The 72,089-nt window shown below is 33.9% G+C and overlaps 5 protein-coding genes, 1 long non-coding RNA gene and 2 pseudogenes across 7 annotated transcripts; 4 read left to right on the forward strand and 4 right to left on the reverse strand.

Moving 5' to 3' along the window:
* Window positions 1–13,714: 13,714 nt before the first annotated feature.
* LOC140865998 (F-box/FBD/LRR-repeat protein At5g56420-like) lies at window positions 13,715–15,854 on the reverse strand (annotated as a pseudogene).
* Window positions 15,855–21,027: 5,173 nt separating this feature from the next.
* Window positions 21,028–23,121, reverse strand: LOC140860307 (F-box/FBD/LRR-repeat protein At5g56420-like). Of its 2 annotated transcripts, XM_073263258.1 has the most exons (3): window positions 21,791–23,121; window positions 21,521–21,655; window positions 21,030–21,434 (listed from the first exon to the last, which is right to left on the reverse strand). In XM_073263258.1, exons 1-3 carry the CDS (start codon window positions 22,709–22,711, stop codon window positions 21,171–21,173), a joined length of 1,320 nt encoding a protein of 439 aa, XP_073119359.1. In that variant the 5' UTR covers window positions 22,712–23,121; the 3' UTR covers window positions 21,030–21,170. The 2 variants fall into 2 exon arrangements, with proteins under 2 accessions (XP_073119360.1, XP_073119359.1); XM_073263259.1 differs by lacking the exon at window positions 21,521–21,655 and having other exon boundaries at window positions 21,028–21,434.
* A 1,784-nt stretch (window positions 23,122–24,905) lies between these two features.
* Window positions 24,906–26,730, forward strand: LOC140860308 (mitochondrial import inner membrane translocase subunit TIM8). Its single transcript, XM_073263260.1, has 2 exons — window positions 24,906–25,039; window positions 26,360–26,730. The coding sequence occupies exons 1-2, from the start codon at window positions 24,995–24,997 to the stop codon at window positions 26,540–26,542; spliced, it is 228 nt and encodes a 75-aa protein (XP_073119361.1). The 5' UTR covers window positions 24,906–24,994; the 3' UTR covers window positions 26,543–26,730.
* Window positions 26,731–31,669: 4,939 nt separating this feature from the next.
* On the reverse strand, window positions 31,670–37,529 carry LOC140862061 (uncharacterized; annotated as a pseudogene).
* A 6,111-nt stretch (window positions 37,530–43,640) lies between these two features.
* Window positions 43,641–44,540, reverse strand: LOC140859806 (uncharacterized). The gene is made up of 3 exons (XR_012143538.1): window positions 44,420–44,540; window positions 43,988–44,177; window positions 43,641–43,883 (listed from the first exon to the last, which is right to left on the reverse strand). It is a non-coding gene; the product is annotated as an uncharacterized lncRNA (long non-coding RNA).
* A 1,631-nt stretch (window positions 44,541–46,171) lies between these two features.
* LOC140862062 (respiratory burst oxidase homolog protein C-like) lies at window positions 46,172–48,100 on the forward strand. The gene is made up of 4 exons (XM_073265066.1): window positions 46,172–46,293; window positions 46,424–46,514; window positions 47,328–47,850; window positions 47,991–48,100. The coding sequence occupies exons 1-4, from the start codon at window positions 46,172–46,174 to the stop codon at window positions 48,098–48,100; spliced, it is 846 nt and encodes a 281-aa protein (XP_073121167.1).
* A 260-nt stretch (window positions 48,101–48,360) lies between these two features.
* Window positions 48,361–51,561, forward strand: LOC140864740 (putative late blight resistance protein homolog R1A-3). The gene has a single exon (XM_073269080.1). The coding sequence runs from the start codon at window positions 48,396–48,398 to the stop codon at window positions 50,988–50,990; it is 2,595 nt and encodes an 864-aa protein (XP_073125181.1). The 5' UTR covers window positions 48,361–48,395; the 3' UTR covers window positions 50,991–51,561.
* An 11,681-nt stretch (window positions 51,562–63,242) lies between these two features.
* Window positions 63,243–66,114, forward strand: LOC140864319 (putative late blight resistance protein homolog R1A-3). Its single transcript, XM_073268425.1, has one exon. The coding sequence runs from the start codon at window positions 63,251–63,253 to the stop codon at window positions 65,918–65,920; it is 2,670 nt and encodes an 889-aa protein (XP_073124526.1). The 5' UTR covers window positions 63,243–63,250; the 3' UTR covers window positions 65,921–66,114.
* The last annotated feature ends 5,975 nt before the right edge of the window (window positions 66,115–72,089 follow it).

Genomic DNA, 72,089 nt, shown 5'->3' on the forward strand with positions numbered 1-72,089 from the left:
GAATATTATCATAATCCTTCATCTGATATACAAAAGCAATATCTGAGCACACTTATACGATCATACACTTACTGCTCAAATCAACCCTCGCCTACATATTACATATCTGATCTTCAAGGATCAATCTAGGGTTTCCAAGCCTCTCGACCGCTCTGCAGTTTGAGAAGCTCAACCGGACCTCGTCCACTACTGAAGAGACTTGAAGCTACTCTGAAAGCTTCCACCAGTCTGATAAGAACTGAGAATCTTATCTGTGTAAATCTAGGAGTTTTGGATTAGGCATTGGATAAGTCCTAAGTCTGAAGTGGGTGTATTGAAAGACGTTGTAATAACCAAAGTCTTCTAGTGAATTCCTTCCTAAGTGGAAGAAGGGGAGACGTAGAAGGATTAAGCCTTCGAACTTCCATAAAACGTGTCTTATTCATTATTGCATACTTACCATACATCTTCCATAAACCGTGTCTTATTCAACCCCCCTCTACCCTCTGAACCGATCCCAACAAGTGGTATCAGAGAGGGTTTTTCCTCAACTGTTGATCTAAAGCTTTGAAATCATGACTTCTTTCAACAAAATTCATATGTTCTCTAAAAAAGATTATGATGACTGGAAAATTCGTATGCAGACACATCTTGCAGCACAGGACGATGACATGTTATATGTCATAACAGACGGTCCTATCAAAATCATGAATGTCAACCCAGCTCTGACCGTTGGTGCAGGACAAATGATTGAGAAACCAAGAGCTGAGTGGACCACCGAGGACAAAAAGAAGGCCAATCTCGACAATGTGGCCAGGAACATCCTCTACAAGACACTGGACAAGAATATGTTCAGCAAAATCAAGTCATGCTCCACAGCAAAGGAGATTTGGGAGAAGCTCACTCAGCTGTGTGAAGGAAATGACCAGACCAAGGAAAACAAGCTCACTATGGCCATCCAAAAATATGATAATGCCAAAATAAAGCCAGGGGAAACCATGGCTGAATTTGATGAACGGTTTAGTAGTATCATCTGTGATCTCATTGCTTTAGGTAAAATGTATACTAACCGTGAAATTGCTGTGAAGGTTATGAAAAGATCTGCCTAAAGAATGGGAGATCAAGACAGTGGCCATGAGGGAGTCCAAAGACTTAAGCAAAGTTGAACTGCATGACCTGTTTGCAGATCTCAAAGCTTACGAGTTCGAGCTCAACATGAGAACAGAAGATGAACCATCCACCTCTCAACCAACCAAGGCCTTAACCTCAACGGTGATGCGCTCACCGGTCGAGGAAGCTCCAAAAAGATCAGCTGAGCAAATCAGCAACGAGGCCATGACACTCTTCTTCAAGAAATTCGGTAAATTTATGCGTAAAAACAATTCCAAGTTTAAACCATATCATAAATCGGACCATACAGACGATGGTCCCACCTATTTTAACTGTGGCAAACCAGGCCACTTCATTGCAGAATGCACCAAGCCAAAGAGCAATGATCAGAAGCAATTCTTCGAAAGGAGAAGGGGCAAGGATGACAAAAGGAAGTTTAGAAAGAGGAGAGACCAGAAGGTTCTAGTAGCAGACGAAAGCAAGAGCAAGTGGGCTGAGTCTGACTCTGATAACCCCAATACCGGAAGCTCCTCAGATGACAGCGATGATGAAAAGGTGGAATGTCTTATGGCTGACATCGAAGAAGAAACTGAGGAGGTATTTGACTTTGGTTCACCCGAATTCACTCATAGCGATCTAGTTACTGCTTTACACGAAATGGATAATGAGTACAAAACATTATCCAAGGAATTCGAGGAAGTAAAGGCAGAAAGAGCTGACCTAAAAGATAAGTCAAGCGAATCAAGCTGCATGCAGCGAAAGGAGCTTGATGGTCTTAAGGTCAAGCTAAATCTGCTGGCTACTGAGAATGACACTCTGAGAAGAGTATTCCAAGCAACCTTGACTGAGAACAAAAAATTACTTGAAACCATTAAAGCTTGGAATAAATCTTTTGCAACCATTGACAAGATTCAAGAAATCCAAAGACCGGTACATGACAAAACCGGTCTAGGGTTTGGAACAAATGAACAGTCTATGGAATCTTGTATTCAGTCGAGTCTGGACAAAGGCAGTCTTAACAAAATAAGATTTGTTAGGTCCAGCACGATATATGAACATGATGAGTGCAGCGTTGATAAAAATCAGAAAGTATCCAATGAACAAAGCTCCAAGCATAAAGGGCTGGGATATGTGGATTCCCAGACCTCTAATCGAAGAAAAACTTGGATTCAACCAAAACCTAATGAAAAAGGAAAGGGAAACCAATCTAATTTCAAAAGGCCATGGAATGAGTCCAACTACTCTAAGAGAAGATGGTCAAAGGAGAAGCCTTTCCAGTACTTCAATTGCAGGCCAGTTCAAAAGAGATACATACTAACTGATAAGGATCAAAGAATCAAGCAGCACACAGCAACTTTACAAGCACACACATTCACTGCTTATAGACCGCACAGATTTCTGGACACACACGGGCAAATCTGTAAGGGTGTTCCAGGTGTGGGTCCCGAAAGGGCTAATCCGACCTGGACCCTACTAGATATGGGTACCAAAAGTTCTTCTTTTTTAACAGGTACTAAAAGTTCAAATGGGCGAGAAGATCACTTCCATCGAGGACACTACCTGGTACTTAGATAGTGGCTGCTCACGGCACATGACAGGGAATCTAGATCTCCTAACAGAAGTTGTGCAATGCAAAGGACCAAAGATCAGCTTTGGAGACAACTCCAAAGGTAAAACCGTGGGTAAGGGTAAGATTATCCATGGTAACATCATTATTAAAGATGTTTTGCTTGTTGACAACCTATGCTATAATTTGATAAGCATTAGCCAACTGTGACAATGGTCATGCGGTCGAGTTTCACAAGCACACTTGCATTATCAAAAATGACAAAGGTGAGACTCTCATGACCGGTATAAGAGACCTAAACACCTACAAGGTAAACTGGTCTTGCTCACATATTTCTTCACCTACTTGTCTTACTGCTCATCATGATAAACATTGGTTGTGGCATAAGCGGTTAAATCATCTAATAAGTCCATTTCCAATTTGAGAAAGCACGAATTTGTTTCTGGTCTGCCTGAAGGAGATTTTGTAAAAGACAAAGTATGTCCTGCTTGTCAATTAGGAAAGCAGGTGAGAGCAACTTTTAAAAATAAAGGGTGTATGTCTTCTTCCAAATGCTTAGATTTACTTCACATGGACCTCTTTGGTCCTATACCAGTGAGAAGCATAGGGGAATGAGATATGCTCTTGTAGTGATAGATGAATTTTCTCGATTTACTTGGATCATCTTCCTCTCTTCAAAAGATCAAACTGCACCTCACCTGATTAAGCCTTTTAAACACTTGCAAAATGAAAAATCTACTGTGATAGATAGAATCAGGAGTGATCGAGGGACTGAATTTTTAAACACCACTCTTGTGACCTATCTAGATGATCAGGAAATCAAGCATGAGTTGTCAGCTGCTAGATCTCCACAGCAAAATGGGGTTGCTGAAAGAAGGAACCGTAACTTAAAAGAAGCAGCTAGAACTATGATTGCTGATTCTAATGTTTCTCAACGGCTTTGGGCAGAAGCAGTTAACACAACTTGCTATACTCAAAACAGATCTATGATTAATAAACGATTTAACAAAACTCCATATGAGATCTGGAATGGCACAAAACCTGATATTTCATATTTCAAAATCTTTGGGTGCAAATGCTTTATCCACAACAATGGTAAAACTCATTTGACAGGCTTCGATGCCAAAGCAGACGAAGGAATTTTTATTGGTTACTCAGACGTTAGCAGAGCTTATCGAGTGTTCAATTAAAGATCACTAACGGTCGAGGAAACCATTCATGTTGTTTTTGATGAGTCTATTTTATGTACAGAACAATCTCAAGGGAGCATAAATGATCTGAGCCATAGACTGGAAAACACAAATCTACAGGAAGAGAGTGACAGTGATCCATATCCTCCAAAGAAGGATGATCCAGTTCCCTCTACCGAGTGTGATCAAATAATACCAGTAGAGGACCTACCGGTTGACAACGATCCTCCTGCCAATGATGATCCAGTAGACGAGGAAGCTTCTCAACAATTTGATGACAACATTTTAGGGAATTATTTTATGTGGAACAAAGATCATCCACCTGGGTTGGTCATAGGTGACCCCTCTGCTCCTCGAAAAACGCGTGGGAAAATGATTAATGAATTCTTGTATGCAGCTTTTATATCTCAGATAGAGCCCAAGAAGATCGATGAAGCTCTATTAGATGCCAGCTGGATTGAAGCTATGCAAGAAGAGTTGAATCAATTCACCCGCAACAATGTTTGGCATCTAGTTCCTCGACCGGAAAATCAAAATGTTATGGGAACTAGATGGGTGTTTCGTAACAAGCTCGATGAACATGGCACTGTTGTGCGTAACAAAGCTCGACTTGTTGCTCAAGGATTCAGACAAGAAGAAGGCATAGACTTTGAGGAATCTTTCGCACCAGTTGCAAGACTAGAAGCAATCCGCATCTTTCTTGCCTATGCAGATTTCAAGGACTTTAAAGTATATCAAATGGATGTCAAGTATGCATTTCTCAATGGACTACTTCAAGAAGAGGTGTACGTTGAACAACCACCAGGTTTTGTCAATCCTATTCATCCTCAATATATCTATAAACTTGACAAAGCTCTTTATGGATTAAAACAAGCACCTCGCGCCTGGTATGATACTTTGCTAAAATTTTTGCTGGAACATGATTTCCAAATAGGAACGGTCGATAAGACCCTCTTTAAATTTGTAAAAGGTGATCATGTTTTACTAGTGCAAATTTATGTTGATGACATTATATTTGGGTCAACTAACCCCAATTTGTGCTCAAAGTTCTCTAAGATGATGCAGGAGAAATTTGAAATGAGTATGATGGGCGAGCTAACCTTCTTTCTTGGATTGAAAATAAAGCAACTTGAAACTGGAATATTTATCAATCAATCCAAGTATGCCAAGGAACTGGTAAAGAAGTTTGGAATGGAACAGTGTTCAACCGTATCTACCCCCATGAGTGCATCAATTAAACTTGATAAAGATTAAGGGGGAATTCCGGTCGAGGTAACACTGTATCGAGGCCTTATTGGCTCACTACTTTATTTGACTTCCAGTCGACCGGATATCATGTACTTAGTTTGTTTATGTGCTAGATTTCAAGCAGCACCTAAGAAATCTCATTTCATTGCCGCCAAACGTATAATTAAATATATTAAAGGCACTACTAATGTGGGTCTTTGGTATCCCAAAGATTCAAATCTTAATCTTATTGGCTATTCAGATGCAGATTATGCAGGTTGTAGAATTGATCGCAAAAGTACAAGCGGCACATGTCAATTCCTTGGAGATAGACTGATCTCTTGGTCAAGTAAGAAGCAGACATCAATTGCTACCTCGACCGCCGAAGCAGAATACCTTGCTGCTGGCAGCTGTTGTGCTCAAATACTCTGGATTCAACAGCAGCTCAATGATTATGGAATCCGGTCGAGTGAAGCTCCAATCTACTGTGACAATACAAGTGCCATAGCCATCACTCACAATCCAGTGATGCATTCAAGGACAAAGCACATTGATGTCAGACATCACTTTATCCGAGATCATGTCTTAAAGAAGGAAATCAGGCTGGAATACATATCTACCAATCAGCAAGCAGCAGACATATTCACCAAGCCTCTACCGGACACTAAGTTTTCATATTTTCGAAATATTCTTGGCTTAGTAGACATAACTTAGTATACATGCTCTTAGGGGGAATGATTACTAGTATGACTTTAATGGCTTAGCTGTTACATTGCCTTAAATGTTTTGCATATCATCCGCCTTTAGCTAGTCCCTGACAGGCTCCGTACTAGCCGCCTTGTGCTTTGAACCAAAAGTAACAGATTGGGCGCGACGATTGTGTACTTCAAAACTTTTTGAAATTCAAAATTTTTATTTGCAAACACATGACATCACCCTATGGCCCATAGGTTCCTATATATACTCCTTTCAACTCGCACATAAACTTTTCACCATTGCTAAAGCTTTCATACTGCATAAAATATCATCTCTTATTACTCTCAAGCTTTTGCTTACTTTCTGTTCAAGTTCTTACTCATAGCTTATCATGTCGATCCAGAAGGCTTGCCTTGCCATCAGCTTTGACTCCGTTATTGAGGCAAATAATGCAGGAATCACTGAGGTCTTCACCATGCTTGAAGCCTCCGGACTGAAGAAGTTTCTGGGCAGCAGCGCCATCTGCGATCTGCCTGTCTTGAAGGACTTCTTTGCTACAGCCCAGATAGAGCATGGGACTATCAAGTGCTAGATTCAGACAGAGTCATACTCATTCAATCAGAAGTTCTTCGCCAGAACGTTTGATTTGCCCTCCAGGGGTTTGACAAAATGCGCAGATCTTCCTGACGGTAACTGCTCTTACTGGTTGAAAGAATTTTCTGCCACAGATGCTCCGATCAAGCTGCCTGCTCAGAAGACTCATCTTAAAGCACCATTCAGGCTACTGACCAACATCATGGCCAAGAATCTACTTGCCAAGGCTGGATCGTATGACAAAGTCACGATGGAGAAGTTCCAGTATATGGCATGCATTGCCTCCAAGATCAACATCAACTGGTCAGACATACTGTTCACCACTCTATGTGAGATGATCAGAGGCAAAGGGCAATCCGAGGGATTTGCTCTGCAAATTTGCCATATTTTGAGTATCCTTGGAGTGGATTTCTCCAAGACTGAGCCTCTGCGCCCCTCCAAATGGCTCAACAAGGCTACCATTTTCAAATTTTTGAACAAAAGGGAGGTTGCGGTCGACACTCTGCCATCAACCGCAAGTGGTGCTGCTGATGCTCAACCGATTCCAATGGTACCGGTAGCAGCCAAGCAGACTCGCTCCAAGAAGTCTGCCAAGCGACAACTCATTATTGATTCTGACTCCGAAGAAGAATCATGTGAGAATGTCCCATTTATTCAAGCCTTCAGCAAGTCCTCTCCTCTACTATCCAAAGCGGCTGTGCCATCTACGCCAGCAGGCGAGAAGAAGAGGCAACACAAGAAATTGAAGTCCCTTTTTGGACTTGCTCCTACCGTTCAACCCAGGTGATGCCAGCGGTCGAGAAGCCTACTCCTGCTGCTCCACGTCCTACCAAGGGCGTGATAATTATTGAAGATGCCACCTCTAATGCAAAGATCACTCCCTCTGATCCCAACGACAAAGGGAAAGGTGTGATGATCTACTCACCCAAGGCTCTACCAGCAGCTACCATGGAGCTCAACTTGATCACTTCTCACACTCTCCGAACTTTCAAGCGTCACCTCCAATGCTTTGACAAGTGGCATCACTCCCGCACTCACCTGACACTCGCTCAAATCTTTCCCAGGTGGAAAGCCCTCAGCACTATTGAGCAGAAGATGCTTCTTCTTGCTGACACTAAAGACATTATGGTGGCTTTGGGAAGAAGACAGCTCATTGATTTGAAGCTTCGCGGAAGCCTGACTTCTCTGCTGATCTCTGAGCGTGTGAAAAATTTCAAATCCAAGAGTCCTACCTCAAATGATGATTTTGTGATCTTGTCTGGCCTACAGCATAGCCTACAACAAGTCACTCACCTGCTACCAGTCCATCAACAATGTTCAGGCTACTACTTCTGCAGCTTGTATACAAGCCTATGGATTAGAGGCTCAGACGATGATGAAGACCTTTCTTACCCAAGATCAGGGTGAAGAAGACGTCTCTGCCGCTGCTCTCTCAGATGGGATTCTGACCGGTCTCATCACTGCTGACCTATTTCAATCATCCGCTCTCGGATCGGTCGTGGCAGCATCCTCATCATAACCGGTCGAACCCGCCTCAACCGCAGCACCAGCAGCCATCTCATCACCTCAACCGGAAGCTACTGATGATACTTCATCTCCAGCTGCGACCGCTCACACCTCTCCAATCCGTCATCAAGAGTTAATAGAGGTCGTTGAACCAGAAAATCTTGTCACCTCTGTGACAGAGACTCTTTCCATTAGTGCAGCAGCAGTGCCCTCCACCGTGATACCAAGCACTACTATCTCACTTGTTTCTAAACCAGCACTTCAATCATCACCATCTACTGACAAATTCATAGAGGACATCTTGATGGATGAACCGTTTGCTGACCCTGAAACTCCGCCTACCATCTTGGCTGCAGTAGAGACCACCACATCTCCCACTATACCACTACTGGAAGGTTCTTCAGCCAGCTCACCAGCCAGATCACCAGTATCAACTCACCACGAGTCTAGCCCAGCTTCAACAAGAGATGAGCCAGAGAGTCAAATGCTTCAGCTCGATGACTCCTCTATTGAAGCCATGGCCGCGGCTCTTGATCAAACGCTCGTGACCAGGCTTCAGGAGCTAACGCAAACTGTTCAATCCTTCTCGCAATCCCTCGCAGGCACTTCCGCAGGGGTTGACAACTCAAGACAGACGATGATTCGGCACTTTGAAACCTTGTCTAGAGATCTTGCTCTATTTTCCAAAGAAATCAATGTCCATCATCGCACTCACATTAAATCAATCTCTACCGTCTCTGGTCAAATCGTCAAGTCCGAACAACGCCTTCATCAGCAGATGAACGACCGGATGGACACCATGCAAGCTGCTCTGATTGCTCGAATGGATGCCAAGATTGACACCATGCAAGCCTGCCTTGGAACTCAGCTCATCGAGATCGTCATCCGACTCAACCAAGGTGATGCCAAAAAGGGGGAAGAAGAGCAAAGAAGAGAAGCTGAGGCAAGAAGAAGAGAAGAAGAGTCTAGAAGAAAAGACGAGGCTGATAGAAGAAAGAGAGAAGGAGATAGGTCAGGAGGAGCTAGTTGGTTCAAAAGATGAACTACTTGTCTCTTCTATACTTGTCTCAGCTGTTTCTTTTTTTCATCTTACTTCAGTAGGTGTAATAAGACTGTTTCTTGTACTAATGAAATTCATTCTCTCAATGAAGTTCATTTTAATGCTTTCCTACTTTGATTCGGAGCACTTTAGTTTTGTCATCACCAAAAAGGGAGAAATTGTTGAATCCGACATTTTGGTGATAACAAACAACAACTCATTGTATAGGAGTTTGCTTCCAATCTTTTGTATTACAGGTATCTACCGTAGCTGCTATCTCTACCACAACTGCAAGTGCTACCGCAACCATCTAGCACTTTGTCTATCTACCGGAAGCTTGTCAACCGCCTTTGTTTATCGACCGTTGCAGCTACCTTGTCTATCGACCGGTTGCAGTTACTAAGTCTATCAACTGGTTACTTAAACCAACAGAGGGTAAATCTATCTACCGGTAGGATGCTGATTGCTTATCAAGATAACTCAAGTCAAATACTTGAGACAAGACATTCGTTGCAAGATCTTTTATCAAGAGCAGAACCGGCGTATCAGAAGATTTCTTGGTTCTTGCATCGAGACAGCAGGTTGCACTAAAATGGCAAAAATGCAGAATGGCTACAGATAAATCATTCGACCGTTTATCCCATATTTGGACCCTGGAAGTTATCTGCATTTAAAGAAGTGTACGATCTTCATGCAGAATCATCAATGCATTTATGAAGCATTAAATGTGCATTCAATGCAGTCTTAGAACGTTCAAAATAAAGACGTTGATGATAGGCCTATATAAAGGAAAGATTGCTCAAGAAGAACAACAACAACGGACAATCAACTCGATCATTTGAATATTATCAGAATCCTTCATCTGATATACAAAAGCAATATCTGAGCACACTTATACGATCATACACTTACTGCTCAAATCAACCCTCGCCTAGGAGTTTCGGATTAGACATTGGATAAGTCCTAAGTCTGAAGTGGGTGTATTGCAAGACGTTGTAATAACCAAAGTCTTCTAGTGAATTCCTTCCTAAGTGGAAGAAGGGGAGACGTAGAAGGATTAAGCCTTCGAACTTCCATAAACCGTGTCTTATTCATTATTGCATACTTACCATACATCTTGCTCATTCATCTTTGCTTTAACTTGCTTGTGCATCACTAAAAGCTTTGAACTGTTTCCGCACTATTTAAGTTGTTCAAACTGTTTTTAGAAGTTGATAAAATACATTAAGTGAACTAAACTTCACTTGATCATCTTTAAAGAAAGAAAATAAGTTTCAGAGTGTATTCACCCCCCCCCCCTCTACCCTCTGAACCGATCCGAACAATATCTCATAAATTGACTCACAAATCTTTACTTTCTTGGATATATATGATAATATGATAACCAACGTTCAAATCTTCAATAAATGCTTTTGTCTTTTAACTCAACAACTTTTTGAAAAATAGCAGCAACTGATATTGAATAGTTTCATCTGGTTGTTTGAATTGATCTGGTTCGAGTTTGATCTTAGAAAAATATATTTTTGCTGAGTATGGTTTGAACTTGTTATGGCAAAAGACATGAGAACTTGATTTTGTTGAATATATTCTTTGAGTTTTTTTTCTAGAGGATGTCCATTTGATTTGTTAAAATAACAATTGTGATCATGAGTTTGATCTGGACTAGTCCATTTACCGAAAACTTTATCTCGGAATAAATGACGATCAAATTTGGCTTGTCCATAATTAACCATTACTTTGGTCTTAAATCCTGCATCCGTTTGTCCTTAATGATCTCGTAAATTTAGTACTTGGTTTTTTTATCTAATTTTAATCACCAAAAATTTTGATTTAATCATCAACAGATACATTCGAACAAATTTCAAATTTTGAACTAAAATTGTTACATAATCATAATTTATAAAATTTCCACATTAATATGAACAAAATAATTTAAATGAAATTAAAATTTAGTTATGACATTACGCCAACGAGGGTAGTCTCTTGAAACCATCACGTCAATGACATATAAAAAAAATAGACAACGATAGAAATTATGTCAGATATATGAACATATATTATATTTAATAAAAAGCTAATGAGTAATGAAAAATACGATAAAATATTTGATGTATTCGTAAAACATGAAGAAAAAAAAACTTACCAAAAAATTTCGTTTCGTCGCTGACATTTGCATTAGACAAATCTCTAAAGCTCTTGAATTAAACATATTCGACGGAAACATATCGTCAAAAATCTCGCATGCATTCATGGGCGAAGCTTGTGTAGCTAATGTCTCAATAAATAAGTTGAAAATGAAAAATATTTTAAATTTTTTTAATGATAAATTAGTTATAAAAAATATAATTACAAAGATTAAGAAGAAATTATAAAATCATTTTCACACAGTTAATAACATAGATAAATTTTTTGAAAAAACAATGTAAGGTAATTATTTTGTGATTTTTTTAGAATCTTTTGTTTTATTTTTTGCTTTATGAATTATACTTTATAATCGCCCACATTGAATTAATATTCTAGCTCCGCCCCTACACGCATTTGTTTTATTGAAAAAATTGATTTTGTATTTGTTTAACATGGTTTTGTATTTCAATCTACTTTGTGCAACAATCATGTTTAAACAACATAAAGATGGCCTTCTTAATTTTTCAAGGACTCTATATTTTATGGCTGCATGCATGCGTGCTTCTTGTAAAATTGAGTAAATTAAAACATAAATTACACAAACATATTTTATATAGATGTATGTATTTATATATAACTCAACATTTTGAAATATACATTGCATCATGAGATTCTCCTTTTTTCATATGAAAAAATATCGTAACAACGTATCATCCGTAGTTTTATCACTCAGTTACAGTTTGAAAGCTCAAATTCACAAATCATTCAAACAATAGAGCCATTAATTTGGTTTCATAATTTGAGTGGTGATTATTTGATTGAAATATGATTCTCTTTTATATAAAAATTGAAAAACATAAGACATAAAAATTATATTTTATATTAAAACTAATTAATATTTCAATTTATTTATTATTTAGGTTTAAAAAAAACCGCCTATGCGGCTAGGCGTTAGGCGGTGGATCGCCGTCAGTCTACTACCTAGCGCTTTTTAGAACATTAATATTTTAAAAACAAATATTACGGGATTAAGTCCCAAACTTTCGGGATTTTATGTATGTTTATTGATATATTTTAAAAAAATATTGAATATTTTTTAGATATTTTTCGATTTTATTATAGAGTATATGATGTGTTCAAATCAATATTCGAAATGTTCTGGTATATATGCCAAGTTTTTAGAAAAAAATTAATGGTTTACAGAATTTAAGTGGTGACTTATATGAATTTTAAAGTTTGAATTTTAAATTTGCGCAAATTTAAAATTTTCGGTTATATATATATATATATATATCGAATATTTGATATATATGGACAATTTTTTTGAATTTTAAATATTTGTTTTAAATTCAATTAAGGGATTATATTGAATGATTTTGTGTATCTTTAATTGATAGATTTCATATTTGAAAAACAAATATTATGATATTGAATCACAATTTTGCGGGATTTTATGTATGTTTTACTGACAATTTTCAGTTTTAGTATATATAGGGATCGTTTCAAGTTTAATATTAATAATCTTGGTATAAATTATCTTATCTAGTCTCACATTTTTTTATCATATTATTTATCCATCTTTCAATTATTTATATCACATTAATTAAATCATTAATTATTTATTTTACATCAATCAAACCATTAAATTTAAATTACTATATTACACTTTATAAATAATATTATTAATATTTTATTAATTATTAAAAGGATAAAATAGTAATTTACTATTTTTATATAAAATTTAATTAATTAAATCAAACAAACTATAATTTATCAATCAAATCAAATTTTATATTAACTCTGATTTTTTATTACAATATATTATATATCTCTATATTATTTATCTTATTACCAATTCCAAACTGAATCATAATGTATGACTATATCGTAAAAAAAACATTGAATAAAATCGAAAAGGTTTGAATTTTAAAGGTTTGATTTTACATTTAATTAATTCATTAAATTGATTGATTGTGTATATTTTCAATTGATAGGTTGTATATTTGAAAAGGAAATATTATGGGATTGAATCCCAAGATATATCGCAAAGAAAAAAGGATATTTCTTAGACATTTTTCGATTTTATTATATAGTAAAATTTATATATATATATATCATCAACCGGATATTTGATAATTTGTATATAAAGACGTTTTTTTTAAATTTTAAATGTTAATTTTAAATTCAAACAAGCAATTAGATTGATTAATATTTTTGTATCTTTAACTGATAGATAGTATATTTTAATTTTTTTTTTTTCCTTGTGAATATTTTGTGCCTAAATGATTATTGTTTTGACAATATTAGGTACAAAAAATTGTGTATTTCTAAATTGAACGATGCATTGGAGTAGATCTAAAGACATTGTTTGGTTCGAGAATAGAATAAATAATACTTGGATAAGTAATATAATGTAATATAAAATAAATAAAAAATGATAGTTAAATTAGTATTTGATTTAATTGATAGATTATAGTTTATTTGATTTGATTGAATTTTATATTAAAAATATAAATTACCATTTTGTTTTTTTAAGAATAAATAAAATATAAATAATATTATTTATAAGGATAATATAATAATTTAAATTCAATGATTTGATTGATGTAAGACAAATGATTAATGATTTGATTGATATGAAATAAATAGTTAATAGATGGATAAATAATATGACGAGAAAAACGTGAGATTGAATGATAAGTTGTACAAGTACCATTAGTACTTGTACCAAACTGTACCAAAAAGTATTATAATAATACAAACAATTAACATATACAATATACAAGGAACCATCCTGGCGGCAGATATGCAGGTTGGCAAAACAGTGGGCTCCAACCAATACGATGGAACCAATTTACTCTCCAGTCCTCCAAAATAAATACAATATTTAAAATCATATTCATTAAGGCCAACTTACATTTCTCAAACAAAAGTAAGACGACAATTCTTAGATCCTCGTGGAAAATACGAAATTCGCTGAAGCATGTTTAGTTTAAAATCATTATCAGGAGACAATGAATCTATCTTTATGGTCTTCAAGATTTTAGCATGCCTCAAAATATATCTTACCATGTTTAATTCATGCTCTCCACCTGCAAATCCACAAATACATACGTATTTAACGGATGATAATAGGCACTCCGGTAAATCCTTGGGCTCCCTCCAGCACTTTAGCTGGTCCTCTACCTGAAAGTAACACCAATTTTGTTAAAGTTTACAAAGTAAAATGGGAAGATTTTCTCAATAATAAGTGTTTCAATGTCATCAAGAAACCTTTATAACAGTAAGCGATTCCAACTTATATGCACTTTTGAGGAATTCTGTCAAGATATGCCAATCAGCTTCTAATATCAGTTTGGTCAAATTATGAAACCTCAAAGTTGCAAAGTAGAATGTCGGATTCCAAAGCTGAAGAGAAGTTATTGTATCATAATAATTTCAATAAACAATGTGATTAGTCAGGGTAATGCAGTGGAAATTATATAAATTCTCATAATGAAAACAATGAACATACCTTCATTGAATCACAGATCCTAAATGTTAAACTTTTCGCGTTAGATAGCTTTTCAACCAATTGAAAAATATCCCTCCACCAACTAATGTTTACTTCCTCAACTTCGGGATTGTTTTGTTCATCTTCTGAATCTAAGTCTTCCGAAGAATCGAAACCACCGGATAACCTAACGTGTGCTACAACTAACGAGGATAGCTTTCCGACCGAAATAAAACAGGAAATAGCATCATCTATCCAAAGATATTGAACTGCAGGAATATCTAGCATCAGCTTATGGTCATGGTCTAATCCATAAGGAGTGACCTTAAACCTCAGCACGAGTGATTTTAGCGTGGGGGAACTTATGCAGAAAATATCACATACTGCCGAATTACCTTCAAATTCAATGACCAAATTCTCGATAGCCAAACACCCAGAAACCAAGTTAGGAAGAGTTTCATTATCCTCATAATAATTAGATACAAGATTGAGTGTCTTGAGTTTAGGCAAACATACAACACCGGGTTTGGCAGAGATGGTACACCATTGAAGAGACAACTCAACAAGAGTTGTACACTTGAAACAGCAATGAGGCAACTGAACGTAAGAGACAAAGGAGAGAGAGAGAGAACTTGAACGTTGCGCGCAATGGCAGTGCTTAACCATGCATCAATTTGATGCCGGGTAATAACTTTATGTGCGGAGATGCATAAACTATCTATGGACCCATTGTGCAGCAACAGAAGCCTGTAAACCATGTCAGCAAAACCAATTTTGTTTTTGGCCTCCTGGGAACCAAGATATGGTTCCACAAAACGAAGATTGGGGACGGAAGTCCATAGGAACCTCCATCTTCTTGCTAGCACACTTGTTCTCACGTAACATTTAGTTTCGAGAAAAGAGAGAATGTGACATAGAATTGGGTCAGGCAAACTGCTTATTATATCCATACCAAATAAATAATTATCATATCCAGAAGTAGAAGAGATTTAGAAGCTAGGGTTCGTCGTTCTTATTTGGGGGTAACATTTGAGGAAAAACAAAAATCACCAAACGGCATATGTTGGATTCTTTCTCCTTTATTCGATTGACATGAAGTATGGCCGCTTCTAGTTCGCAGATGTTGGAAATTTCTGAAACCCCAAATCCAAAAATTAATTAGAAACAATCGGAAAATAATTACTCACTAGAAGCTATTTCTGATCAAAGAAAAACGTTTGGGTTCCCATCTCCAGAAGTTGAAGAGATTTTGCAGCACAACTCGTATCAATCTCTAATCTATTTAAGACCCGAGAACGAAACCCCAAGATCCACAACTTTGTTCCAAACTTTAACAGTGTATTTGGATATTTAAAAAATAAGATTTGGAATTGGATTTGGAATAGGAGTTGGAATTGGATTTTAAATATATGGAATTGAAATTTCATTTTGGTGTTTGAAAAAAAGTTAAAATATACTTTGGAATTTTATCGTATAAATTTTATATAAATGATATTTTGTAAAAAAATTTTGAAGTAAACTTAAAATTTATATCCAACGTATATATATTTATTATTAAAATATTTTTATTATTTTTATAAACCCAAATCCTGTGAAATCCCATGAAATCCGACCAATTTTATAAGGATTTCAGTTAGTTAAATGAAATCTCATGAAATCCCATCAAATATCAATCCTGTTTTGAAATCTCGTTTTGCCAAACACTAAAACGGTATTTTCAATTCCAAATCCCACCAAATCCAATGCAATTCCATGATTCCAAACACAGTGTAACGGTGTGTTAAGTTTGGTGGACAGGATTTGGATTTGGTGGACAGGATTTGGCGTTTGGTAAGATCAAATTTTAAAATGAGATTTATATTTAGACCCGTTTGAATTTTGCAGAGATTTTTTAAAATAAATGCTTTTAAAAGGTATAATTTTTTGGTTTTGAAAAAACTCTATTTCTTAAAATTTATGCTAGCAAATTCCAATATATATTTTAATTTTTTCCAAACACCAATTGTAATTTGAATTCCATTAATTTCAAATCCAAATCTAAATCCAATTCCAAATCCAAATCCAAATCTAAATTATAATTTTTAGACATCCAAATACTACATCCAGTCAAGTTTTTTTTTAAAAAAAAAAAAAAAACTTTTTTACTCGATTTCCTCCAAACATTGTATTTAGCCATTTTTTTATTCGATTATGGTGATGCTACATGTACATATAGGATTACATGTTGGGATACACGTTGCAGTTGAAATTACATAAATATTATTAATTTATTTTGGAAATAATTTTTTCAAATTAACTGGAAGGATAATTTTGTAATTTCATGTGCATTATGTAACCCAATGTGTAAATCAATATATACATGTAGCATTTCCCATTTGATTAAGTAATGAATAATCGAGTATAATATATACTAACACTCAACACACAAATTGTGTGTGAAACATATGTTTGCACATGTTTTTTTAAATTTCAATTTAATTACCAAATTGTAAAAAAAAGTATGATATAAGATTTAATAAGATAATACTTTATATAAAATATGAGAAATTAAACATCTCCACAAAATTTAATATGTTTAGAAGTTAATGTATGAAAAAAATAGGTTTAAAATTAAGAAAAAAAGTTTCACAAAAAAAAACAGTTATTGTTTACTCCTCTTGCTTTATTAATAATTAGTCGTACCGCACATGTATTGCATGTGTAACTTTATATACAAATATTATGTTCTGTGTATATAAAATATAAATGTATTTTTTTCAAGTATTTGATTTGATTTTTTTTGTTGCAATTTGATAATTTTGTGGGTTTTTATTTTTGAAAAAAAAAATTTAATTAAGCATACCAAGAGACCACTAAAGTGTTCTTACTTTATATATAGTATATATATTAATAACTAACAAAAGATGCACATTATGCGTGTGTGATCAATATGACGTAAACCAAATTGAATGTAGTTATTGTTTACTCCTCTTGCTTTATTAATACTATTAATAACTATGAAAAGATGCACACTATGCGTGTGTGGTCAATATGACATAAATCAAATTGAATGTAGTTTCCTTCAATATTGGAGAAGATTGTGTAGTTATTAATAATGTGGTAGAATGCAATTTACAAAATAAAAGCAATTTTTTTCGTTCTTGTTTTTCTCCTAGTTTTACTTTTTTTCAATGTAAATATATAAAATTTTAAATAACTACCAAAGTTTAAATGGTAAATATATTTTGGAGTCATCAAAGCGTACCAATATAGTTTCGAATGAAAAGTGGCTCAAGTTTTATAAAATAAATATTAAAGATATATATTAATAGTATAGATATATACAAATACACATACTTAGTGTTCAAATATTTATTGTATAGTAGAGCACAAATTTTATGTCTGAAAAATAATTAAAAAATATTATTTACAACTTTAATTAATATGAAAAAAATTAATACTCGATATTAGAAATAAATTTTAAAAACCCGGAAAAAATAAATAATTGTATCATAGATTTAATATATTCAAAAATGGTTATTTAGACACAAAAATAACACGTATGTATCAACCCACCATAGCAAGAGGTAAAACATGAAAATTTTATAAAACAATCAAGGGTTAGGATTTCTGTTAAATTTTCTCACGAGATAAGTATGCATTTTACATATTTCAGATGTAGTAGTATGTAGTTTGATGAAAAAAATCGTTGTTTACTTTTACAAGCCAGTGAGCCGTCAACACTTTCTGAGAAAGAGTCGCCAACACATCTCATAAATTTGCTCACAAATTTTGACTTTGTTGAATATTATAACCAACATTCAAATCTTCAATAAATGTTTTTTTGTATTTTAGCTCAACAATAGTGGCAACTGATCTTAAATGGTTTCATCTGGTTGTTTGACTCGATCTGGTTCGAGTTTGATCTTGGACAAATATATTTTGCTGAGTATGGTTTGAAATTGTTCTGGTGGAAGACATGAGAATTTGATCTCGTTGAATATATTATTTGAGTTTCTTCTAGAGGATGCATATCCATTTGATTTGTTAAAATAACACTTGCGAGTTTGATCTGGACTGGTCCATTTACCGGAAACTTGATCTGAGAATAAATAACGATCAATTTTGTCTTGTCCATAATTACCCATTAGTTTGGTCTAAAATCCTGCTTCCATTTGTCCATAACGATCTTGTAAATTTAGTATTTGGTTTTGTTTGATCTAATTTTAATCATCAAAACTTTTGATTTAATAATAAACAGTGATACATTCGAACAAGTTTTAAATTTTGAACTGAAATTGATACATCATTATATATAGATTTATAAAATTTCACATTAATATGAACAAAAAATTTAAATGAAATTAAAATTTAGTTATGACATTACGCCAATGAGGGATGTCTCTTGAAATCATCACGTCAATGACATATAAAAAAAACAGACAACGATAGAAATTATGTCAGATCTATAAACATAGATTATATTTAATAAAAAGCTCATAAGTAATGGAAAATACGATAAAATAATTGATGTATTCGTAAAACATGAAAAAAAAACGTACCAAAAAATTTCATTTCGTCGATGTCATTTGCATTAGTCAAATCTCAAAGGCTTTTGAATTAAAAACATATTCGACAAACATATCGTAAAAAAAAAAATCTCACACGCATTTGTTTTATTAAAAGAATCGATTTTGTATTTGTTAACGTGGTCTGTATTTCAATCTAATTTGTGCAACAATCATGTTTAAACAACATAAAGATGACCTTCTTAATTTCTCAAGGATGCTATATTTTATGGATGCAGGCGCATCGTGCTTCCTATAAAATTGAAAAAAAACATAAATTACACAAACATATTTTAGATAGATGGATGAATTTCTGTATAACTCAACATCTTAAAATATGGACTCCATCATGAGATTCTCCCTTTTTCATATGAAAGTAGATGTAACAACGTATCATTTGTAGTTTTAGTACTCAATTACATTTTGAAGACTCAAATTCACATATCATTCAAACAACAGAGCCATTAATTTGGTTTTCATAATTTGAGCAGTAGTTATTTGATTGAAATATGACATCATTGTAGTGTTGTAAATCATTTTTATATGATCACTGTGTTCAAATCAATATACGAAATGTTCTGTTGTATTTGTTAAATTTAAAAAAAAAAATTAATGATTTTCGGAATTTAAGGGGTGGCTGGCTTATTTGAAATTTAAATTTTCAGTTACATATATCGTAAAATACATACATACATATATATATATATATAGAGTTTTTTTATGGTGTCCAATTTTATATGTCCACTTCATGCCCACCATGTACAAATATATGAGTTGACACTCAACTATTGGATGTGATGAATTGTGCGTCCAATAATTGAGTACCACCTCATGGTGGGTACATTATGTGGACATAGTGGGTGGGCATGATATCAAAACTATATATATATATATATATATATATATAACATTTATGATATATTTGGTATATTTGGATATTTTTTTGAATTTTAAATGTTAGTTTTAAATTCAATTAAGGAATTATATTGAGTGATGTTGGGCTCTTTAATTGATATTTTAATTGATTGATTGTATATTTGAGAAAACAAATATTACGGGATTAAGTCCCAAACTTTCGGGATTCTATGTATGTTTATTAACAATTTTCAGTTTTAATATATATAGTGTATCACTATAACGGTAGGTTAGATCCTACCCCATGGGGTAGGTGGCAATCACTGGTTGGTTAAAATCACGTGGGTTCCACTGAATTATATGAGACCCACATGATTTGAACAAATAAAATACATACACATGTCTCATGGGGGTAATATCCATGGGGTAGGTTGAAATCTTCCCCTATAACATAAAAAAAATATTGAATATTTTATAGATTTCGATTTTATTATAGAGTATATGATTTCACATAAATTATTTTTAAACGATCAATGTGTTCAAATCAATATTCGAAATGTTCAGTTTTACAGGAACAAATTTAATGGTTTGCAGAATTTAAGAGGTGACTTATTTGAATTTTAAAGTTTGTATTTAAAATTTTTGGTTATATATATATATAGTTTATTTCAGCTGCACACCAATGATGTTGTACTATTCTAATGTTCTTCATATATACTTTTTTAAATAACAATTATGTATCGTTTGATACAAGTATAATTAATACTTGTATAACTTATCATATTCAATCATACGTTTTTCTCATCATATTATTTATCGATCTATTAATTATTTATTTATTTTATATCAATAAACTCATTAATCATTTCTCTTACATCAATCAATCATTGAATTTAAATAATTATACTACCCTTATTAATAATAATATTATTAATATTTTATTTATTCTTAAAAAAACAAAACTATAATTTATATTTTTAATATAAAATTGAATCAATAAAATCAAATATTATAATCTATCGGTCAAATAAAATATTATATTAACCATCATTTTTTATATATTTTATATTAAATTATATTATTTATCCTATCCCCGAAACCGTAACATATACTCCGGGCGCCAGATATGCAGGTTGGCAAAACAGTGGGCCTCCAACCAGAGACGTTGGAATCAATTTACTCTAAGTCCTCAAAAATAAATTCAATATTTAACATCATATTCATTAAGGCTAACTTACGTTTCTCAAACAAAAGTAAGTCGACAATTCTTAGATCCTCGTGGAAAATACGAAATTCGCTGAAGCATGTTTAGTTTAGAATCATTATCAGGAGACGCTGAATCTATCTTTATGGTCTTCAAGATTTTAGCATGCCTCAAAATATATCTTACCATGTTTAACTCATGCTCTCCACCTGCAAATCCACAAATACATACGTATTTAAGGGATGATAATAGGCACTCCGGTAAATCCTTGGGCTCCCTCCAGCACTTTAGCTTGCCCTCTACCTGAAGCAACACCAATTTCGTTTAAGTTTACAAAGAAAAACGGGAAGATTTTCTCCATAATAAGTCTTTCAATGGCATCAATAAACCTTTTTAACAGTAAGCGATTCCAACTTATATGCACTTTTTAGGAATTCTGTCAAGATATGCCAATCAGCTTCTAATTTCAGTTTGGTCAAATTATGAAACCTCACAGTTGCAAAGGAGAATGTCGGATTCCAAAGCTGAAGAGAAGTTACTGTATCAATACATGGGCTTACGCCTAATCATAATCATAATAATTTCAATAAAAAATGTGATTAGTCAGGGTAATGCAGTGGAAATTATATAAATTCTCATAATGAAAACAAAGAACATACCTTCATTGAAGCACAGATCCTAAATGTTAAACTTTTAGCGTTAGAGAGCTTTTCAACCAATTGAAAAATATCCCTCCAACGACTAATGTTTACTTCTTCAACTTCGGGATTGTTTTGCTCATCTTCAGAATCTAAGTCTTCCGAAGAATGGAAACCATCGGATAACCTAACGTGTGCTACAACTAACGAGGATAGCTTTTCGACTGAAATAAAAAAGGAAATAGTACCATCTATCCAAAGATATTGAACTGCAGGAATATCTAGCATCAGCTTGTGGTCATGGTATAATCCACAAGGAGTGACCGAAAACCTCAGCACGAGTGATTTTAGCGTGTGGGAACATATGCTGAAAATATCACATACTTCCGAATCAACTTTAATGACCAAATTCTCGATAGCCAAACACCCAGAAACCAAGTTAGCAAGAGTTTCATAATCCTCATAATAATTAGATACAAGATTGAGTGTCTTGAGTTTAGGCAAACATACAACACCGTGTTTGGCAGAGATGTTACACCAATCAAGAGACAACTCAACAAGAGTTGTACACTTGAAACAGCAATGAGGTAACTCGTTAGAGATAGAGGAGAGAGAGAGAACTTGAACATTGCGTGCAATGGCAGTGCTTAACCATGCATCAATTTGATACCGGTTAATAATATTAAGAAGTGCGGAGATGCGTAAACTATCTATGGACCCATTATGCAGCAACAGAACCCTGTAAACCATGTCAGCAAAACCAATTCTGTTTTCGGCCTCCTCGGAACGAATAGATGGTTCCACAAAACTAAGATTGCGGACGGAAGTCCATAGGAACCTCCAACGTCTTGCTAGCACACTTGTTCTCACATAACATTTAGTTTCGAGAAAAGAGAGAATGTGACATAGAATTGAGTCAGGCAAGCTGTTTATTATATCCATACCAAATAATAATTATAATCTCCAGAAATAGAAGAGATTTAGAAGCTAGGGTTCCTCGTTCTTATTTTAGAGGAAAACAAAAACCACCAAGTTGGATTCTTTCTCCTTGATTCGATTGACATCATGAAGTGTGGCTTCTAGTTGTTGGAAATTCTGAAACCCCAAATCCGAAAATTAAAGAAACAATTGGAAAATAATTACTCACTAGAAGCGATCAGAAAGGATGATAGAAGAACGTTTGGGTTCCCATCTCCAGAAGCTGAAGAGATTTTGCAGCACAATTCGTATCAATCTCTAATCTATTTAGGACCCAATAACGAAACCCTAAAAAAAACCAGAATTTTGTTGCGAACTTTAGATCCACTCCAGTGTTTTTTTTTTTTTCCACTCAATTTCCTCCTAACCTAGTATTTAGGCATTTTTTTTATTCGATTAAATAATGGATAATAAAGTATAATATAATAATATATATACTAATAGAGACGCAACACTCCCTGCGTCCATGATACAATACAGAAATATTAGATATAATTCTTAGGCTCCGTTTGGTAGCCTATATTATTAATATGTGTATAACTTATCCTATCAAATCACACGTTCTTCTCATCATATTATTTATCAATTTATTAATTATTTATTTTACATCAATCAAATCATCAATTATTTACCTTACATCAATCAAATCATTTAATTTAAATTACTACATTACCCCTTATAAATAATATTATTTATATTTTATTTATTGTTAAAAAGGTAAAATTGTAATTTGACATTTTTAATATAAAATTTTATCAATCAAATCAATAAATTATAATACATCAATCAAATCAAATATTATATTCGCTATCATTTTTTATTTATTTATTTATTACATTATATTACTTATCTATGTATTATTTATCCCATCAAACCTACCAAGCGGTACCTTAGAGTTTATATATCTTTACTATTTTATAAAATTTGAACCACCTTTAAAAACCATTTTTGTACGTTTTGATGACACCAAAATAAATTTACTATTTAACCATTGGAAGTTATTTAAAATTTAATATATTTACATTGGAAAAAAAGATAAAAATAGGTGAAAAACAAAAACGAAAATAAACTACCTAACATATTGAGAACTGCATTATATTACATTATTAATAACTGCACTCATTTCACCTATGTTGAAGAAAACTGCAATCAATTAAGTTTATATTGACCACACATGCATATCGTGTACACCTTTTGCTAGTATATATAATTAATATGATTTGTTTCTTACTACTGCGACATTGGTGGTTAAAAAAACATGCTGAAATAGTTGAGAAAGTGGGGCAATAATCTTCAAATTTTGTCTTTTATGTATTTTTAATTTTAATGAAAGGGATATTTTTGTACAACCATTAAAATGGTCAAAATGGTTATTATATGATCTTCTTGCATTATAATATTGTATTTTATAGATGTATAGATATTGTATATACACACAAATACACATACTTAGTGTTTAAGTATTTATTGTAGAGTAGCAATTGAGCACAAAATTTATGTCTGAAAAATAATAAACAAAATATTATTTACAACCTTAATTAATATAAAAAAATTTAATACTATATATTAGAAATAAATTTATAAAACCCCCCAACAAAAAATAATTGCATCATAGATTTTATTATTGTCAAAAATGGTTACTTTAAGCCTAAAAGCCAACACGCGTGTGCGACAACCCACTGTTACAAGAGGTAAAACATAAAAAATTTGCCCCAATGTGGTGTCTAAGTTGGTTGAGCAGGTGAACTCTTGGCCAGAGGTCAGGAGTTCGATTCCCTCTGCCAACACTTTCTTGGGCTAGCCTGTCACACAGGGTTTGCCCAGTGTGGTTTACCTGACTAGCGTAGTTTGCAGGCTATTGCGTTAGTTCGGGGTTTACCCAGAGCGCATCTAAGGGTAGCGGCTGCGGGTTCCCACGTCACAAAAAAAAAACATAAAAAATTTATAAAACAGTTAAGGGTTGGGATTTCTATTAAATTTGCTCATGAGATAAGTATGTATTTTATATATTTCAAACGTAGTTTGATGAAAAAGAACTCGTTTTTTATTTTTATTTTGAAATAGATCCTTGTTTTCTTAAATAAAAAAATTTAAATTCGAGTCCAAAATGAGGTACCCGGCCCAAGCCCACACTTATATGTCCAGTTATGTGATGAACCTCGTGTCGTGTCATTCAAGCTGCTAGGGTTTTTTGGGTTTTAAAGCATATTTCATTATTTTCAGTTAACTTCAAAAAATTTATTCTTCATGGATTCATCTCTTAATACCCCTGAAATGCAAAGGTTTCTGAACGTAAGTGATTCGAACTACTATTCATTTGAATGCGTATTCCTTTGTTTCATTTGGGTGTTGTGCTTTAAATCTTGATTTGAATTTGTTTGATACTGTTTTTAGGAGGCAATCGAATCCTTTAACTGTGAGGAATTAATCCAAGTTTTTATTCTATGTTTTTTTCCTTTTTGATTGGATCTTCTGGGTATATGTTTGTATTTGGAGAAACATGATATATTTTGTTTCAAATTTAATCTTTTTGTTTTTGTTTGGATTTTTAATTTTTTTCTTTTAGATGATGTTTGTTTCAAAGTTTAATCGTTTTGTTTTTGTTTCGAATTTTCTTTTAGATTTCTAATTTATATGGCGATATATTTATTTTTTACCAACGAATTAATTCTTTTATTAAATTCACACTTCACTATGTTCCAGAAAATTTTGATCATGATTTTCATTGATTGAATAAGATTGTTCTTTTAGTGATTTAACTTTTTTGTATGTAGAGTTAAAAGATAATTGCATGCGAAAATAGGTGGCCTTATTTATCTTTTTGATGATTCTGGCCCTGACTCAAGGATGTGGATGGTAGAGTTCTTTTGTGCCTAAGAAATTGCCTTTAATTAAAACCTTGCCTCCTGACTAAAGATTTGGTGATTTGTTCCAACTATTTGCGTATTTGTTCCCTTGCACGCTTTGTATTTGTTTTTGCCTTGTTTTGTTCGTCTTTCTCACCTGTGACAATTTTGTATGATGTGAAATATTTGTTTGGTCCAAATTCTGATGTCAGTATTTACTACATCCTTATTTACTTTCCGAGATACATTTTGTAATTTTTGTTGTTTTTGTCATATACATACATATATTTGTAATTTCCGTATAAAACCTGGAGTTCAATATACTTCGCTGATCAACATAATAATCACTTTGTGTATTATTAGATCATGTCTTTCATGTCATTAGTCAACTTATCATGGTATTTGAAAAAGCTTGCTCTAGTATGATTTATGGGCATGCACGGTATGGATTTGCACATCTTTGTACAGATGGGATGTGGAACTGTAAGTTTGGTCCATTCAAGATTCTTAAACGGCATGAAACTATAATTTTAGTTCGCGATTGTTTTGCTGCATTCCGTTCTTCCACTGATATGGATAGAGCTTTCCACTCTTTAATCGATTCTTTTGTGTGCAATCTATAATTGTTTGTTAATATTACCAAAACGAATATGCACTACTCTCTTCTTTGAGTTGTACATGATATTTGTTGATCATATGTGGTTATTCTCTCGGTGATGGACTTTACAATTAATTTTTTATATGTTCCATGGGCGAATCATTACAGCAAGAAAAAGAAAAGGCCATGGTTACCGAAATGATTGGAAAGCTTACATCCATGTGCTGGGATAAATGCATCACCGGAACTCCTGGAAGCAAGTTCAGTTCTAGTGAATCTACTTGTCTAACCAATTGTGCCCAACGCTACATGGATATGAGTATCATCATCATGAAACGTCTCCAGCAGTGAAATTACTCGGGAGTTTGGAAGAAGTTTGTCTGAGTCTCGTGTCTCAAAGCGCACTCCTCTAAACAGTCTTGTATCTCAAAGCACATTCCTCTAATCAGTGAATTTAAGCAAGTAATACCATGCATCGAACTGAATTTTTTTTACATCAGTTGTCTGTTATCGTCCAAATGCATCTCGATTCTTCGTTCTGTCGGCTATTTCTTGATCCAGGCACCTTGATATCTGCAATTTACAGTTTTTAAGTGACGTGTCTAATTCTTGAATTTCATTGTAATTTTTAAGCTACTGCTTTGCAACCCATGGACTTATATCTTTGTCATCAAACCATAAACAGAGTGTTGAGATACACTATAAAAGTTATCCTGTGTATATCACATCTTCATGCCGTAAAATTATTTTCCTCGTATTTTCTAAGCACTTCTCGAGAAATGAAAACGAAACGAAGGACCATATTAACAGATGGAGTGTAATTTTGGTGCCTATAGACATGATCAAAATAATTTGAGGCACATATTTCTCTGGTCACAAGGAAAACATTATTGCAATTATATCTAGGATGTGATACAAAGATGCCATTTTCTTTTATAATTTTAAAATTTCTTGTAGCTACTTGATTAAGTGGTTAATAATCAATTAGTTTTTTAAACATAATTTGTAAGTTAAATGGGACAATTCTGTATTATTTAAGTTAAATTCGTATTACCATTTATCTTCTTTTCTTCTTCTTCTTCTTTTTTCCTCCTATGAGTTCGAACTTATCTCTTTTAATCAATACATTTTTCTCATAACGTCTGTATAATTGAAATTTAACACATAAATAAAACCTTGTGTCGACTTTTACCAAGCTCACCAGTCACTGGTGAACATTTCATTTTTTACTAGCAAGTCGCACATGCCACAATGTATGTGAATAAATTTTTATCTTCATTGGCTATTTTTTTAAAATTTTCCTGAAAATGACCACCAATTTATTATTATCATTAGTATTGTTAACTAAATAAAAATTATATATATATTATATATTATTTAGAATAGAAAATAATGATTTAAGTTGAAGGATAAGCCGAGAGAGAGTGCTGATGCGTGTCTGATTTGTTTGCCCCTGTTTTGTAGTCTCTCCTGTAAAACCCGAAACTTTGGCTCCAAATTATTCATTAAGGAATAAGCTCTCAAACATGGAAGACAAAATCTTTCCTTTTTGTGATAATGAGGTAATGACTGAAATTTGGACACAAATCAATATAATATCAGAAATTTAAATCAAGGAGTGGAGATGCAGATTTTCTTCCGAATTTCGAAATCAAGGCAGATTTCCTCTCTTATTTGGCCGATTTTAGTCTCCTATTTAAGTACTATGAGCCGCCCTTCAGCCCTCAAAACTCACGTTCAGAAAGCTGTAAAATCTCTTTGCCTTCATAAATTCGAGTGGTAGCCTTGAGTCTCAAAAAATTTTCCCACTTTTTCCTTCTTGTTCACGTGGAGTGAGGCTAGTGGGTAAGTGCAAAAGTTGGTCCACTTTCTTTCTTTCTTTTCGATTTTGAGGTGACCAACTTGTGTCAAAGCTAATTGTGGAATTGGAAAAGAGAGATTTAAGTTGGAAGCCTTCGAGAATTAGGAATATTTAAAATAATAAGAAATTTCCTAGAGGTTTGACCAAGGATTCCACCTTCCTGTTCGAGAATTAAAGGATCAATTTTCGAGGAGTTTTGTTTTGAATTCAAAGTTTGCTTCACCGATTCAAGTTTTGATCTCGCACAAATATATTCTGTAAGTGGGCTTTTGTATATATATTTCTTGATATGGTTTTAAAAATATTTATTGAGAAGTCATGTTATTTGGTTTTCGAAATTCGTTCGAGCACGTCTGTTGTTCGTGTCATGTTGGTTCATGTTGTGTCATGCATGTTGTCAAGCACTGTTATGATTCGAATGGATATGATAATGATATGACCCTTATACGGTGGGATTGTAACCGTTGTACGACCTCACTCCATAGAGGATTAACATATTGGACATGGCCTCGCTCCTTAGAGGATTAACATATAGGAGACAGTAAATCATGGAAAGGAGATGAATTTCAGTGCTTATGTTCATGTGTTGAAAGTTTATGTATCATGATGATGTTATGGCCGATGGCCCAAGTATTGAGTTATGTTGATGTTCATGTTCACGATTATGATTCTATGTTTATGTATATATTGGTATATGTCTCGAACGGCCCCCACTTGCTGAGTGTTTCCCAAAACACTCACCCCTTACCTTTCCCCTTCCAGATGATGAAGATGTTGATTTAGAGGATCGTGAACAAGATATGTTTTGGGGATGGTGATAGAGAAACATTAAATTTCGTTATGTTTATTTTGGGGATTTTAGCATTAATATTTTATTATTAAGTTTTTAGACGCTTCCGCATTTGTTTTGTTATTTTTGGATTATCGAGTTGTAAAGACAATATTTTGGAGCTTTTATTTATGAGAAAAGACTGGTTTGCATATACTGTACTACGAGGCTGGTTGTTTTACAATTTGTGTGAATTTGAAACAACGCCGGTGGCACGTCTCGGTCTCGGGGCGTGACATTAAAGTGGTATCAAAGCCGTCAGGTTTATAAATTCGGATGGGATTCCGTATCGAAAAAAAAAATATTTGACGTTGTCAAATTTCGACCCAAGTCCAGTGTACCCTAACCCGAAACGACCCTATGAGTCAAACTCATACTTTGTATGAATAGTGACGCTTTTAGCCCAAATTCGATCGTTTGTGCCCTCGAATTCGCGTTTTTGCTATTTTTGGAAATATCGGTGTTGCCCATAACTTTTTGTGGGAAACTCGGAATTTGATTATGTCGATTGTTTCATACTCCTTATGATCAGTAGTTTCAATCCTAGGAAAATCTAAAAAATTTTCATTTTTGGATAATTTGCCGAAAATTTCGTTTGATATCAATACTTCCTGAGTAACCTATGATAAATTTTTCATCAGTTTAAATTCTGATCTTAATTTGTTCTTCTTCATTTTTGGAAGATGACTATCCCTCGCACTAGAGCTACTACTTAGCTTAGTTCTTTTATTCAGCATTGTTTTGATTTTTATTCAGCATGGTTTGGATATCTTGGTATTTTTGAGACTTAGCTTGTTTTGTTTCGTTCACCTTCATGACATTTTGGGAATCAATAAAATAACTTTTATTCCTTTGGATTAGTTATTGATTCATTTATTCCGCTATTTCCTTTCTTCTTTAAGTATCGTGTTTCGAAAAAACTCTTAGAACTCCTTTACTGTAGGAAATGGCCGGAGAACCCCCAAGAACACGCAACAACAATCGTGGGGATAATGCGAATCCACCTCCAGGAATCAGTCTTAGCATAGAAGACCTTGCGGCTATCGCAACAATAGTGGCGACGACTCTCCAAGGGATGGGAAATGCAAATGGCCACGGCAATGGCAATCCGCCACCTCCTCCTCGTGCTCAGAATGGAGTCAAATTCCATTATGAATCTCTTCGCAAGAATCGAACTGAAATGTTCAAGGGAGATGCTGACCCAGAGGTGGGACGAAATTGGATGAAGAAGATAGAGGACCAACTGCGTCTACTCGAAGTTCCTGAAGCACTAAAAGTAGAGGTGTCGATACCCTTCCTCGAAGACAAAGCAAGTAAGTGGTGGGAAGCTGTCTCACCAGCCATGTTAGCGGCGGGACCAATCACATGGCAACAGTTCAATACTGCATTTTTGAAGCAGTACTTTCCAGCTGAGGTTTGTATACAGAAGCTGAGCGAATTTGAAAATCTCACGCAAGCTCCAGACATGACAGTGGTGGAATACACCTCCAAGTTCAATGAGCTCGGGTCTTACGCCCCAACGATTATGGGGGATGATGAGTTGAAGTTGCACCGGTTCAAGAAAGGGTTGAGCAGCCGAATCCAGTCTGCATTAGCAGTTTATCAGCCTGCCTTTGCAGATTTGATGGGAGCGGCCATCCGAGCTGAATCGGATATCAAGAGTCGTGAGAATGACTTTCACAACAAACGACCTACGACGGGCCAATCTTCTTCGAACGAGCAGATTTCCAAGCGTCCAAACCATTCTGGTGAATTATCCAAGGAGATTCATTCTGCTCCAAATCATCCACAGATCAAGCTATGCCCCACCTGCCATGATATGAATCTTGTTATGTAAGATTAGCAAACACGATTACAATTTGAATCGCACCCTCTAACCAATAAACAAAAAGATCCAAAGTTTTGCCCAATCTTTGAAAACAAGTAAAATTGATAGAGTTTTGGATCTCCACCTTTAATCGACGGTACGATTAACAACAGAAACCACAACAATTGAAACCAAAGAAAACCTTAAGATAAACTTGTATATGACAATCTTCAGTGAGAAACAATCGACAAACGCTTCCAAGTAATTAACTGAGAAAGTTTGATTTGAAGAACAAAGCAAAGCTTTGAATAAAATTCTTGAAAGAATTTCAATAAGGTTTGTATAAACTGAATCTGAATTCTCATTAATGAAATAAACAAAAGTATTTATATTTTACAATCAAAATAAAAGATAACGCAAAATATATCCTAAAGATATCAAAGATATCATCTAGAAAGTTTTCTAATATAATTAAAAGACTCAAAATAGGATAAATAATGTCAAAATAACAAAAAGTCTCGCACACACACAAACATGCCGAACTGTGTGTAAAACGCTGAGGAGCGGGCGCGCGTGGACAGGCGCGAGCGCGCATAGATCCCTGTTCGTCAGGCGCGGGCGCGCGTCAGTAAGCGCGGGCGCGCATAGGCTTCTGTCCGGAACTCTTGAAATCACTCGATTGTGACGCGGGCGCGCGGTAGACTGGCGCGGGCGCGCATGCGTCTCGGGATTCATCATTTTCTCCGCTCTCTTGACTTCGTTGTACTTTAATAACATTGTAACATCCTTCAAAATAATCTTAAAGCATTTCAATGCTTCCATGACAATCCACCATCAAAGATTGAAGCGCATCTTTGAATCTCTTAGCCCGACCTCTCGTAATTGGTCCTCTAGGAAACTCCAACGGATCCTTAACCACGTGATCAACATGCGAGCTATCCATGATCGCATCATACTCCCCTTCTTGAAAATGATTTGTCCTCAAATCTCGATCATCACCTATACAAACAACGACAAATCAGAAACATTAAAAGAAGTACTTACGTTGTACTCACCTGGCAAATCCAATTTGTAGGCGTTGTCATTGATCCGCTCCAAAACTTGGAACGGTCCATCACCCCTAGGTAGAAGCTTTGACCGTTTTTTTTCCGGAAAACGCTCTTTTCTCAGATGCAACCACACCCAATCGCCGGGTTCAAAAACAACTTTCTTCCTTCCCTTATTCGCTTGTTTGGTATACTGCAAATTTTTTTTCTCTATATTCGCTCGTACTTTCTCATGCAAAATCTTCACAAACTCAGCCTTCTTCTTGCCATTCATATTAACCCTTTCACTCATAGGTAACGACATTAAATCCAACGGAGTCAATGGGTTAAATCCATAAACAATTTCAAAAGGTGAATAATTCGTAGTAGAATGTACACTATGATTATATGCAAATTCAATAAATGGCAAACAATCCTCCCAATGTTTCAAGTTCTTTTTAAGGATAGAGCGCAACAATGTCCCTAAATTTCTATTGACTACTTCAGTCTGTCCATAAGTTTGTGGATGACAACTAGTAGAAAACAACAACTTAGTGCCAAGTTTACACCATAATGTCTTCCAAAAATAACTCAAAAATCGAGTATCCCGATCAGAAACAATACTTCTAGGCATGCCATGTATTCTCACAATCTCATTAAAGAACAAATCTGCAACATGCGAAGCATCATCGGATTTATGACAGGCAATAAAATGCGCCATTTTTGAAAACCTATCAACCACAACATAAATTGAATCCCTCCCCTTCTTAGACCTAGGTAATCCAAGAACAAAATCCATGGAAATATCCACCCAAGGTTCATTAGGTACTGGAAGTGGAGTATATAACCCATGTGGTTGTGATCTAGACTTTGCTTTCTTACAAGTCACACACCGCTCACACAATCTCTCAACATCATGCTTCATATGCGGCCAATAAAAATGCTCGTGCAAAATTTGATATGTCTTTGCCACACCAAAATGCCCCATTAAGCCACCGCTATGCGATTCCCTAACAAGTAACTCTCGAACTGAAGTCTTAGGAATGCACAGTTTATCCTCTTTAAACAAATAGCCATCATGCAAATAAAATTTATCCTTTGGACCACGCATACATGACTCATAAATCTCACCAAAATCACCATCACTCACATACAATTCTTTCACATGCTCAAACCCTAAAAATTTAGAATCTAAAGTAGTTAAGAGCACGTACCTTCGCGACAATGCATCCGCCACTACATTCTCCTTACCTTGCTTGTACTTGATTACATAAGGAAAAGTCTCTACGAACGCTAACCACTTGGCATGTCTTGTATTCAACTTTTGTTGTCCCTTGAGATGCTTCAAGGACTCATGATCCGTATGAATCACAAACTCTTTTGGCCTCAAGTAATGCTGCCATGTCTCGAGTACCCTCACCAACGCGTAAAACTCCTTGTCGTAGGTAGGATAATTCAAAGACGCTCCACTTAACTTTTCGCTAAAATACGCCACTGGCTTTCCCCCTTGCATCAACACGCCTCCAATCCCTAAACCTGATGCATCACATTCAATTTCAAACATATTAGTAAAATCAGGTAAAACAAGTAAAGGAGCATTAATTAACTTTTGCTTAATAATGCTGAAAGACTTCTCTTGCTCCTCGCCCCAATGGAATGGAACGTTTTTCTTGATAACAGCAGTCATAGGCGCCGCCAATGTACTAAAATCCTTCACGAACCTCCTGTAAAAACTCGCAAGGCCATGGAAACTTCGAACTTGACAATAGAAGTGGGTGTTGGCCAATCTCGAATAGCACTTACCTTTTCTTCATCAACTTTCACACCTTGTGAACTCACAACAAACCCAAGAAACACGAGTTCTTTTGTACAAAACACACATTTCTTAAGATTAGCATATAAATGTTCAGCACGCAATGTGATTAATACAACTCTTAAATGTTCCGCATGATCATCTAAATTTTTGCTATATACCAAAATATCATCAAAGTAGACAACTACAAACTTCCCAAGATATGCTCGCAAAACATGATTCATTAATCGCATGAAAGTACTAGGTGCATTAGTCAAACCGAAAGGCATAACCATCCATTCATACAACCCATACTTGGTTTTAAATGCAGTTTTCCACTCATCTCCCTCTCTCATCCTGATTTGATGATACCCACTTTTAAGATCAATTTTGCTAAACACACAAGCACCATGCAATTCATCTAACATATCATTTAGCCTAGGAATAGGATGCCTATACTTAATAGTAATGTTATTTATAGCTCTACAATCAACACACATACGCCAAGATCCATCCTTTTTAGGCACTAATAATACAGGCACAGCACATGGTGACATCGACTCACGTACAAAACCTTTATCTAAAAGCTCACTTACCTGTCGTTGCAACTCCTTAGTTTCCTCAGGATTGCTCCTATAAGCTGGACGATTCGGCAATGCACTCCCGGGTACCAAATCAATTTGGTGCTCAATTCCTCTCAAAGGTGGTAATCCTTGAGGTAGCTCCTCCGGAAATAAATAATCGAATTCCTGCAATAGAAAAACAACAACGCTCGGAAGATCTCCGGCTATTTCACTTGTGTTAAGGAGTACCTCCTTATAAATCATCAACACAAGTGGAATTTGAGAATTCATAACATCTCTCAACTCACTCTTTTGGGCTATATATATATATTTTTTCAGCCTCTTTTCTCTCAATTTTTTTTTTATTTTTTGAATCATTCTTTTTTTCTAGGGCCACCTCACTTTTTTGATCACTCTTTATTTCGGCCTCTTCTCTCTTTTTCTTTTTCATTTGATCCTCCAACACTTGCTTTGGAGTCATAGGTAACAATACAATGGACTCTTTTTTCATTACAAACGAATATTTATTTTTAAATACATCATGAACCACTCTCCTATCAAATTGTCATGGTCTACCCAATAAAATATGACACACTTGCATAGGAACCACATCACACAAGACCTCATCAACATAGTTGCCAATAGAAAATGGCACTACAACTCGCCTATTAACTCTCACTTCCGCACAGTCATTGAACCATTGCAACCTATAGGGTTGAGGATGCTTCAAAAGAGACAACCCCAATTTTTCCACTAGTTCGCAACTCGCTACATTGGTACAACTACCCCCATCAATGATAAGACTGCATACCTTTCCCTTTACAAAACAACGAGTATGGAAAAGATTTTCCCTCTGGCTCTCTTCCTCTCCTCTAGGTTGTGCATGTAACGCTCTCCTACTCACCAATAACTCACCAATGACAGCCCCAAACCCATTCTCTTCATCTGGATCTTCCAACGCAGGCATTCCATCATAACTTTCCTCCTCACTCTCCGACTCCACATCACCACACGCATTAATAATCATCAATTTCTTATTTGGGCATTGGCTAGAGATATGGCCAATACCTTGACACCGAAAACATTTAATATCTCTAAATCGAGTATTAGAAGTGTCAGATGTACCTTTACCCACTTGATTTGTTGTCTCTGGTCTAGTGTCGGGTTTTGGTTTGAACCCCTGCTTGTTGTCCTCCCGTTTTTCAACGCTTGGACGCCAAGAAGTCGACGATCCTCCACCTGAAGGAAATCGACCAGCTCCTCTTCTCTTGAGCTGTTGTTCCACCTTCATGGCCGTCTGCACCATCTCATCCAAATCTAAACAATGGCGAAGCTCCACTTGGTCTAGGATTTCTCTATTCAAACCGCACAAAAATCGAGCCATTGTAGCTTCAGTATCCTCCTCAATGTTGGTCCGAATCATCGTGGTCTCCAACTCCTTGTAATAATCCTCCACGCTCCTTGGACCCTGCTTCAAAGTTTGTAAACGTCTGTACATTTCACGATAATAATGGTTAGGCACAAACCGCTTTTTCATGACACGCTTCATCTCTCCCCATGTCGCAATAGGCGGTTCTCCACATCTCCTTCTAGTGGTCACTAATTGATCCCACCAGATTAAGGCATAATCTACAAACTCAACCACTGCCAACCTCACTTTCTTAAGATCAGAATAGTGATGGCAATCAAATACAAACTCTACTCGCTTTTCCCATTCCAGATATGCTTCCGGATCAGATTTTCCCTGGAACACTGGAATTTTCATCTTAATACTACTGATATTCCCATCCTCCTTACTACCCTCCGTATATTTTCCTCGCACCGCTTCTCGCCTATGTCGTCCCCCATGTACTCTTCTCTCCTCCTCATAATTCTCATCAAAACTTTCCTCATCATCTTCAAAATCATTCCCCTTTCTATTCTTATTTTTCTTTCCACTACTACTACTCTCCTCCAACTTAATCATCCTCTCATTAAGAGGTTCTAACTCCGATCTCATCACCCGAGTAAAGTGCCCCACCAACGCATCCATTTGAACCTTTGAAATTCCGTGGTTCACACTCTCACTTACTTCTTTATTGTGATTCATGGTACCTGCAAAAAAATTGTTAGTAATAAACTTCCTCACACAAGTTCTCACAGTTCACTCCAAAAGAATCACTCAATCACTCTTTTTTTCACTCAAATTTTTAGAGAGGCTTTGCTTTGTAGAATAAGATTCAAACCTTCAAGTTTAAAACTTTTAGACGCTTGAAAATTGACCCACAAAGATTGCACAAGCACAAGTAGGAAATTTTATGGACAACTTGACTCTGACTCGCTTCAAGGATGAATAAAGACAGGAATTGGCCACAAGCTACTTTTCTTCACTTTTTTTTTGTTTTTTTGTTTTTTTTGTTTTTTCAGATTTTCGAATTTTCTTTTTCTTTTTTTTTCTTTTTTATAACTTGTAGCACAAGACACGAGACTTGGATAACAAGTTTGAAAGAAACGACACAAAAATTCGACGAAGGAAATATTCCAACGAAGAACGATGAAGAACGGGTAAGAAGAACGAAGAACGAAGAACGCGAAGAATAGAGATAGATGAAAATATATACTTACTTGATTCAAAACCTAAGCTTTGATACCAAATGATATGAATCTTGTTATGTAAGATTAGCAAACACGATTACAATTTGAATCGCACCCTCTAACCAATAAACAAAAAGATCCAAAGTTTTGCCCAATCTTTGAAAACAAGTAAAATTGATAGAGTTTTGGATCTCCACCTTTAATCGACGGTACGATTAACAACAGAAACCACAACAATTGAAACCAAAGAAAACCTTCAGATAAACTTGTATCTGACAATTTTCAGTGAGAAACAATCGACAAACGCTTGCAAGTAATTAACTGAAAAAGTTTGATTTGAAGAACAAAGCAAAGCTTTGAATAAAATTCTTGAAAGAATTTCAATAAGGTTTGTATAAACTGAATCTGAATTCTCATTAATGAAATAAACAAAAGTATTTATATTTTACAATCAAAATAAAAGATAACGCAAAATATATCCTAAAGATATCAAAGATATCATCTAGAAAGTTTCCTAATATAATTAAAAGACTCAAAATAGGATAAATAATGCCAAAATAACAAAAAGTCTCGCACACACACAAACATGCCGAACTGTGTGTAAAACGCTGAGGAGCGAGCGCGCGTGGACAGGCGCGAGCGCGCATAGATCCCTGTTCGTCAGGCGCGGGCGCGCGTCAGTAAGCGCGGGCGCGCATAGGCTTCTGTCCGGAACTCTTGAAATCACTCGATTGTGATGCGGGCGCGCGGTAGACTGGCGCGGGCGCGTATGCATCTCGGGATTCGTCATTTTCTCCGCTCTCTTGACTTCGTTGTACTTTAATAACATTGTAACATCCTTCAAAATAATCTTCAAGCATTTCAATGCTTCCATGACAATCCACCATCAAAGATTGAAGCACATCTTTGAATCTCTTAGCCCGACCTCTTGTAATTGGTCCTCTAGGCAACTCCAACGGATCCTTAACCACGTGATCAACATGCGAGCTATCCATGATCGCATCATGCCACCTCCGACATGAAGGGGAATGTCGTCGAAACAATGGCGCCTGTTTCAACTGTGGAAAAATGGGACACCGAATTGCTCAATGTCCCGAACCCATGAAGGACAAGACAGGACCAAATGCTAGTACTATTACTCAAGGACAACCAACGGAAAATAAACCCAATGCTCGTGTCTATGCCATTACTCAAGAAGAAGCAGGCGGTGCAAACAAAATTGTGACAGGTACCATTCTAATCAACAATTTGTCTACATATGTTTCATTCGATTTTGGTGTCACACATTCGTTTATATCTAGGAGGTTCGCTAAGTTAGGGATTATACATGAGAAAGTGACTGAACTATTTAGAGTAGCGACCCCTAAGAGCAAGTTAACCCAAGTTTCGAGGACGAAACTTTTCATAAGGAGGGAGGAATGTAAAACCCAAAACTTTGGCTCCAAGTTTATTCATTAAGGAATAAGCTCTCAAACATGAAAGACAAAATCTTTCCTTTTTTTAATAATGAGGTAATGACTGAAATTTGGACACGAATCAATATAATATCAGAAATTTAAATCAAGGAGTGGAGATGCAGATTTTCTTCCGAATTTCGAAATCAAGGCAGATTTCCTCTCTTATTTGGCCGATTTTAGTCTCCTATTTAAGTACTATGAGCCACCCTTCAGCCCTCAAAACTCACGTTCAGAAAGCTGTAAAATCTCTTTGCCTTCATAAATTCGAGTGGTAGCCTTGAGTCTCAAGAAATTTTCCCACTTTTTCCTTCTTGTTCACGTGGAGTGAGGCTAGTGGGTAAGTGCAAAAGTTGGTCCACTTTCTTTCTTTCTTTTCGATTTTGAGGTGACCAACTTGTGTCAGAAGCTAATTGTGGAATTGGAAAAGAGAGATTTAAGTTGGAAGCCTTCGAGAATTAGGAATAAAATAATAAGAAATTTCCTAGAGGTTTGACCAAGGATTCCTCCTTTCTGTTCAAGAATTAAAGGATCAATTTTCGAGGAGTTTTGTTTCGAATTCAAAGTTTGCTTCACCGATTCAAGTTTTGATCTCGCACAAATATATTCTGTAAGTGGGCTTTTGTATATATATTTCTTCATATGGTTTTAAAAATATTTATTGAGAAGTCATGTTATTTGGTTTTCGAAATTCGTTCGAGCACATGTCTTTTGTTCGTGTCATGTTGGTTCATGTTGTGTCATGCATGTTGTCAAGCACTATTATGATTCGAATGGATATGATAATGATATGACCCTTATACGGTGGGATTGTAACCGTTGTACGGCCTCACTCCATAGAGGATTAACATATTGGACATGGCCTCGCTCCTTAGAGGATTAACATAAAGGAGACAATAAATCATGGAAAGGAGATGAATTTCAGTTCTTATGTTCATGTGTTGAAAGTTTATGTATCATGATGATGTTATGGCCGATGGCCCAAGTATTGAGTTATGTTGATGTTCATGTTCACGGTTATGATTCTATGTTTATGTATATATTGGTATATGTCTCGAACGGCCCCCACTTGCTGAGTGTTTCCCAAAACACTCACCCCTTACCTTTCCTCTTCCAGATGATGAAGATGGTGATTTAGAGGATCGCGAACAAGATATGTTTTGGGGATGGTGATAGAGAAACATTAAATTTCGTTATGTTTATTTTGGGGATTTTAGCATTAATATTTTATTATTAAGTTTTTAGACGCTTCCGCATTTGTTTTGTTATTTTTGGATTATTAAGAAAATACATATCTTTTCATATATATTATCACAATTGGTTGAGATATATTCTCAACAATCTGATCTCAAGACTATCTTTTAAACAAAACAATTTTGTTTAAATATTGAAAATGAGATAGAAGTGATACACGTTGGATAGGGATTATATATCTTATACTCAATTTTTGATTATATCTTTATATAATCATTTACTTATATTCATAAATATATATATATGTATATATATATACACGCATGAAAATCCATTTCTCATATATATTTATCTAATAAATAAATAGAGAAAATTATAAACATTATTAATTCAAAATTAATTAACTGAGATAAAATATAATTTTGTAATTAAAATTACAAAGAAAACATTTTTCCTTGTAATTTTATTCATAAAAAATAAGAGTGCTCAATAACTTAAAATTCAATAATTTCAAGTTAACAAATTTAATACTTATATCATAAGTGTTCTTAAATCCGGAGATGACATGGGGAACTATGGACCTATAATTTCAAGCTCCAATAAAATTGATAATAAATTAAACTCTTTAATTTATATATTAATTTTATTAATTCCAAAGTTATTCCACTATAAACTTGGAATTGCACTCTTGAAAAAAATAGATATAAAATTATTCAACAAAATGAATAGTCCATTGATATAGTCACAACATATAAATTAATCCTCCATAAATCGTTCATAATTAAAGCTAGGTAATTTCCACTTAACCTCTTCAATTATATCTTTTTTTCCTTAAGTTCCATTGATTCTCTAATGAATAATATATTTATGATCTAATCATAAATTTGAGCGCTCTTATTATTCAAGTCCTGAATCAATACTTAAGAGAACAACTTATCTGACTTCTTTACGAAGGAATGGATTTCGTCTTGCGTATTAATATTCCCAGCTATTTATTTTATTGTATTTCCAATGTATCAAGAATTTTGATACTATGTTATTTGTGTCATTACTTGATATGTCAAAAAATACAAAATCATAAATAGGAGTTTATTAATCACTCAGAATTAAGATTGACTCATATATGACCATCATTGATTAATATTGAATTCTCATCATGATATGGAAATTTATAGAGATTCAAAATTAATCGTGTTCCAGTCCTATATAATCAAATTATATAAAGTGTTTTCATTCCAATAATCTCATTATCAACAATCCGGATAAGATTGTTTTATTCATAATATAATGAACCACACTAGCAATTTAAATTAAAGATCCCAACTTTAATTTCTAATTGCGGACAAATTTAGATTATTATAATTTAAATATTATCCTCATGTATATAACACTTATATACAAATATTTAAATTCACATAACAATAATCTTGGAATTTTTTTTTGATATTTATTAAAACATCAAAATATGCATGCAAAAATAATATTGAAATATTCCTCACATGAAACAAAATATTTGTTTATGGGCATAAATCCCAACAATTTCCCACTTGCCCTTAAAACAAATAAGACATGTTTTTCAGTCCCATCCCTTCGAGATGTTGCTCAAAACTTCGAGCAGGTAATGTCTTAGTAAATGGATAAGCTACATTATTCGCCGAAGCGATCTTTTGAACTGAAACATCTCCTCTACTGACAATTTCTTTTATCAAGTGGAACTTTCGCTCTATATGTTTTCCTTTGCGGTGGTTTCTAGGTTCTTTGGCATTTGCCACCGCTCCACTATTATCACAATAGAGCTTGATTGGTTCGTTCAAGTTTGGAACAACTTCCAAATCTTTCAAGAACTCACGAAGCCAAACAGCCTCTTTTGACGCTTCACAAGCTGCCACATACTCAGCCTCCATAGTTGAATCAGCAACACAAGTTTGCTTGACACTCCTCCATATGATGGCTCCATTCCCCAAAGTAAACACCGCACCGGAAGTAGACTTTCTATAGTCTCTATCTGATTGGAAATCAGAATCTGTATATCCAATAGGAATCAAATCCCCACCAGAATATACTAGCATATAGTTTCTAGTTCTTCTCAGATATTTGAGTATATGCTTCACTGCTACCCAATGATCTAATCCTGGATTTGACTGATATCGACTAACCACTCCCACTGCAAAGCATATGTCGGGTCTTGTACACAACATTGCATACATAAGACTACCAACTGCTGATGCATAGGGAATTCGTCTCATTGTCTCTTCTTCTTGCGGTGTTTTAGGACACTGCTCTTTTGAGAGATGAACTCCATGTCTAGAAGGTAAATTACCTTTCTTGGAGTTCTGCATCGAAAATCTGACAAGCACTTTGTCAATGTAGGATGCTTGAGACAATGCCAGAAGCTTATTTTTGCGATCTCGAAAAATCTTGATCCCAAGAATGTAGCTTTCTTCTCCCAAATCTTTCATTTGGAATTTGCTGGCTAGCCAATTCTTTACGCTAGATAAAAATTCAACATCATTCCCAATGAGAAGAATGTCATCTACATAAAGAACTAAGAAGACCACTTTATCATTTTTTATTTTCTTGTATACACAAGGTTCACCCACATTTTGATGAAAACCATAAGACTTTATAGCTTCATCAAATTTGATGTTCCATGATCTAGAAGCCTGCTTAAGTCCATAAATGGATCTTTGGAGTTTGCAGACTTTCTGCTCCTGGCCTTTGACAATGAAACCCTCTGGTTGTGCCATATAAATGGTTTCCTCAAGATGGCCGTTCAAGAATGCCGTCTTAACATCCATCTGCCATATCTCATAATCATAATGAGCAGCAATGGATAAGAGAATACGGATAGATTTCAGCATGGAAACTGGGGAGAAAGTATCCTCATAGTCTACTCCTTCCTTTTGGGTAAAACCCTTTGCCACTAACCTAGCTTTGAAAGTTTCAACTTTCCCATCGGGTCCTCTCTTTTTCTTGTAGATCCATTTACAACCAATCGTCTTAACACCTTCAGGTTGATCTACAAGTGTCCAGACTGAATTCGAGTACATAGACTCCATTTCGAGTTTCATGGCTTCTTGCCATTTTTCTTGATCAACATCAATCATTGCCATCTTATATGTCAATGGATCATCATCACCTCCATCAGTGACTGCAACTTGTGCTTCTCCTTCTTCACGATAGCGAATAGGCAATCTTATTTCCCTTTCACTACGTCGTGGTGGATGTGGTGGTGTTGGATCTTGAGTATTGGTCTTCTCTCTTTCTTGTTCAACAACTCTTGTTGGAATGGGGCTAATCTCATCAGCTAGCAACTCTTCCAGAACTACTTTACTTCTAGGTTTGAAGTCTTTTATATAGTTATGCTCAAGAAATGTAGCATTTGTCGATACAAATACTTTATTTTCGACATTACTATAAAATAGACCTCCTCTTGTTCCCTTGGGATAGCCTACAAAAATACACACTTCTGAACGAGGATCCAATTTTCCAGTCTTTCCTTTTAGCACATGTGCTGGACACCCCCATATGCGGATGTCTCAAACTAGGTTTGTGACCATTCCACAACTCTAGAGGAGTTTTAGGAACTGACTTAGATGGAACAATATTCAAAATGTATACAGCTATTTGCAGTGCATAACCCCAAAATGAGTTAGGCAAAGAAGAATAACTCAACATTGATCTCATCATGTCAAGCAATGTTCGATTTCTTCTTTCGGCCACACCATTTTGTTGTGGTGTCCCAGGTGCCGTGAGCTGTGATAGTATTCCATTTTCAATCAAGTGGTCTTTGAATTCATAATCCATATACTCTCCTCCTCGATCTGATCGAAGAATTTTGATTGAATTGCTTAGTTGATTTTCTACTTCAGCGCGGAATTGTTTGAACTTTTCAAAAGATTCGGACTTTCTTTGCATTAGAAATGCATATCCATATCTAGAATAATCATCAATGAAAGTGATGAAATATTCGTAGCCTCCTCTTGCTTTGACATTCAAAGGTCCACATACATCAGAATGTATAATTTCTAGAGGTGCTTTAGCTCTTTCACCTTTTGCCAAAAATTGTCTTTTGGTCATCTTTCCTTCAAGACAAGATTCACAGACTGGTAAAGAGCCAACTTTTAGCTCCTTCAAAGGACCATCCTTTACTAGTCTTTCTATCCTCTCTACGTTAATATGACCAAGCCTTAAATGCCACAAAAATGTGTCATTATTTTCATCAGAAATCTTTCTTCTTTTAGGGGTTGGTTCAGCGACTTTGAACATTTCAGTTTGAAGTAAATTATGTGAAGTTGGCTTAATAAAAAATAAACCATTCTCAACATAACCAGAACAAATATTCATACCATTCTTATTAATTGAAACAGAATCAATCTCAAAAGAAACAGAAATAAATTGTTCATGCAACTTGGAAACTGAAATCAAATTGCGTTGGAAACCAGGAATAAAGTAAACATTGTTCAAAAGCAAAAATTTATTATTCTTGAATGACAGTCGCACTGTCCCAACTGCCGTTGCTGACAATCTTTCCCCACTGCCCACTCTCATCATGAAAGCTCCCTCCTCAAGATCCTTGGACGACTCCAATATCTGCAAAGAAACACAAACATGGTTAGATGCACCCGAATCAATTATCCAGCTTGAGAAATCATTCTCAACAAAGCATGTTTCCATGACTAGTAAATCTAATTTACCTTGTTTCTTCTTTTGTTTCAGCTCATCAAGGTACTTGTTACAGTTCCTTTTCCAATGGCCATCCACATTGCAATGGAAACATTTTCCTTTTGGTTTAGGTTCAACACCCTTCCCTTTCTTCTTTTGGATCTTTTTCTTGCCCTTGAACTTTCCCACATTTTTCTTCTTTGTATTCTTAGAAGAAGAAGTCTTTCCCACAACCACATATCTACCATTATAAATAAAATTTGGAACATGACTGTAATAGGCTTGAATAAAATATAACCTGGCTCTGATACCAATTGTTGGTTTCGTAAACCGAATTTCAAAAATTACGTAGCGGAAGCTTGATATAGATCGAATCGAATAAAAACATTTTTCTTGTTAAAAATGTTTAACGATCAATAACTATATTAATTCAACATAGAATCAACTAAGAATAGAAAATATACCTATGTTGAACGAAATTTATAAAACTTGAATGCTGATTCCGCAGTCCTTCCAAGCCTATTCTCCAGATCAACCGAACACTAACGTGTGGGCGTCACCAACTTTTCTTAATATATATTAGTATTATAAATGCACTGTGGAGTACGACGTTTATCTTGTTCCTTCTCCTATCACCACATATATATAGATATTTTACTATTTTCTTTTTGAAATTTTTCAAAAGAAAATACATATCTTTTCATATATATTATCACAATTGGTTGAGATATATTCTCAACAATCTGATCTCAAGACTATCTTTTAAACAAAACAATTTTGTTTAAATATTTAAAATGAGATAGAAGTGATACACGTTGGATAGGGATTATATATCTTATACTCAATTTTTGATTATATCTTTATATAATCATTTACTTATATTCATAAATATATATATATGTATATATATATACACGCATGAAAATCCATTTCTCATATATATTTATCTAATAAATAAATAGAGAAAATTATAAACATTATTAATTCAAAATTAATTAACTGAGATAAAATATAATTTTGTAATTAAAATTACAAAGAAAACATTTTTCCTTGTAATTTTATTCATAAAAAATAAGAGTGCTCAATAACTTAAAATTCAATAATTTCAAGTTAACAAATTTAATACTTATATCATAAGTGTTCTTAAATCCGGAGATGGCATGGGGAACTATGGACCTATAATTTCAAGCTCCAATAAAATTGATAATAAATTAAACTCTTTAATTTATATATTAATTTTATTAATTCCAAAGTTATTCCACTATAAACTTGGAATTGCACTCTTGAAAAAAATAGATATAAAATTATTCAAAAAAATGAATAGTCCATTGATATAGTCACAACATATAAATTAATCCTCCATAAATCGTTCATAATTAAAGCTAGGTAATTTCCACTTAACCTCTTCAATTATATCTTTTTTTCCTTAAGTTCCATTGATTCTATAATGAATAATATATTTATGATCTAATCATAAATTTGAGCGCTCTTATTATTCAAGTCCTGAATCAATACTTAAGAGAACAACTTATCTGACTTCTTTACGAAGGAATGGATTTCGTCTTGCGTATTAATATTCCCAGCTATTTATTTTATTGTATTTCCAATGTATCAAGAATTTTGACACTATGTTATTTGTGTCATTACTTGATATGTCAAAAAATACAAAATCATAAATAGGAGTTTATTAATCACTAAGAATTAAGATTGACTCATATATGACCATCATTTATTAATATTGAATTCTCATCATGATATGGAAATTTATAGAGATTCAAAATTAATCGTGTTCCAGTCCTATATAATCAAATTATATAAAGTGTTTTCATTCCAATAATCTCATTATCAACAATCCGGATAAGATTGTTTTATTCATAATATAATGAACCACACTAGCAATTTAAATTAAAGATCCCAACTTTAATTTCTAATTGCGGACAAATTTAGATTATTATAATTTAAATATTATCCTCATGTATATAACACTTATATACAAATATTTAAATTCACATAACAATAATCTTGGAATTTTTTTTTTGATATTTATTAAAACATCAAAATATGCATGCAAAAATAATATTGAAATATTCCTCACATAAAACAAAATATTTGTTTATGGGCATAAATCCCAACAAAAAGGCCATGCATCTAAAATCTCTAGTATTTCTCCGTATATTCCGAGTTTTCTTTGGTATTTATGGACACTTTTTGGCCATATGAAGGCGGATGTCCTCCCAGGAAATGTGCTAACACTACACATCTCAAAGCCTCAAGGATTCAAATACAAAAGTGGACAATACATTTTTGTGAAATGTGCAGCAGTCTCTCCATTTGAATGGTACATACACTTAAAACAATACCACTCTGTATAATGTATTTATTACCAGAGTTGATATATATATTCACATTGTTAATGTATCAAAGCTTGGAAGTTGAGATAATGAATGTTAGTGCTCCATTTTCTACAGGCACCCATTCTCCATTACTTCAGCACCTGGAGATGATTATATAAGTGTCCACATTAGGACACATGGCAATTGGACAAGGCAACTTAACGAGGTAAATTTCCTTCACAAAAATCATATGAAATACTAATCATTCCAAAGTATTATACAGACAAAGTTTGTATTTCTACAAAAGTTGTACATGTGAAGATGTTTTAAATGATCGATCAAAAGGTAATTGGTCCTCCATGCAATGAGAGTGACTCTCCTAGTGAACCATATACATCTACCCAGAAAGTCACTCTGATTTGTATGGCTGTTTTCCTTTTCTTGCCTTTTTTAAAGGAAGTGTCGCTATCCCCACTTTCATTTAATAATAATCACAATGGAATCTAAGATCAATTATCGAGAACAGAAATGAGTGTTTTTTGCAATTTTAACCTTTTCCTTGAAAAATGTAACACCCCTGAAACTTGTCCTTTTTTTTTTTTTTTACTTATGTTTGGTAAAATCTGCCATAATTTGGTGTCATGCCTGTTCAAACACTTGAGAATTTATGTTGTTTGCATCTACGTACATAGGAATCCAGTCCTTCACATGTTTGTTGCTAGTGGTCTCAGCATTATTTGATCTTTTGTTTAGGTTTGTAAGCCTCCAACGGGGGAAAGTGGGCTCCTTAAGGCTCACTTCTTGCAAGGAGAGAATAATCCCAAGTAAGTCACTTACAAATTCCATCATTGTAACAAGGCAACACCATTCAATATAACAAAAAAAACATTGTCAAGAATCTGACATTTGACAAACATGGAACCATGAAATTGTGCATTCAGTCTCATGCTGTGTAAATTCTCATGAACTTGCATGTTAAACAATTCCTGTAATACTGAAATATTCGAAATTTTTGTGATCATGACACATTTTCCCCAAGGTTCTAATTGATGGTCCATATGGAGCACCAACACAGGACTACAAGAACTATGATGTGGTGCTGCTTGTGGGGCTTGGCATTGGTGCAACACCGATGATCAGTGTCGTTAAAGACGTTGTGAACAATGTGAAAGCGACGGAGGAGGTAGAGAATTCTTTGGAGGAGGGAAACAGAGGAGGCAAAATCATGTCCCCGAACGCTAGCCCTTTGACGAATAAAACAAGGAGAGTTTATTTCTACTGGGTTACTAGAGAACAAGGATCCTTTGATTGGTTTAAGGGCGTGATGAATGAAGTGGCTGAAACAGACCATAAGGGAGTAATAGAAATGCACAATTACTGTACTAGTGTGTATGAAGAGGGTGATGCTCGTTCTGCCCTGATCACCATGCTTCAATCACTCAATCATGCCAAGAATGGAGTGGATGTCGTGTCGGGAACTCGGGTTAAGTCTCACTTCGCCAAGCCTAATTGGCGTACGGTCTACAAACGCATCGCCCTCAACCATCCCAATTCAAGTGTTGGTGAGTCTCTTTATGTTATGTTAGTTACATCTTGGCTGAATACATTTTATAAATCATTTGTAGTGATTGTGTTCTATGTTGATACATATAGGCTGCAATTGGTGATGCACTAAATATTAATAATCTGTCACATTTTACAGGAGTATTTTACTGCGGGCCACCACCACCAGCGAAAGAGCTAAGACAATTGGCCTCTGATTTTTCACACAAAACTAGCACCAAATTTGAATTCCACAAAGAAAACTTTTGATCTGGTTTGTACAGAAACCATTGCCAGATCATATTATAATCGCGTTCAGATGGACCACCACCAACCACCACTAATGTTGGAGGAGGAAAAGTTGAGATAATTGAAGCTTTTATCTATCTTTAAAGTTTCCCTTTTTTTTTTGCTTTTAGATAGAAGTATTATTGTTAAGAAGTAAATAAAAAGTATATATTATATATTATTTAGAATTATATATTATTTAGAATAGAAAATAATGATTTAAGTTAAAGGATAAGCCGAGAGTGAGTGCCCCTGCTTTTCAGTCTCTCCAGCTCCCATGTCTGCTTATGCAGCGTTTCTTGCTCTTGCTCGATCCTTGCGAGAGATTTTGAGTCTTCGACGGTATGTCGATCCTCTAGACAAACCAAAAATCCGTTCTCTCTCAAAAAAAGTTGATTTTATAGTCACTTTCCTTGAAAATTATTCAGACAAGCATCATGGAACACTTGATTGTGTCGGAAATGGGATCAGAAAGGCTGCATTTGAAGCTCAAGATTTCATGGATTTGTATTTGTGTTCGGTGTCACCTGATGATGATGATTGGAGTTCTTCTTCAGAGGCTGATGGCGAAGAGTTGAACTTGGATCGAGACTTAACAATGGCGTCTGAAAGGATTGGTTTTGTTTGGGAAGAACTTATGAAGATGAAGGACAGTGACGCAGCTCAAGATCTCCGATCCGTATCTTTTTCTTCTCCGATCGATCATTCATCCACGACCAAAAAAATGGTAGTGGGATTTGACGAGGACTTGATTGCAATCAAAGAACGATTATACGAAGATGCAGCTGAGCTCCAAATCATCCCAATTGTGGGGATGGGAGGAATCGGGAAGACGACTCTAGCTAGAAGAGCTTACGAGGATTCAATCCTTTCTGATCAGTATTTTGACAAATGCGCATGGATCACAGTGTCACAAGAGTATCAGAGGAGAGATATTCTTTCAGGGCTTCTCAAGTACCTCAAGAATCAACAATCTGATGACAGCGAAGCGGAACTGGCGAAACTAGTGTATCAAAATCTCTTGGGCAGGCGATATCTCATTGTGATCGATGATATGTGGAGTACCGAGGCTTGGGATGATTTGAAGATGATATTCCCAAATGATGGCAATGGAAGTCGAATCTTGTTAACCACTAGGCTATTAGATGTGGCCTCTCACGCAGGATCTTCTGTTCACCAAATGAAGTGTTTAGATGAAGATCAAAGTTGGAAACTACTTCAAGAAAGGGTTTTCGGACAACAATCTTGTCCTCCCCAACTCGTGGACATCGGTAAGAAGATTGCCGAAAATTGTGGTGGACTTCCACTCACCATCGTGGTGGTTGCAGGAGTACTACTCCTTTCTTCCGGTCAAGTGATGAGAGAACAATTGTGGGAAAATGTTTTGGAAAATATGACTTCTAGAGAGCCTACAATTGCACTTCAATGCTCAAAGATACTGTGTTTTAGTTATGATCGGTTACCTCTTCGATTAAAACCATGTTTCCTATACATAGCAGCTTTCCCAGAAGATTCTGAAATTGATGCTCCTAAGCTAATCAAGTTGTGGGTTGCCGAGGGATTTCTGAAACCAAACCATCAGTTCAAATGCTTGGAAGATGTGGGAGAAGGTTATTTGGAGGATCTTGTGAACCGAAGTTTGCTTTTTGTGATAAAGAAAGGGCCGGATGGGAAACTAAAAACAGTTGGAATTCATGATATGTTGAGGGAGATTTGTATTAGAAAAGCTGAAGAAGAGGGGTTTCTTCATCATGTCTCGTCCGAAACGAATTCCAGAACAGAATCCATAAAGAATCCCCATCGCCGCCTCAAAATTTATAGCAAGAAGATTTGTCTAGAATGGGATATCCTAGATTCGAGCGTACGTTCAATTCTGCTCGTCACCGAGACATTAAATGGACCAACATTATATCTATGTTCTAGGCACATCTGTATCTTGGATGCACCGCGTGTGACTTTGCCCAGTTTTTCCAACGTAGTCTCAATATTCATCAATTTAAGGTATTTTGCTTTTGCCTTGGACCATGCATCATGCCCCGGTGGACTTCCGGACTCGATATTGAAACATCCCAATCTCGAAACTATAGTTGTTCATGTAACTGGCTTCAGAACATTGCAAGCACCATATAGAACTTTAACGATGCCCAAGTTGAGACATCTTACCTGGGACACCATGTTTAGTTTATCGCATCCCTCTGACATGGGAATTGTTCGTGAAAGTGGTCTGCAAACAATTGAGACAGTGAGAGATTTGAGATTTACCCAAGAGATTATCAGAATACTCGTGAATCTGAAGAAACTGAAAGTCGTATATGATATTGATACTTTTTGGTGTGGTTATTTTAATCTCCGCAACCTTTTCCATCTCCGAAACCTCGAAGACTTGCAAATCTCCATGTTCGAGGTTCGTGGTTACTCAATGACATGGAATTATGCTTTTCCAATCGGTCTAATGAAGTTATCTTTGGACGGAGTCCCTTTTCCTTGGGACAATATGACCATAATCGGGTCGCTCCCGAATCTTCAAGTGCTGAAGATGATGAGGATTAAACGCAGTGGAGATTGTTTTTGGAATACTGATTGTGTGTGGACTACTGAGGAAGGTCAATTTCTTCAACTCAAATATTTTTGTTCTTCCTTAAATTGTCTGGTGAAGTGGAAAACAGAAAAAGAGCACTTCCCATCCCTTGAAACCTTGATTCTCCATGGTGTTTATTCGATTGATGAGATTCCCAGTGGCATAGGAGAAATAGATACACTTCGATCCATAGAGCTGCGCTACTGTATAAAATCATTGGTGGACTCCGCCAACCAAATTCAGATGCTGCAACATGAAAATGGAAACGATGATTTCCGTGTTAGTGTGATATAAAAGAGAGAATATTTTACCCTAGAGAGGGGAGAATATTTCAATGTGTTAACTCTTGTACAGAGAACAGAAAACTCCTTCAGCTTTCTCTCTGCATCTGTGGTTTTTGTTTGCATATGTATGTATGACGCTTCTTGAATCAGTCGGCTCTACCTTAAATCTGCTATTGGTATGAAAAAAGATACCTTGATGAGTTAAAGCTGAAATCTGAGGAAAAGGCAAAAGATACTGAAGTGCGGTTTCGCCTCGCCCTTTACCACTATAATTTGTCCTCATATTTGCCGGGCTTCATCCGCTTACCAAATGCTGGCCGTGGGTGGTAATAATAGCTCCGACTAGAATGGACGGCCAAGATGTATTTGTCATAGATGGGTTGGATATGGCCCAATAAATCTCAACCGTTGATGAACTCAAGCTTCCCCGCGTAGCCCAACCCGTACCCGTATTGTTTTAAATAATGGTACAATACTTTTCTACAATTTTTTGGATTTGATTATTTATGATTTTTTTAAAAAAATTGTTTTTTTTTTGTGGTTTAGTGCTTAGTTTCATTTTAAACCCAAATTTAAATTTTGTTGAGATATTCTAGAATTTAAATTTTAATTAATATTAGATTTAGAGGTGATCAAATATTTTTATTTATTCATTATTTATCTACTTATATTAATTATCATTGTAAATAAGAGATCACTAGTTTACAGGTTATATAAAAATTTCAAATAAAATCAAATTTTTAATTGAGTTATAATCATTTTGATCAAAATAATAAATATATTTTTATATGAAAAACAACCATTTTTGAAAAATGTTACTAATCTTACTACACATGGCAATTCAGTTTCAATTTTTTTTAAAAAAACCGACCAAACAATATCGTGATTTGGTGTAAACTGAAATTTGAGCACAGATCGGTCATAATTTTTAAAAAAAATATTTCAAACTTTAATTAAAATTATTTATAAAAATTGAATACAACAGAATTAATTTGAATTACGGTAATCTTGATAGCATGTGAATTTATATTTTTGAACTTATTATATGAACAAACAAAAAGGTGGCTCATTTAACATTGAAGATTTAATCATCTGGTAATATAATTTTTTTTTTGACAAATCTAAAAACTTGAAAATATCTAAACGAATATTTACATTTTCCGATTTTATTACATTACCTTTTGATTAAAAGTTTCAGAAAAATCTCAACTTTAAGTTAAATTTCGATAGTGATAAATTAGTGCAAAAAATAAATAAAAAATTAATTGAAAGATTAAATAATATTTTTGAGAGAGCTACGTAAGATTTTTTTTTAATTTAATATTTGTTGGGTTTCTCAATATAGTCAACAAAATCCAAATTTTGAATAATATCATCATTCTCTCATGTTAAGGAAAGTGAAAGACGAACACATAAATTAAAAATTTGAAATGATCTAAATTAAATAAATAAAATATAATAGAAAAAGTGAATAAGTAGTAAGATGGAATGATTCATGAAAGGGTATATTAGTCTAATAAAAATATGAAATAATTAAGCAGGGGAAATATTGCAAGAAAATACATTAATAATCAAAAGTGGAATGCAATTATAAACTTTTGGAGTGTAAATATCATTCTCAAAATTAAAATTGTATTTTCAAAAACTTCTTACTTTAAAAAAATTTGTGTCACATTTACCAAGCTCGCTATACACTTTGTAATGAAGTTATTTTATTAACACCTATTTAAATATTTAAAATAGAATTTTGGATAATTTGAATTTGATTCCATAAATAAAAATTTGTGCAGTTGCATCGTATCAAGGGTTTTTTATTAAATTAATATAAAATTAATAAAATGTAATTAAAATATTGCATTCTGTAAAAATGGACCAAACTAGTACAATCCGGGACAGTCTGTCCCGGATTCATCAGAGACCTGACAGGTCTCTGATGAATCCGGGACAGACTGTCCAGGATTCATATTTACATATATATTATATATATTAAAAAAACTATAGGCCCAAAAAAAATCGGCTGGACCAAAAATTATCGGTCCAGCCGATTTTTTTTAAAATAAATTAAGTAAATAAGCTGTCTTATCGGTCAAAAAGGACCGATAAGACAGCTCTCTGAATCTGAAGCAGGCTGCTTCGGATTCAGAGATTTACGTGAATCAATGCTACACGGACTCAACAGACTTAATTATTTATGCATATATTTGTGTTCAATGTATTTCTCCTTCCCATTTCATTTCATTCCCATAAATATTTGAATTCCTCTTGCATTTTTTTCATGCTTCCTTCGCCATTGTTAAAGGTAACCGGTTATGTTTATATTCATTATTTAATTTATTGTTTTAGATTTCTTTTGTTATGATATTTTTATTTAGTTGATATTTTGTTCTAATTTTTTAAAAATATTGTCAGATTATAATTTAATTGAACGGTTGATCTTGCTTTCGTACACAATTAACAGGTAATTATCATAATTTTCTTACAATTCTATTATTGTTTAATTTTTGTGGAATATAATATTTAAAATAAATTTAATTTAGTTAAAAGTTTTTTTTCGTATTTTATACTTAAATTATTGATGAATTATACACAATTAATTTGTATTTATGTACTTATTTTAAGAATAGAGTAATAAATTAATTTATTTTAAAATTATAAGCACGCAATTTTTTATTTTTTTTTATTAATTAGTGTGATTACATTGGATTGATTGTATGGCATTGCCTGAGTTTAGATCAGACTGTTATTGTTTATCGTGCGTGATCTCTACAATTATGCTACTTTCCCCAAGTAATGTCTTTTCCTCTCTTCGATATTATATTGTTTAGATTCATTAAAAATTGTATATACCCAATCCACATTATCATCCTTATTTATGAAAAATCTTACATATAATATTCCAATATAGCGAATTTAATATATTAATTTAAATGAAGATTGTCTTAATAACTAACTAAATAAAAAATAATTTTCAAAATTTTTAAATAAAAAAATAGAATATTAGATACAATTGTGAGTTAATAGCAAACTAAAAATACATAATTAAATCTATTTAAGAAAAATTAGTATGTAAATAAAACTTCATGTTAAAATAAGTTGTAAGTATTCCGTAATGATTTTTTGAAAGAGTATATTTCCAATAGTAAAGAATAAAAATGCCTAATTATTATTATATCAATTAAGTATATATATACGAATTAATTGTTTGAATTTAAGAATAAAATATATTATTATACAATTAATAATTTTGAATGTTAATAATAATTATTTCGACAAAGAATTTTTGAAAATAATTAAAATTTCTGAAAAAAAATTATAGTACAAATGTAAATATGATATTTATTATTAAATTTTTACTAATTTTAATTTCCTAACCCCAAAGTTTAAGTAAAATAATAATTAAAATATATAAAACAATTAAATTTAATAATAATATAAATATGTATTTATTGTAATAATTAAATATTTAATGTTAAATAAAGTTAGTAACGAGTACAATATTATTGTTAAATAAATAATATATTATAATGATCAATAATAATAAAAATATGGTGAATAATAATTACAGTAACTATAATCTTAGTTATATTATAAATCAAAATTAGTTATTATTGAATTTGTTGAAATTTTAATATTTAAAATTAAAATTAAAGAGTATTTTTGGAAATAAATAATTTGTCAAGTTTTTTTTCATTGGTTTTTTTTTTATTTCTCTTAGCCTCGTTTAAATTTGAGTTCATCTTCATTTTAAAAAGAAATTAAACTGAAATGAACTATTATCATATATATGAAATTTATATTGAAACTGAATATAATCTTGGTGAACATAATTTATAATTTTAGTGAAATTAATTTATAATCTTAGACAAAAATCATTAGTAGGCATGAATTTGTGTATATATTTTTTTAGTAATTCAAGTTTATAATATTTTTTCACATATTATCAGTCGAATCACAAATAATAGAAATGATGGATTATTATTATACCAATTTATTCACCTTTAACTAACACAATCAACAACATATTATTTGCTACAAAGAAAAATTTCATAAATGCAAAAGTTTTTATTATTCTCATCAGTTATATTTGGATATTAAAATTAATATAGCTTATATCCATATTTTATTAATTGCAGGATGACCGAAAATGTAGATAATGTGTTGTACTTACAAAATGGACATATTTCGAATAATATCAATGCCGAGAATATGGATTCACTAATACTTCCACGTCGTTCCGATCGTTCTCTATGGGCATTGTATAATGAAGGAATTCACCATCGTGTTCGTCAATGTTTGGCGCACATGGGTTTTATGGTATCTTACAGTGTGGACCAATAAAATATTATGATCATCACTTGCTTACAGCCATGGTAGAGAGATGGCATCGAGAAACCCATACGTTCCACCTTCCAGTAGGTGAGACCACGATAACCCTACAAGATGTCGCAATGATTTGGGGTTTAAATATCGATGGCATTCCCGTCACCGGTGTAGATACCGCGTACAGTAAAAATGAGTTGCAACAACGTTGTTTATATTGGTTGGGTTTCATGCCCGGTGATAATAAAATCAAAGGTGGCCACCTTTCCCTCGGCGCTATACGAAAGCACTGTCTTGATCATATGATTCAGGATGACAGCACAGATGACGACGTGGCAAAATATTCTCGTTGTGTGGCATTACTGATTATCGGTGGATGTATGTTTCCGGACTCAGAAAGTTCTGCTGTAAAGCTTATGTATCTACCATTTCTTCAGGACATCGATAGAGTGAATACATATAGCTGGGGTTCGGCTGTATTGGCTTATCTTTACCGAGAGTTATGCAACACATCCATGGAGTCAAAGAACGGTCTATGTGGGCCTATCCAAATACTTCAGGTACAATTACACTAATATAAAATTAATATATGTTGTGGTTAATTTTTTTATGAGAAGTTGATATTTTATATCGTTACAGATTTGGGTGTGGTCACGGATTACACTTCTGACTCCGGATATGGTACAACAAAGTCATCTGGCATCGGAGCAAGTTGCCGATGTGCTTCAGGGATTACCGTTCCCACCTTATGGCGCAAAGTATTTTTCATAAACACTTACTATTTAATAAGATTCTATTATTTCTTATTAATGTCCTATAATGTCTGCTTATTCATATCATAGGTGGAAGCGTGGGTTTTCATGGGTGCACACTGTGCGTCATTCTGTTCGTATAATGAGAGATATGCTTGATAGGATGATAGACGGACAGGTAAAATTTTTCACAACATCTATAACTATAAAAATATTTTATATATTGTTTTATGATAAGCATGTTAATATTTTTACTTTAATTTTTTGGCAGTTTAAATGGACTGTATATGATATGGAGTCACCAGAGTTGTCTATTTACCTAGAGGGAAATAGAAATCTCCTTTGTCGGTCTGCATGTCCACTGATAAATTTTGATATTGTTGAAATTCATCGACCAGAGAGATGTCTTCGACAATTTGGGATGCGTCAGGGTATTCCCCCACCCGCCACGAACTACGACATATTTCATAAATTAACACGTCAAGGGCGACCCAATTACGATTGGGCCGCCTTTCACAAACAGTTTGTGGATATGTGGACTGATAGATATAATTTTGTCATGAACGGGGAATTTATCATACCTGGTACACCTGACACCACATTGGAGTATATTGGTTGGTACCGACGTATTTCTCATATTTTCGTATCTCCGACGCAAGTACCTGCGACTATGGTTGGATATCATCCCATAGATGGAAGATATCGACAATCTTTTGTAAGATGTGTTACACTTATTTTTTTTATTTTATTAAAGTTGAAAAACTTGAGATAAATGTTAACATGCTCATTCTATTATTTTGCTTATCATGTAGGAACAACAATATCAGGGACAAGAACATGCATTTATGTCGCAACCTCCAAGATGGACACAAAATGAGGGTGAGGCCGGAACTTCTACGACAAATCATCCTAGGTGCACACAAAATTATGGGGATCCCGGACCTTCGACAACAAACACTACATTCTATACTCCGCCTATGGTCTCGAGTTTTGGAGGATATGATCATGACTTCCACACCCCATATGCTGGTAGTTTTACACAACTCCTACAAAGTGACTTCCAGCCATTTATGCATAATATACGCCCTCGATTAAATGTATCACCGATCCCATTTCAAGAATATTCTGATATACCAATAACTGAGATGAATATGAGCACGGTTGGTCCCAGCACAACTCCTGCACAACCTCGGACGGAGGGAGACGAGGAGGAGAGGTATGGTCGTGGTCATAGAATAATTGTAAGACCTAGATGCGGCACTGGTGGTCACCGTTATCATCATCATTGACAGTTCTGTATTTTGTTTCCATGTACATATAAAAATATTCATGTTCCCAAAATATATTGTTTCTATATTTTGGTTTTTTACGGTATACATTTTTTTAATACTCATTTACATACGAAAAAAATTAATAGTTTCATATGTGCATCAAAAACTATATATATTTTAAAAAATTAATAGTTTCATATGTGCATCAAAAACTAAATAATTAATAGATTTCAAAATATTATATTTCAAAGACAATAATACAAAACACTTAAAAACCAAAAAAAAAAAAATAAGTTTCATATGTGCATCAAAAACTATATATATTTTACATATATACATATGAAAAATAAGTAGGGCCAATACAATAATACAAAACACTTAAAAAAAACAAATTAAAAGACAAAGAACTTATATTTCAGAGCATAAATTGAGAATCCGTAGGTTTCATATCCTCAAAATGATCCTGTCAAGTGTCACCTACATGTAATGAGAACAAGAAAAAACATTAAGATCTCATGTTAAATTACATGGTGAGGAGTGATAAATATTAAATTAGTGTATCATCGAATTAAAAGAAACATAGGATATCATTATAGATCTCATGTTACCTTCGTCTCTCTCTGCCAGAAGATTGATCCATCTCATTTCTAATGCGGGTCGTGGTATCTCTACCAGCTCTTCTCCTCTCTCGTCGAACTGGATTGTGTTGTAATTGGAATGTCGGTGCTTCCCAATATTGTTCATCATGTACAGGGTAGAATCTACCATCATAAGTGTTCACATATTCGCTAAGATCGTACCATGGTTGTACGAGCTGTGAAGGATCTAGTCCAAACCATTTTGATGCACAGATGACATGTGAACAAGGGATTCCAAATATTGTTGTCTTCCCGCATGTGCAATCACGAGTAGAAATCTTAACAACTTGCATGTGATGTTGACTCCCCGGTCTTGCTCCCGTTGCAACGGATGCTGTCTGATCCCTTTGGTCAAATTGTACAACCCTGTGTTCAATTGACTTTCTCGACCACTTCCCAAATTTTTCGCAAGCATAATCAGTCCAAGGTTGATGTTTTTCCATCATTTTCTGACTTCGGCTCCTTCTTTGTATGAAATATTGCACGCATCGCTGTAAAGTCAATTCTACTATTGCGATAATAGGAAGACGTCGAGCCCCTTTCAATACACTTTTTATACACTCAGACATATTTGTCGTCATGATCCCTCGCCTCCATCCACCATCATGAGCAAATGTCCATTTCTCTTTGGGGATGTTAGACAAATAATTGAAAGCAACTACATTTTTTGATTTGATTGCTTCCATTGTGGCATTGAACTTGCTTATTTGATGTTGTGTCCCTGCTTCCCAACATAAGTCCTTCAGATGAATGTTTTTGAACCTATTATTGAAATTAGAACACACGTGTCTCAAACAAAAACGATGGACACCATGTGGAGGTCTAAAGTCAGGGAGATCTTGCACCGCACTTGTTATACCCGCATGCCTATCAGATATAAGACACACTCCTCTATAACCTCGTGTCACATGTCGTGCAACATTACTTAAGAACCAATGCCAAGACTCGTAAGTTTCTTCATCGACGAGCGCAAACGCTAGAGGCAACACCTGGTTATTAGCATCCAAAGTCACTGCAATGAGTAGTTTGTGCTTGTATTTCGTATATAGATGTGTGCCATCAACACTGATTATTCTGCGACAATGCTGGAATCCATCTATACATGGCTTGAAGGCCCAAAATACAAAGTTCAAAACTTTATGGGAATGCTCATTTTGGCGAAGGTGCTTCTACTCTATAATAGTTCCTGGATTATACTTGGACAAAGCACCCATATATCTAGGAAGCAATGAAACAGAGCTTTCCCATGTACCATATACGATCTCAACTGCACGCTTCAAACTCTTCCATGCCTTAGCATATGATATATCATACCCATATTTTCCTTTGATACTCTCTCGAACATATTTGATCTCATATGCAGGATCACAACGTACAATTCCAAAAAGTGTGTTTGCCACCATATTTATGTCAAGGTTGTGGTGATCTATACCCACTTGACTAGAAATGCATGTATGATCCCCACCATACTTCGTTATCATGAAAAACCTTATATTCTGTTTGAATGATGCTCGAAGTCCCCAACCACAATTTCCTCCTTCAGAAAAGTTCTTACACTTGATCTTCCATATTGTTGGAGAACTTTGGACAACAACATATTCACGTCTTGCAATTCGAACAGAAAAATCCTTCACAGATGTTATTAATTCAGCTTTGTTCTTGAAAACCATTTTCACACAAAGTGCAGGCCTTTCAGGGTCGTAAAACTTAGTCCGCGATCTAGATGATAACCCAAATGAATCTGGAATTTGTTCATCATAAACTGTGTTGAAAAATTGAGGTATTTTGCGCATAACAGGACCATCTTGAGGAATGTTCTGTGCAATTGTTTCCCCACCATAGTTTGGGGCATGCGACGACGTGCCCTCGCCCTGATGTGTATTCATGAATAGGGCGTCGTCTTCACATAGTGTGTTGTCATGGTCATCTTCTTCCCCATCATTTGATGCAACATCAGGCTCACTATCACTACTCATTACATTGTGAGAACTATCCGCAAACGGATCATGTGCCTCTGTAATATTTCCTGCAATTGCATCTGACATATTTGTTCCCCTAATCATGGGCCCTCTTGCGACATCTTGTTGTGTGGGATTCGTGAGATGATGATCCCAAGGCCGTGAATTCAAACCCCATGATAGTGTTTCGTGTTGGACCCATCCGTGATCTTCTTCTGTGGGAACCATGATATGATGATCCCATATGCAAGTATCAATTCCAGAATACGGTTGCGTACCTGCATCATCAATGTGGCGTGTAGAAGTTTGTGGCTGATCATTGAAATCTATTGTGCTCAAACCTTGTGTTATCCCTGGCATGAACGACTCATGATCACAACTTCTTACGTCGTAAGATACTGGAGATGATTCAACATACAGGTAGAAGCAATGTAGTGCCGGTGAATCAAACATGAATTGTAAACTATCATCATCTGTGATGTACACATGCTCTTCAATATGACGAGACATCACGTCGTAAGAATATTTTGTCGACAGTTTAATAGTGAATTGAGATGGGTCGATTAGTAGGAGGCGCTGCACCTCATTCACCAGTTGAGAAAATGTAATAGAACGTGGGATTTTCATTGGCCTACTTGCTGGTATGCTATATCCGACCCTCTCATTCTGGACAATGACATAACCACCTACGTAGAGTAATGCACTAACAACATCCATTTCTGTATTAAACAAAAAAAATATACGATATCAACATTCTTTAAAAAAAACTATTATAATAATAAAAAAAAAACGTTCATTTAAAAAAATTTAAATGATAAATTTTATAAGACCATTGATATTTATACTCTATTTTTTGTTTAATAAATTCCATATTCAATTCTTATAACATATATTGCTAATTATACACTTGATTATTCTATTTCTACTTCGAGAACATACAATAATGATGAAATCATGGAATATTTGATTTATCTCTAAAAGTTTAATGTGTGATGATAAATTTCATAATTTCAATTAAATATATTGTGAATAATATTTAACATAATAACTATTTTATAAATTTTATTTTGTTTAAATAAATTAATGTCTTTTATATCAGATAACATGATTACTTAAAAAATTATTTTTAAAATTTCGAAAAAAAATATTATTGCCATAAGATAAGATATTGGAATATGAAACTTAAATATAAGTTACTGGGAAAACTAAAATAATAAAATATTAAAATCAGAAAAAGTAATAAATCGGTTAGAAAAGAAAAAAAAAAGGTAACGATACTTTAATGACTAATGTAGTTTTTATTTCTAAATATTTAAATATTTTTATAAAAACTTTTTAACGGACTAACTTTAGGAATTAAGATAACAAAACTACTCAAAATAGAATAATGAATGACAGTGTATTATTGGTAATATATATTATAAAATTTAAAGATTCTATTCAACAAAAATTAGAGTACAAATATTACTCTCTATTTTATAAATAGATTATCTAAATATTTCATAAGCAATATATCCTCTATAATTTCTGTAATTATCTATAATAATTACAGTTAGTCTCGTCATCTTAATTATCAAAGTAATAATATAATTTATTAATATAATATTACATTCAAACTGTAAAATAGAGTATTTATTTTTATTATTTCAAAATATGTTGTGAATATATAATCATAGCTTCAAGTATGAATTAAATAATATAGATGACATTGCGGATGATTTCATTACCAATAAAACAAAAATCTAAAATGAAACTAATTAAAATTATTTATTTCTAGGTATGAAAATTGATAAAATATTTTGAATAAATTACAGATAATCAATTTCACCGTAATGTTCATTAAGATTATAGTTCATTTCACAAGAAAAAAAATCACAGATTATACAAAAAAACAAAATAAATCCTCATTCTCGAAAAATAAATAAAATCAAATAAAAAATGTGTGACTATAATTTTAAAATTAATTAATTAATTACTATTTCGTAAAATAATTAAATAAAATAAGATTTATCAATACTTTAAGCATAAAATAGATTGCAAAAAAAAAAAAGCATAAAATACGTAAAGATAACTTTTAACAAAATTAAATTTATTTTAAATATTATATTCTACCAAAATTAACCGATAATATAATTATTAAATAATAATAACGATAATTACCTGTTAACTGCGTATGAAGACAAGATCAACAGTCGAATTAAACTATAATCTGTCAATAAAAAAATAAAAATATCAACCCCAAAAAAATTTAATAAAATAAAAATTAAACATAGACACTTACTTACCTTTAACAAAAACGAAGAAAGCTGGAGCAAAAATACGAACAAATTCGAATATATAAAGGAATGGAGGAATGAAAATAATAGAATTGAGATATACACACGTGAATCAATAGTGAATCAATAATTCACAACCCATAATCAATAAAGACATTTGAACCCGTGAATCAATAACCACGACCAAAGTGCGGGAATCAAGGTGCTTTTTGAATCCGGAGCAGACTGCTCAGGATTCAAAAAGTAATCTGGCCAAGTTTGACCAGATTTATCTTTCTTACTTTATTTAAAAAAAATAATCGGTTGGACCGATAATTTTTTGTCAAGCCGATTTTATTTGAGTCGATCGTTTATTTTTTTAATATATAAATATGAATCCTAGACAGTTTGGTCAATTTCTCCAGAATGCAATATTTTAATTAAATTTTATTAATTTTATATTAATTTAATAAAAACCCCATGAAAAAAATGCAAGAGGAATTCAAATAGTTATGGGAATGAAATGAAATGGGAAGGAGAAATACATTGAACACAAATATATGCATAAATAATTAAGTCTGTTGAGTCCGTGTAGCATTGATTCGCGTGAATCTCTGAATCCGAAGCAGCCTGCTTCAGATTCAGAGAGCTGTCTTATCGGTCCTTTTTGACCGATAAGACAGATTATTTACTTAATTTATTTTAAAAAAAATCGGCTGGAACGATAATTTTTGGTCCAGCCGATTTTTTTTGGGCCTATCGTTTTTTTTAATATATAATATATATGTAAATATGAATCCTGGACAGTCTGTTCCGGATTCATCAGAGACCTGTCAGATCTCTGATGAATCCGGGACAGACTGTCCCGGATTGTACTAGTTTGGACAATTTTTACAGAATGCAATATTTTAATTACATTTTATTAATTTTATATTAATTTAATAAAAAACCCTCGTATCAATGTATGAAACGCCAATGTGGTTAGAATCATATTTTATTTTTTTAATAAAGATTAATTAATTAAAGGATTAGTCAAAGCAGTCAACCATATGTCATCTACTTGTATTTTCAAGAAAATGTGCGTCTCTCATTTCTACTTGGCCCCCATGGCTGCTTACGCTGCGCTTCTTGCTCTTGCTCGATCTTTGCAAGATATTTTGGAACTTAAACAGTATGTCGATCTTTTTCACAGAGAAAAAATCATTTATCTCAGTGGAATAGTTGATTTTATTGTCACTTTCCTCGAAGATTATTCAGATGAGCATAGTGGAGCTGTCGATTGGTTGGGAAATGAAATCAGAAAAGCTGCATATGAAGCTCAAGATTTCATGGATTCGTATTATTGTTTGGCATTAACTACTGATAATTGGAAATTTTCAGCCGACAAGGTGAACTTGGATCGAGACTTAACCATGGCGTTTGAAAGGATTGGTTTTATTTGGGAAAAGACAATGAAGATGAAGAACAGTGACGCAGCAAAAGATCTCCAATCCGTGTCTTATTCTTCTCCTATTGAGCGTTCATCTACGACCCAAGCCACTGCCAAAAACATGGTTGTGGGATTTGATGATGATTTGAATTCAATCAAAGAAAGGTTATACGAGGATTCTGCTAAGCTTCTAATCATCCCAATTGTGGGGATGGGAGGAATCGGGAAGACGACTCTAGCCAGAAGAGCTTATGATGATTCAATACTTTCTCAATTCTTTGACAAATGCGCATGGATCACAGTGTCACAGGAGTATCAAAGGAGAGAGATTCTTTCAGGCCTTTTCAAGTCCATCAAGAATGAACAATCTGATAAGAGCGAAGCAGAACTGGCAAAATTGGTGTATCAAAATCTCTTGGGGAGGCGATATCTCATTGTCATTGATGATATGTGGAGTACCAAGGCTTGGGATGATTTGAAGATGATATTCCCAGATGAAAGCAATGGGAGTCGAATCTTGTTAACCACTAGGCTATTAGATGTGGCTTCTTATGCAGGATGTTCAGATACTCTGCTTCACCAAATGAGTTTGATAAATGAAGATCAAAGTTGGGAACTACTTCAACAAAGGGTTTTTGGACAACAATCTTGTCCTCTCCAACTGGTGGAAGTCGGAAAAAAGATTGCGAAAAATTGCGGTGGACTTCCACTCACCATCGTGGTGGTTGCAGGGCTACTCCTCTCTTCAGGCAACATGATGAGAGAACAATTGTGGGAAAATATTTCGGAAAATATAAGATCTAGAGAGCCTACAATTGCGCTTCAATGCTCAAAGATACTATGTTTTAGCTATGATCAGTTACCTCTTCGATTAAAACCATGTTTCCTCTACATTGCAGGTTTTCCGGAAGATTCTGAAATGGATGTTTCTCAGCTGATCAGGTTGTGGGATGCTGAGGGATTTCTGAAACCAAATGATGGGTTCAAATGCTTGGAAGATGTCGGGGAACGATATTTGGATGATCTTGTGAACAGAAGTTTGCTCTTTGTGATGGAGAAAAGTCCTGAAGGGAAACTCAAAAATGTAGGAATCCATGATATGTTGAGGGAGATTTGCATAACAAAAGCTGAAGAAGAAGAGTTTCTTCATCATGTGTCGTCCAAAGCGAATTCAAGAACAAAAGTCATATTGAATCCATATCGCCGCCTCAAAATTCATTGCACGAGGATTTTTCAAGAATGGGATATCCTAGACTCGAGAGTACGATCAATTCTACTTTTCGCTAAGATACATCTGGAGCCAAAATTAAGTCTACGTTCTAGGCACATTGGTGTCTTGGAGGCACCCGGCGTAATTTGGCAGAATTTTTCACATGTAGTCTCTATATTCGTCAATTTAAGGTACTTTGCTTTTGCCATAGGCTATGCATCGTGCCCCCAAGGATTGCCAATCTCACTATCAAAACATCCCAATCTCGAAACTATAGTTGTTCATTGTAGAATAAACTCAGATTGGGATGAAATTATATTACAAGTACCAAGTGAAATTTTAAAGATGCGGAAGTTAAGGCATCTCATCTGGGACAACCCTTTTCGTTTAAGACCCTATCAATATCATTCCCCTTATAACATTGGAATTGTTCGTGAAAGTTGTCTGCAAACAATCGAGACAGCGATTGATTTGATATTTGATGAAGAGATCATCAAAACACTTGTGAATCTGAAGAAACTTAAAGTCGAATATCACATGGAGAATCGTCATTGGGATGATTTCAATCTCGACAACCTTTTCCATTTAAAGAACCTGGAGGACTTAGAAATCTCCATGTACTTGCCTCTTCATGATCCCTCAAATTTATTGCCATGGAACCATGCTTTTCCAATGGGTCTAAAGAGGTTATCTCTACAAGGAGTCCCTTTTCCTTGGGAAAACATGGCCATAATTGGATCACTTCCGAATCTTCAAGTTCTCCAGATGATAAACATTAAAGTCACTGAATTTTCGGAGTGGACGATGAAGGAAGGCCAATTTCTTGAACTCAAGTACTTGCATTCTTCCTTGGATCATCTGGTGGAGTGGGAAATGGAAAAAGAGCACCTCCCGCGCCTCGAAAGCTTGATTCTTACGCGTGCGCAGATTAGTGAGATTCCCAGTAGCATAGGAGAAATAGATACGCTTCAATACATCGAGCTGCAGTACTGTGAAAAATCATTGGTGGACTCAGCCAAGCAAATTCAAAAGCTTCAACATGAAAATGGGAACGAAACTTTCCGTGTTCGTGTCATTGGTTACCGTGGATACGATGTTCTGTTTTGAACAATTATAATGCCCTCATTGGAAATAGTGTCTTGTAAGAATTTTTTGAGGTGAGCCTACAATGGAATTTTTTTGTTTTGTAAAATATCTTTGCGCCAATATCTCATTTCAAAGCAAAAAACTTTGGAGTTCATTAGTATTTTTTTTAAAAATTTTACAATATTCATGTCATTTGAACATCTAATACAAATAGGAAAAAAAAAGGTCTGTATTTACAAAGAGAGAAACAAATAAATCGATACCCTGTTCAGCACCTTAATTTGCTAATGCACTATTCGTACGTACGAGATGGTATTTAATGCCACCTACTTACGTAAAGCCGATGCATGCCACCCTTGTTATAGATTGGTTGTCTAATATATTTCCATACCATATATACAGTCGTTTACTTGTTTATGAATATTTACTATGTTTTTTTTTTTCTCTGAATCATAATTCATTTTCACATTTTTCATATGCATGTACCAACAGTACTTTAGATATAACTATATTTTTGGTTAAGTTATACCAAAGACAAAGAAATATCTTTGCGCCAATATCTCATTTCAAATCAAAAAACTTTGGAGATCATTAGTATTTTTTTTAAAAAATTTACAATATTCATGTTCATTTGAACATCTAATGCAAATATATTTATATATAGTTTGATTTCATGGATGTAATATATGAGAGATGAATAAAAGTATATTAAAAACATGATGAAATATGGATAAACAATACATATACATAAGCAATATGTTGTTTTGTATGTTGTTAATTTTATATAATTATTTTGTTTATTACTATATAATTTCTTAATTGTTATTTCTAATTTCTACTCATCCTCCATTAATATAATGCATTGACAAATATTTTTCATCTAACCCACATACAATTTCATATTCGGTCATGAGATGACATTGGACTAACAAAAAATAAAAAAAAATATGAGATGAATAAAAATTTGTGGATAATCCCAATTTCATCCAATGTACCAAACGGTACCTTAGAGTTTGGTTTAACATAGCCTAAAATGAATTTTTGTATTTGTTTTCGGAAGATTTTTGTTTGATAGTTAATCAAAGAAAATAGTGCGAGGAGAATACAAACTCGTTTTATTGGAGGGAACTGAAGTTTTGTTTGAACATGTACTTTAAAAATATTTTTAATATGTTGTAATTTGAAAAAAAAAACATAAAATATGTGTTTGAATAAAATTTTGGGAGCTGGAAGGGTGTGTGTGATATCCAAACACGTATTTTAAGTTTTTAGCCAGAATGGGTGTGTATGCTACATGTCTAAAATTACAAGGGTTACTAGCTCAAAAAAGTTTCATATTGGATTATCAGCAAATCCGAGATTTCATGGTGGTAATATATGTCATTTCCCTTAAAATTTTGTAAAATTTTTTGAAAAATATTTTTAAATTTTTTTTCTCCAAATATAGTTGAAAAACACTTAAAAGATGTATTAGAAAACACTATGGAAACCCAACAATTTTTCCCCCAATAATTGCACTCCTTGCAATAAATGGGAATTGAATCCATGACTTTTGCTCTGATACCAATTGTAAGACCGAACGCTAGCAGTTTTACGGAAACTTTTTTGACCGCGTTTGAACCTGCCCCGTCCGGAACGGATTTAGCATAGGGCATGGTTTAAGGGTGAATTAGTGTTCAGTCCCTAAATCAAAGTCAAATTAAGAATCAATATCTTGTTAGAAAAAAAATTGTTTGCACTCCCTGGGCCCACATTATTTTTCTCGGATAAAATTGAGTACAAAACATTAAAAATATGGTACAAGTACATGATATTTGAACACTAATTATTCAAGATCGAGTACAAAAAATAATATTTTGAGTATAAAATCTAAACATCTTTATTAATGTGAACTTGCAACATATGTTTGAGTACTCAAAAATCATATATTTGTATCATATCTAACACATTGGGTACTCCAATATCAGATATGAGTACCATATTTTCAATATTTTGTACTGATTTCCATCCAAATAAAATAAATGTGTTATTAATATTAATATTTTCTTAGTACTCGAAAATTATATATTTATACTAGATCTAACACATTTGATACTCAAAATCTCATATATTAGTATCGTATTTTTAATATTTTGTACCAATTGTCATATAAAGAAAACAAATGTATCATTATATCAATATTTGTTTACAAATTTTAGTACTCAAAAATAATAAATTAGTACCATATTTTTCATGTTTTGTACCGAATTTCATCCATAACAAAACATGTGGTCCCAAGGAGTTTAAACAAAATTTTTTTCTGACAGAAACTGATTACCAATTTAAATTTAGGATTGGAGACTGAATTATAAATTAACAATGGTTTAAACACGGCACATTGCCATCCCTAACCAAAATCGAACACCACGTGTTGCAAGTCCCAAGTGGCCATTTTCACCTTTTTGTTGTTTTTTAATTCATTATATAATCAGTAAATATTTTTATAAAATTACTATTTATTTGTTATTAATATGAAATTTTTTTCTCAAATAATCAAACATTGATTTTAAATTTTGATTTTGACCGGGTTTGTAAACACCCCGTCCGGACCGGATTTAGCATAGGGCAGTGTTTAAACACGATCCATTGTCTTCTCTAGCTATAATCAAACACCACACTTGCATGTTGCAGGTCCCCGGTGGGCATTTTCACTTTTTTTTTGTTTTTTTATTAATTATATAATTAATTAAAATTTTATAAAATTATTATTTATTTGTTATTAATATGAAATATTTGCTCAAATAATCAACCATTGATTTTAATTTTCGATTTTGATAACCAGCTAAAAAAATTACTAAGCTGACAAAAATAAAAAATTTAATAGGTAAAAAATCTAAAAGATTAAATACATTTGTTTGTGATAATTTATATTTATAAAAATTGATTAACCTAAATAAACATATTTTGATTAAAATTTTGATTTAATATTTCTATTAGGGAAGTGTTATTTATACTCCATTATTTGTTAATTACACTCCACTTTTAATTTTTGTCATAAAAATGGACTATACTATCCTTCCATTGATTGCTCTTCTTGTTTGGGTAAATTTTAAAGTAATTTTTCTTCCTAAAATAATTAATTATATAGGACTTTAATAATTCAAAAAATAATTTTTATTATTTAATTATTCCGTATTTTTAAATATAGAACAATAAGAAAATATTTTTTAGTAATTTAAAATATTATTCATCATAACGATTTTTCATTATTAATTATATTTCTAATTTTTGGAATAAATATTTTATTATTATGTTTTTCATTATTTATTCCATAAATTTAATTTTTTTTTACTGCAACTTAAAAAGTCAGTTTAATTTTATTACAATATCTTATAAACGAGACATTATTAGTTTATTATCAATAAAATATAAGTTATCAAATTTTTAGTTAATATATTTGTGGTAAAAATTCTTCTATACCAAAAATAAAATAGCAAAATATTTATTTTAATACATCTATATTAAATGAATGAGTTAAAAAATAATACATCTATTAAATGAATATAGTTTAAATAATATCTTTATATCATCATAAATATGTTCTTAATAACTAGATTATACACTGACAAAAATATTCTGAAATAATAAAATATTTTATCTTGTAATATATATAAATTTAAATCTTATCCCAAGAATTGATTCAAATTTTGGTAAAACAAAATTTTGTAAACCCCGTTATTTTTTGTATTTTATAAAAAAATTACTAAAATTTTGTATACCTTATAAAATTTTGAATAAAACATGAATAATTTAATTTTAAGATCAACAAAATTTTTTTATGTTTTTTTATAATTTATTAAAACCATGAATTTTTTTTTGAGATATTAAAATTTTAGAGGTTGACAAATAAAATGATATAACTTGAGGTGGTTTTTAATGATAAATATAGATTTTATAATATAAAAAAAGTAATATTAAGGGTAGTTTTGTCCATATAAAACTTAAATACATAAGATGAAGTGTTATTAGCATTTTTTGGAGTGTAAATAACACTTCACTTTCTATTAACATTGTGAAAAATCAAATCGGATTAATCGAGTTAATCGGGTTCGGGTTCGGGTTCAACAATTTCAAGATGATTCAGATTCGGCTCTAATCATGGTTGAAGAATATTTTTAGTTTTTCGCGTCAAATCGACCCGGACGTATATATCTAAATGAACTCCTTTATCTCTATACCAATTCAAACGAATTACAATAAATCAATTACTGTGCTAACAAATTTTTTAATTAAAAATAGAATTTGCGTAAAAAATATAGGATAAAATAAATTTAATGAAAATATGTTTATTTAGGTTAACCAATATTTTTTATAAATAAAATCAATGACAAGCAAATTGGGGTCAAATCCCTCATATATTAGGAGATCATTATTATGGAGTCGTGATTTAATTCGAAAAGGGTTATGTTGGCGCGTGGGAAATGGTCAGAATATATTGGCCAAATCGGACCCATGGATTACAGGATTACACGGTTTTAAAAGCTGCTCTTTTCAGTCTATAGAAACGGATTTTATAGTGGCAAATTTGATTACACCGACGGGGGTTTGGAACGAGAACTATGTGCGACAGGTGTTTCCTATTCATGAAGCGGAAGAAATTCTTAACATCAATCTCAACCGAAGAGGAAATGATGATGTCCGAGTTTGGATGGGTACTAAAAATGGAAATAAATTATTAAAAGTGGTTATCTTTGGAAAACAAGCCGTTTGACTCCACCACCTTTTCAATCGAGGCTAACCGATTTTTCTTGGTGAAATTCTGTTTGGAAGCTTCATTTACCTCCTAAAATTCGAATTTTCTTATGGCGAGCCTCTAAGAATCTGATACCTACTGCTGGAAATCTTATGTGGCACCATGTCCCGATTGATGGTATGTGTCCTTTATGCAAATTTCACTTTGCTTCAACAAGTCATTGTTTGTTGTTTTTCTCTCATATAAAAAAAGCTTGGAAAAATACTGCTTTTTGGTTTCATTTGAAGTCTCATCGCGCAACATCGTTCTTTGAGTGTGTGAGTATTTATAAAAAAATTGTGAAGCAGGGGGATTTCGAAGTTTTTGTTATGATTGCCTGGGCTTTATGGTCTCTAATTTGCAAGTTTCTATATGATGGCCCAGTAAAGTTTTTTGAAGCTGATATTAGTTGGGTTTATAATTTTCTGGAAAGTTATCACACTTGCAATAGCCTATCTGTTGTTCCAGCTGTTTTGGATGGGATTTCTATGTCCGATCATTGGCGGCCTCCGATTTCAAATACTTTCAGATTGGATATTGGATGTAGATGCATGTTATAATTTGAGAAATAATAGATTCAGTGTGGGAGCTGTGGTGAGAGATGAATTTGGAATGGTTAGAGGGGCTGCTGCCAAATGCATAAGGAACCCAGGGTCAATTAAAGGGGCAGAACTAGTTGCAATCAGATTTGGCATAGATTTGTGTTTGCGATTAGGATTGGAGAAAGTATGTATTTTTTCAGATTCCTCGGAAGCTGTGCAAGAAATCAAATTCCCAGACGATGATCGGAGTTCAGAAGGCGTGGTTGCTTTGGAAGTACATTCAATGCTTGAGCCCCCTCAATTTAATTCATTACAGCATATGCGACGCTCGGCCAACAAAGTTGCTCATCTTCTTGCTCATAAAGTTTTATCTAATTCTTCGAGCTTTGATTGGGTATATGGTACACTACCGGTTTGGCTTTATGATGTTGTAACTCAAGACCTACTATCTTAATGTTCATGTTTTTTCTCTTAAAAAAAAACCACATTCGGACCTTCTTCATGGTAGTCCCCATGTGGTATACAAGTGTACAATTAATGGTAATGGCTGGCATAAAACTCCATTACAACCAATCAAAATTATCGAATCCACTATAGAGATTTCAATCATGTTTTCCATAATTCACATTGCAAAGTGCAATGTAAGTAATCACATAATTTACCATAGTTAATGATAATTTATTCGAAAATAATGATTAATTAATGGTAAAAATGCTTCCAGTTGTCTCCCACAAGCAAATAAATAAACAAAGAATAAATTATTTAATTAATTAAAGAATTACTCAAGCAGTCAACTATGAGACGAGCTTAGAGTTTCAAGAAAATGTGTCTTTCCCGTATCCTCCTTTTCCCCTGCATATTATATTTGGTGTAGCTC

The sequence above is a fragment of the Henckelia pumila genome, chromosome 4 (genome assembly GCF_033568475.1).
Source record: "Henckelia pumila isolate YLH828 chromosome 4, ASM3356847v2, whole genome shotgun sequence".
Lineage (NCBI taxonomy): Eukaryota > Viridiplantae > Streptophyta > Magnoliopsida > Lamiales > Gesneriaceae > Henckelia > Henckelia pumila.

Bases quoted from the DNA above. Each gene is read 5' to 3' on its own strand.
- LOC140860307 (XM_073263258.1), bottom strand. From the start codon at position 22,711: ATGGATATAATAAACAGCTTGCCTGACTCAATTCTATGTCACATTCTC. The intron at 21,656-21,790 runs GTATGTTCTTTG...ACTTCTCTTCAG, and splicing joins GGATCTGTGCTTCAATGAAG to CTTTGGAATCCGACATTCTC. The intron at 21,435-21,520 runs GTTTATTGATGC...GTGTTGCTTCAG, and splicing joins AATCGCTTACTGTTAAAAAG to GTAGAGGGCAAGCTAAAGTG.
- LOC140864740 (XM_073269080.1), top strand. From the start codon at position 48,396: ATGTCTGCTTATGCAGCGTTTCTTGCTCTTGCTCGATCCTTGCGAGAG.
- LOC140864319 (XM_073268425.1), top strand. From the start codon at position 63,251: ATGTGCGTCTCTCATTTCTACTTGGCCCCCATGGCTGCTTACGCTGCG.
- LOC140862062 (XM_073265066.1), top strand. From the start codon at position 46,172: ATGAAGGCGGATGTCCTCCCAGGAAATGTGCTAACACTACACATCTCA. The intron at 46,515-47,327 runs GTAAATTTCCTT...ATTTTCCCCAAG, and splicing joins GGACAAGGCAACTTAACGAG to GTTCTAATTGATGGTCCATA. The intron at 47,851-47,990 runs GTGAGTCTCTTT...CACATTTTACAG, and splicing joins CCATCCCAATTCAAGTGTTG to GAGTATTTTACTGCGGGCCA.
- LOC140860308 (XM_073263260.1), top strand. From the start codon at position 24,995: ATGGATTCATCTCTTAATACCCCTGAAATGCAAAGGTTTCTGAAC. The intron at 25,040-26,359 runs GTAAGTGATTCG...GAATCATTACAG, and splicing joins AAATGCAAAGGTTTCTGAAC to CAAGAAAAAGAAAAGGCCAT.